The sequence below is a fragment of the Pyxicephalus adspersus genome, chromosome 1 (genome assembly GCF_032062135.1).
Source record: "Pyxicephalus adspersus chromosome 1, UCB_Pads_2.0, whole genome shotgun sequence".
Classification (NCBI taxonomy): Eukaryota; Metazoa; Chordata; class Amphibia; order Anura; family Pyxicephalidae; genus Pyxicephalus; species Pyxicephalus adspersus.
The window spans coordinates 23,840,574-23,907,366 of NC_092858.1; the positions used below are offsets into that span (position 1 = coordinate 23,840,574).

At 38.0% G+C, this 66,793-nt stretch overlaps 1 protein-coding gene and 1 long non-coding RNA gene across 3 annotated transcripts; both read right to left on the minus strand.

Annotated features, from left to right (window-relative positions):
* Positions 1-35,174: 35,174 nt before the first annotated feature.
* On the minus strand, positions 35,175-42,362 carry CCNA1 (cyclin A1). Of its 2 annotated transcripts, none has more exons than XM_072430891.1 (9): positions 42,206-42,362; positions 39,637-39,841; positions 38,957-39,188; positions 38,749-38,879; positions 37,784-38,007; positions 37,415-37,619; positions 36,774-36,887; positions 35,868-36,001; positions 35,175-35,786 (listed from the first exon to the last, which is right to left on the minus strand). In XM_072430891.1, the coding sequence occupies exons 2-9, from the start codon at positions 39,814-39,816 to the stop codon at positions 35,738-35,740; spliced, it is 1,269 nt and encodes a 422-aa protein (XP_072286992.1). In that variant the 5' UTR covers positions 39,817-39,841; positions 42,206-42,362; the 3' UTR covers positions 35,175-35,737. The 2 variants fall into 2 exon arrangements, with proteins under 2 accessions (XP_072286992.1, XP_072286921.1); XM_072430820.1 differs by having other exon boundaries at positions 42,180-42,362.
* Positions 42,363-58,495: 16,133 nt separating this feature from the next.
* Positions 58,496-61,751, minus strand: LOC140344045 (uncharacterized). Its single transcript, XR_011923478.1, has 3 exons — positions 61,612-61,751; positions 60,651-60,782; positions 58,496-60,408 (listed from the first exon to the last, which is right to left on the minus strand). It is a non-coding gene; the product is annotated as an uncharacterized lncRNA (long non-coding RNA).
* Between the last annotated feature and the right edge of the window lie 5,042 nt (positions 61,752-66,793).

Below are 66,793 nucleotides of genomic sequence, written 5' to 3' on the forward strand. Positions count from 1 at the left end.
TCTGAATAGCTTTTTCAACATTTTTGTAAAGTAATTTCCACTTCATCAGGTGACAATAGTACAAAGCAAAAAAAAAGCAAAAAAGGAATAAGATTTCAAGTTGGTAAATTAGGTCAATTAGTGGGGAGAAATAACTGTATTCATTAGGAAGGCACCTCCAACATGGATTAAACAGGATAAAAGAAAAGATTGTGAAACTCATAAATGTTTTAATTAAAATGCTACAAGTCCAATAATGCAGCTGATTAATTTAGATTTAATTATGTTGCAATATATTGTATGACATTAAAGACAAAGCGTTTTTATAAGACCAATGTAAAAGCAGGAAAGCGTTAACATATCATTTTAATCTTAGGAATTTAGAAATTGGTGATGCATTTAAAGGTGTATTACATTTTTTTTATAAACATGCTCATTATTTTAAGGTGATTTTCCCTTTTCAGAACAGATTATTTTCAGTACCCACTTTGGCACTAACAAGACAATATTATGTAACCATATATATTACAAGAATGCTTTAGCGTAGTTATAGCAGGGCTGCTGTTATAAGATCTACTTGCAGTAAAACTAGATCATTTTCTACAATAGCCACTGGTGTGAATGATGAGCTGATCCAGTATTCTGCTTAGCAAAAGGTTAATTCCTATCCCAAGGAGAAGATCCACTAGCATGAACTAACTATACCCTATTTTCTTCACACAAGGTAACTTATCATAAGGGTATTGAAGCCATTGAATGGGTTTCAACTCAAGGCAACTGGAATATTCAGACTTAGAGGTCACCAAATGCACATGTCATGTTCTTTAAGCAAGGCTTTCCCAATCTTATTACCCCAAAGAAACCCTCAAAATATTTTTTCGGTCTTTGGGAAACCTTGATAAAACCAAGAGAATAGGGATCAGTGGGAAATAGGCTTCTTATATTGGTGGTCATTGGGAAGAACAGCTACCTTACTGTAGTGGGCAGAATGCTACACTTGCAGAGAGATAAAACAAACATTGATGCCTACGTACACACGTGTAATGGTTGTCTGATAATTGTCTCATGGTCGATATCGGACAAGAATCTTGCATGTGTACAGCGCCCGTCATCCATCGTCCAAACAACCGTCCTGGTGGATCTATGGACGATGGATGACAAACGATCGTAATGGAAGTTAAGGGGGAGATAGCGCAGCAGGGTGCTACTCCGTCATTCTCCCCCTCCCTTCCCCATAGAGCAGAACGTTGCTGTATGCACAGTACTCATTTATGCATCGTGCAGTCATTAATTGTTGGAAAGGATCGTGAAAGATCTTTACTAACGACAATTATTGCACATGTGTACATACCCATGCTTTGTGATGCGGATAATTAAACTAAGATAAAGAAACTGGCACATTAAATGATTCTTTTACATGTCCTGTCTAAACTAGCAGATCCCACCTAATGGCTCCGAAGGTGCAACCAGTGACTATTTTCTCAATTATCTGCAAATCTCCTTCTCTAAAGATTGAATGTAGGACCCTTTTTCCATCAGCCAGGTTGGACCAATGCCTCCCTCTTTTAAGTTGCAATAGGCCTTTCTTAATAGCAGCCAGATCTAGTCTAACAGCCCTTAGTAGTAGCCCGTTGTAGTTAGTCATATTTAAAAACACTTGGTTGCTCACTCAAGTAGCTTGACCAACTTAAACAAATGTCAGGAACATCAACAACTGAGGAAGTTGTTTGAGTAGGCAGCAAAATGAATTCACAATAACACATCCAGTTGAGTGCAACTAACTACTACTATCTATACTATAGATAGACATTAGACCATCACAGACGTTAGATTCAGTACACACCATATATGACAACAATAGCCTTCCTGAGTTAAACCTAGTTTAGATCTCTACTTCTGCAACATCTCCATCTGTCATCATGAAATATATGCTGGTACGATTATTTGAGTATTTTTACATGTCAAATCGGTATATTTGACATGAAAAAATACTTTAAACGTCCCACCCACACACGCCACATGCCTGGGCTGCATCTGCATCCCCTAGCCTCACGTCTCCAATGTTCACACGCCGGGAATACAAGGCTTTGGGACACAGATTTTGGGCATCACCATCAGGACGCAGATGCTGGCTGGGCATTACCAAGTTGACACAGATGCTGGGCCGGCATCGCTGGAGGATGCCGCGGGCTTGTGAGAACCAGGTAAGCCCTCAATTCAACCCCAAGTGTGGCTCGGAGTTACCACTTTTTGTAATGAAATTTCACCCTGAGCCACACTCGGGATTACCGTCAGATTGGTTAATATCCAGTGGCTAGGAGGCAGTGTAAGCCTGCAACAGGAATCATATGGTAAAAAAACATGATTCACTAAGACCAATTAGTTCATCCCTCTGTCATTCTGCTCTCCTCCTAGCACAGCCTGTTTAACTGATTTCTTTTTTATGCTTTGTTCAGCCTACAGGGACTCCATGATGCTGATACCAAGTCTAATGCAGATGCTTGCTTTTGAAAGAATCAGCTTTGCAATCATACTTTCCTTGGATCCTAAAGACTTTGGATACCCAGAAGCTGCCCATGGGTTCATGGGAATAATAGAAAGAGCTATCCATCCGTCAATCCTTTTTTCTTACGAGCTGGGTGTGGTTTCCTGTGTTGCGTAAAAACATGGCATCTGCCAGTCATAGTGGCATATGAAACTTCTGTCTCTATTAAAGACACCATGCAGTGTGCTATATTTATACATTATTTTCCATTTCCATTCTTACTGCTTTCCTTTTTTTTAAAGGTCACCATCAGAAGAGTGAATCCCTCAGTCTTCATTGATTCACTTTTGAGAAATCTTAACATAGTATATTTAAAAAGATTTGCTCCGTGATGTTCTAAGATCATTTAAATTACCTTTATTTTATTAAATATTTTATTTTCATTGCATACTATATAAATTACATATATGTATATATATATATATATAGCAGGAATTAGCTTCTCTACAATTTAAGTATCAGCAGGTTCAAGGGAAATAAAAAAAAAATATAGGTAAAGTATGAAATACTGAAGGCAGCATTTAATCACAGTTCACATTGAGCAGCAATCTTGTTTTCATACCAGAATAAATCAAATGTCATCAACAGTCCAAGTATCTTTTTTTCACGGCGTCTAGTCATTAAGTAAGGTAAAACAATGATTACTAAACAGCCTCCCGCAATTTACACTTCAAGGTCATGATGCTGATGAATGCATTAATGTTGCTGAGCACAGGGCATGGCATTTGGCCTCCTGCTCACAGCTCTCATCAGTCACATTCATAAATAACAAAGAGAGATGAATAAATTGGTTTCTTCTTGATTCAAGAGAATCCATTTTATGAAGCACATATTACATTGCTCTTTGACGACCCGCTGTAATCATATCCCCTGACTTGACCTGAGTGGTGATGCATTTGACAGTACATGGAAATTCACTACAGGGAGGAGGATGGGACTTGTGCTTAATTCTGTTTAATGTCCTTTCCTGATTATGCAAAACACCAAGAGACCTCTGATGAGCGTAATCATTAAACACTTTCTGAGTCTAATTAAACAAATCAGTGAAGTACAGGGAAGTTTAGGCTGCATATCTTGCTGATAAGAAAGTCAATGTAGAAAAAGATACCGGGATTTTTCAAAACCTTTAGATTGAACTTGAGTGGTTATAAGATACCTGTGATTGTGATCAGACAAATATCTGTGAAGCTAAACATCTTTTGTCAGGCGGGGTTTGTAAAGCACTATTACAGGTAGTTCCCAAGTTAAGGACATCCGAGATACGGACGACTCCTAGATACGAATGGGCTTCCCTGCTAGCTAGTGTGCAGGACAGAGGCTTGATGGGGGGAGGGGATAGTTTGCATGACTTGCAGAAGAAATCTTTTTCTAAACACAGCTGAGGATGTGGGTGATCCTAAGAGCTGAGCTGATCTGTAACATCTTGTAGTTCCTTAATGACCAAGACAAACTCTGCAGTTGTTTCTTTTTGCATCTCAAAGAACAGCTTGCTTCAGAAGTTAATGAATGTCTAGGCTCCATAAAGTTTTTTTTGTTTTTTTGCTTTGTTTGTGATTAACTCACAGTGAGGATTTTTTACAGTATCTGACACCATGCTACCTAATAATATGTTGAGATAAACATCTGTCCTAACTGAATTTATTAAAAAAAATGTACCTGTTCCGACTTACATACAAATTCAACTTGAGAACAAGCCTACAGTCCCTATCTCATTCAGCCTGCCAAATTTCAGCCCTGTGTATCCAATTGCTTTCCCCTGCAACCTTCATCTGATTGTGTATGGTACATCTCCCATTGTAGATGAATTTATTGCACCTTCAATCTCCCCATAGATTTATCTGTTCACTTTCCCTTTGTTCCAGCTGACTGCACATTTATATTTTATTTTGGTGACATCCCACCTAACCCTGATCCCCCGCACAGCCTCTCTCTTCCCTACACTTTCAGCAAGATACTTCCTTCCCCTAACCTCATCCCCATTTGCCCTTTATTAATCTATGGAATGCCAGATCTGTTGGCAATAAATAAACTTCCATACACAACCTTCTCCTTTCTAAATAACTGAAATTGGGCTTTTCTCGTCTGACTCTGCCTTTGCTGCTGCTCTCTCCTATGGAGGCCTGCACTTCACACATACCCTCAGACCTGGCAACATAGTCCTTCCTAACTGCACATACAGAGTCCTTCCTACCCAGCCCTCTCTTATTTTCTCCCCTTTTGAAGTCCACTCGGTCTGTCTTTTCAACCCCTTACCCCTCATTGTCGCTGTTGTGTACCCCCCCCCCCCCCCCCGGCCCAGTATCACAATTTTTGGATAACTTTGCCCCCTGGCTCCCACACATTCTTTTCCATGACCTGGCCACCCTTATCCTCGGTGACTTTAATGTTGCAGTGGATGAGCCCAACCATCCTTCCTCAGCCAAACTGCTCTCCATTATCCCCTCCTTTGGACTCACACAGAACATAAAAGGCCCCACACAGTATGTAACCCGGGGACTCCATGTACCTGATTCCAGTGCACATACTAGATTGTAAACTTGGTAATAACTAGTTGTAGATAATCAAATTAAACTAGTTTTGTTCTTTATTGTTAACGATGCTTCACCTCTCACCCAAGGAGCTACTTTTTATAAATGTTCAGACTGGAGGTTTTGGCATGCAGTTTTAAATGATTTTTTTGGTTAAAACCGGCTGCACAAAATGGATCAACGGTAAATATAGGGTTTTGTGTATGCAGGTTTTTTTTGTATTTATTTGTATATTTTTTTCTGCTGGTTGAATATGATGGACTTGATGTAACCGATTACCTATATGTAACTATTTTAACACTCTTTACTTCTGTCAATACACCTTGAAATGGTTTGATGCTTGAAAATGTATTACATGCATGAGTATGCAATGAAAGCCACTCACAATTTAGTAATCCAACCTCAAGTAATAAATATAATGCAAATAATGAATAAGTTTCATTTTGGAGAACTATTGTACCCTTCCAGAAAAAATGCTGTACCTTGTTTTGGTATGCTTTTTATTCTGAACATTACCAATAAAAATATAAAACAAGTGACTATGCTATGGAATGTATGACCAAAAAGTCAAGTAGAGGGGAAAGGAATAGAAGGCAGTATTACTCGGGCATATGCTTAAGAGAAACCATTTATTATATCTTCTCTCTATGTCACGATTTACTGTGCAGTCAACCAACACTTTATAAATGTGGTGTTTAAACTCTCTGTAGCTGATTTTTTTTCCAGGACAACTCCCCATGCCTTGTTCTCCATTGTATTTCTGTGTGACCATCACGGAGGATCAAGAAAAGGAATTTTGCTTTCTGGCGTCAGACCAATCAAGTACCCTATTAAAAGAAAATGTTAAGACCGGTAGAATTGACAAAATGCTGCACAAAGAGATGGCCCAACATGGGAGTTGCAGCTCTGTAGGTTAAGACTCAGCACTCTTCCTACTCCTTATAGTTGACGTAAACTACAGGAAAACAGAAAAACTACACGTAAACAGAAAAAACTCACCATTTCTTTTGCCTGCAAATCGTGGATCAGGTCCTATATCATCCTGGTATCCTCCCTTGTCCCCGGGACTGAGGAAGTGCCAGGCCCCGACATTTTCTTTGCCCTTCTTCCACCTACATCACACAATCTCACTGGGCAGGTGCAAGATCGGGTAATGTAGCCTGCAGTAAATGGAGAAAAAAAAGTGCAGATCTTGCATGCATTTTCTTTTTCCCCATTATAATGGGCGTATCGATATTGGGTTGTGCAGAAGGAGCAGCTAGAAGCCTCCTGAGATGTGTAACTTATGTATCCGTGGCGATCAAAACAGAAGGGACTTTTAAAAAAAGTGTTTTTTAACCCCCAAACAAAAAAAGGTCATTTTTACCTAATATAAAAAGGTTGTCCACCCTTTTATGTAAGGTAAAAATGTTAGTTTAGGCCCACTTTAAGTAAATAGGGCTTTTTTTGAGGACAGTCAGTTGCTTGTTTTGGAAAAATGACCCAACTGGTTTTCAAAAGAGGTGATGGTTACCATCTATGTCATACTGGAACACCTATTGCTATACATGGGTGGGGCTTATATGATACCATTTATTATTCACATATATTGCTGCCCTAATGTTTTTGATGTTTTGACGAAAATTCACACCTCCAGACATGCAACTTGAAAGTTTACCACCTATTGTACTGGGATTATATTATAAGAACAGGATGTCTTCACAAACCTTGACACCTCCTGTTCTTGAACATGTTCCTTGTGGTTGGATTATTGTGACTTAGATACATGTGTGGCTGTAAATGCTGGGCACTTATGAGAAGTGAAGAAGTTGCTTGGATATGCTGCAAATCATCTTCAACATTTCTGAAGCCCACTTGAATATGATTCTCCTTAGTCTTACCATGCAGTCGCTGTCTTAAAACAAATCATTTCTTAAACTACATCTTTACAAGACTTAACGGTTTACAATTTGTTCCCAGATATCCATAGAGATGGATTTGTTACTATTTTGGATATAGTGGTTGAAATCCTCATCAAACAAAGGAAAAACTCATCATGTAGTCCCCTTAAAATGTATTAAAAGAAGATTGGGGAATAAAATTATTAATGGTTAGACATGCTTTATACCGTTATTTTGAACTTACTCTGTGGTTTAATAATTATCCCAACCTAATGTTTCTCTGTGAACATACTATGGCTTTATAATTTGATAGAAAACCTTTGCATGGGGGGAAGTAAGCGAAGAGAAGGATTTTTGTACATGTTATGTATGGGGGTGGACAAAATAGTAGAGTTACCACATAAAGTGGGAGTTTAACACTAAAGTAACTCAATGTACAATTATAAGGTATAAAGGTGAGTCACAATATGCTGATTGTCAACTGGCAGTACATGTCAGATGCAACAGAGGTGTTTCAATTAGTGCTTAGATATGTCAGCTCTCAGAGCAACATGCGGCAATCAACAGAGCTCCAAGGATGTCAAACACGCCTAAATTGAAGATAAATTGCAAAAAAAACCTACACAATTGTGTAATGTATTATGTAGTGCAAGAAACAGACAGAATGAAGCATATGCCAAACATGAAACTGTACTGAAATGGCAAACAGTGTCAGTTAAAGGTAACTGACTGGCATTATAGACACGTAAAGCTGAATTCCAGGCCCTAAACATTTAATATGCAGGACAAGTTTCTAGTGAAAATTAAAATCTCTTGAAACTGAGCTTTACCTTTAAATTTACTTATGATCAATGGGGGATGTAGACAACAGTTTGCATTGTGCAGAACCCCTGCTGAACAGATCTGACAGAGTGATAATTGACTTTGCTAAGTGTATGGGCTATTAGTTGGAAATTGCATTACTAGTCCTGTAATACAGTGGTCCCCAACCTTTTGGAGCTTGCGGACCACTAAATCTACGGATTCCGGAGTGCCCAGGAGTCCTGTGTCACTTAACGGGGAAAAAGTTTCCCCCTGAGTAATGTCATAATGCCGGAAACCGCAAACTCCAGAGACACAACCTGGCCACCGCCCTGAGCCTGCGATCTGTACGGGAGATATGGTCTGCGGCTCTGGCCGGTGCGCCACCCCAAGCCGAGTCCTTCTCCTGACCCCACTAGGGGGGTGCACCAGTCAGAGCCACTAATCACCGCTGGTCTCCGTGCTCTCGCGGCCCACCTGTCAGACGGCTACGGATCACTAGTGGGCTGCGGACCAGTGGTTGGGGACCCCTGCTGTAAAAAATGGGACTGAGCATAACAGTGTGGTGCTGGGTGGGGAGAGATGTGAAAAGCTTGCTTATGCTTGGTGTAGAGACCTCCTACAAGTGATGACTGCATATAACAACTAGAGGTAGGTCATATAACTGATCTGCCCCCCAGCACATAAACAACTGACTGGGGTAAGAAGTCTATTTAGAAGGTACACAGACAGCATAAATAATGTTTTCCTGAAGACTTTGTGTTAATAAAACAAATTCAGTGTAATTACGTGGGAATAGTGAATGCAAAACATATTACATATTGATACCCTTCACACTGAAATCTACAAAATAGATTGTATAGCTCAAAAAGTTGGTAAATGTTTCTATCTAAACATGACTATTACCACCCTCTAAATTATTGTCAGAGTGGAATTTCAATGTCACCCCACCAACCTTTAGTCCTTAACTTTTAATTAGCGGCAACAAGAATAAATGGTAAATGGCAGACTGTGACTGGCAAGCTGGCAATTCTGGCATTTAAAAATTGAACCCTGCTCACAAATCCCTTATTTACTAAAACTCCTCATGTGATGTTTGGGGGAAGCGGGATCATTGAATCACAAAATAGGCTTTCTTCAGCATACAGGACAAGAAAACTTTGCTTTTTCTTCAGTAGAAATGTCAATAGAAAAAAAAAGTCTAAACTGACACTCATTGTAATAGTCAGGGTTTGTAGCCTTTGTAAAAGGGGGGATTTCCACCTCAGACCTCTCACAGGGCCTGGATCCCAAATTAACAGCCATAAATCTGCAACACCTTAATTATCAACATCCAAGTGACTTAATTCTTCTCCCAGTTATAATAAAGGAAGATGCTGCCAGATTGCCACAACATTTGGCCTCATACACCCAGGAAGCTACACTCAGTAGCTAGTGGTTCAATTGTGTACACCAAATTACTTTTAAATCTCAGACCTTTCCTTGTAATAGTAGCAATGACATAATCACTGTGCTGTCCTTAGGCTGTGCAGGCAGCAGAGCCAGGAGAGGGACCAACTTCCCTATTGTGTGCTACTTTCCCTACCTCTTAGAATGTAAGCTCTTTTGGGCAGGGTCCTTTCCTCCTCCTGTGCCATTGCTTGTATCTGACTGCACCCCTATTAATTGTACAGCACTGCGTAATATGTTGGTGCTTTATAAATACAGTTTATTATTAATATTATTATTAACTCCACCTATTCTAGGCTGCGGGGAACTATAAAGAGGCGGTTATAAGACCAGACATGCGCAAAAGCTAAAGGAAATATCAGTGACTGGTCCGTACTACAGGAAACCCAGAGTCAAAATGCAAGAATTGTAAAGTCTTGATTTCAGCTTTAATGCTTGATAGGTAAACTTCATCTGGTCTTCTCAGCTTTCAACATACTATATATAATCACAGCAACTTTCCCAATAGCTGGTACATGTCTTCCTGTATGTGCTATATGACATTGTATGAAATGATAAAATAACAGCATTATGTGCATGAATTCTTAGTATGTAAAAAAATATTTTTATTAGGATGCAGTGCCCTTGATCCACAATTTATATTTCAAGTTTTTTATTGGGCACCACAGACTTTCTTCTTTACACAAGAAATACATGAATAACATAATCCGCTTTGTTTTCTAATACTAACTCTTGCACTTTAGCAACTATGCAGCCAAATAAAAAAGGTCAATTGATAGTAGTAATGAAATGATGGATGGAGTCTCAGCTCAGGGACCATCTGATAGCATAAATTTAGCCAGTGATTGGGAATGATTTTGATGTAAATTCCCCTTCTGCCCCCTGTATGAGGCTCACATATGCATTCAGAAGTGAATTGATTTTATTAGAAAGATTCTGTAGTCTATGGAATGTTTAACAGAATCAGCTCAAAAAACAGAATATGAGTCCTAACTGAAATACTCTATAAAGCTGATATATCAAGCTGAAGATGGATATGTAGTTAAAGCACAACAGCACATAAAATCATCTGCTTCTATGTTTTCACCTTTAAAGCTCTTGATGATTAAGAATTCATTCACACAGAGAATGCATTTGTATTGTATTATAATGCACGCTGTACACTCATTGCAGTGCTTTCCTCCCTCTTCTTTTTCCCCCAACATCTATATTAATGTTAGGTACCGCATCACATTGCTATGCGCATTACTGCATCAATGTGTAATAAAAGGAAAAATATATATGGTATGCATGTGAAAGAGACTTGTTTAAAGCAGAACTATATTTAAATTACAAAAAAAGAATAACGAGACAGACTCAATACTATAGAAGGGGCAGGGAATGTACAAAAAAGCACTTCAAGGCTTAAAGTAGAATAGAAGTGTGCAACGTATCATGGAGAAATGAATCACAACTGCAGTGTGTAATAAAGAAGACTGACTGAAGAAAAGACCAAGTCGTCCATCAAGTGAGCCTCTTTAATATAACTATATGGAGGAATGTGACTTTGAAGAAGGGTTATAAGACATGGTATTATTATACTATATGTTAGGCCAGACTGTAATACAGTTTTAGCCTATTTGAAAGATTTATCCATGACCCCCACCCACGCACATTATCACTGCAGTCGCCAACCAGTGTTCCGCAGGAAAATTTTGGTGGTCCACAGAAAAAGTTGAACATTATTTGCAATTTTAATGTTTTAATAATAACAAAACAAAAATAATATTCTAACAAATTTCCTTTATTCTGAATGACAGTTTTCGCCTTTATATTGAACTAAATTCACAAACTGTACTAAAGACAGAAAAACAAGGGAGGCCCAGCGTGACGTCAGTGTAGTCTTGAGTTGTATGAGACAACCGTTGCCGAGCCGTACGCTTCAGTATTGTTTCCACCATTACAGCAGTCCCCCCGCTCCTCGAATACCGATTCTCATCGGATTGTTTTATCCCATTTGCTTATTTCTCAGATGCTCTTTTAGGTAAGTATGACCTTAACTGTGTATTTTCTTTAACTGTTATATTTAATGGCATCAAATAGTTTGACTTTGATAACTATAACTTCTTGTTAGGTCTTAGATTCAATTGAAATAAACCCATAATGAGTGAGAAAAAGCAAACAAATATTTTGCATTTGTTTAGTAATACGAAAGATAATACAACTAATGATAATAGTAACAATAGTAATACTTCACTTACTGTGAGCTGATCAATGAATCAGAGCCCCCACAGTCCTTGTCAGGTACGATTAGGAAGATCATTATTTTATAAATGTAGTTATCTTTTTTTTTAAAAAAAATCATAATATTAGTCTGCAGGATTTTAAATTATGAATTTAGTGGTCCGTGAGGTTGGAAAGGTTGCCGACCACTACTTTAGCATACCCCTGCATGATGCTGCTTCATGGCTGGGTCATAGCAATAGGCAAAAGGGTATAAAATATTTATGATATCACAAAAAATACAATTATTCACAATTGAAGCAGTTTTTACCTGGTTCCAAATCTTAAAAATATTACAAAAAGTGCATAAGGACATTTTTTTAGTGTACAGGGTCACAAAGAACCGCTGCACAAGGACCTCCCCCCAATATTGACTTTTCATTCAGCCTGCCAGTTGAATTGTTCCTGACAAACCTCTTTTATTCATTGGATTTCAGTTCTTTAAATCACAGTGGTTCAGCATCATATGTAGGCAATACCTAGGACAGTGTGCATATAAATACCGTCTGCCTGGGAAAGCCAACTATCACTGACTTAAATACAATTTAATTTTTGCATCGGGTTTGAAAGCTTTTTATAGCAGTAGTATAGGCATAGTGTTGCAATGTTCTCAGGATGCCATGTACAGCCTATTCTACTAGATATTGTTTGCTTGCAATGCCAAAGAACCACAGCGTTCCAGTGACAACATCACTGGAACCTAAAGTAAGGAATGTGCTAAAACAAAAATGTGTTATTAAAAGTTTATTTAGAATCTTGATGAAGATGGTGACCCAGGGAAAGCAAAATAACCAGAATGCTTAAAGACATTTAGTCTTCTTCTGGTTCAATATAAAAGTAGTAAAGTGATCTGGGTGCAGCCCTAGCTGGAGGTAAATCCAGAACTCAATATTTGAGCATTTGCAGTATTCTATTGTTTCAAAACAAGTCTTCTCTCCCTTTTTCTCTTTCCTGTAACATGTAAGCTGCTCACTTTTTCTTTTCTAATGAGTTTCCAGCTGTTTATGCTGCCTAAGAGAGACACTAAATCCTCAGTGCTGCCTATTTAATCATAATTATCTGCTTGATGCAGGAAGAATCTACTATTAGAGACAAACCTTTTCCACAATGCTGCAAATAAAACCCCATCCATCATCATCAACATAGCATTTACTATCATTAAGGCTCAAAGCTAAGAGCAGTTAGTCTGCTGTTACCTAGCTGTTGCAGCCTCAAAGGACAATGGAACCAGTTAATTTATAACATATTTATTGGGTAATTTGGTACACTTTTATATGTATTAACCAATGCAGGTTTAGTGAAAAATAACGATTTTCTAGGCAAAGTCTAAACAAGCCTTTGACAATTATCACAAGGACTTATTGATTGCTTTTTGTGGTTGAGGTGAGACGTTGTTTGCCTCTGTTGCACTCATTGGATTCCTAATACTATAATAAAGCAAGTTGTTTTTTTTGCTATGTTGAAGTCAGGTGTAACAAAATGGAACATTTACAAATGGAACTTTAATTTAACTTTTAAGCAGTGCAATGATTTCTGCATCCTGCATAGGCTTTGCAACAGTTACTATTTTACTTACACCATGGAGAGAGAATCCATGAGATGATGACTAGAATAGTTTTAATGCCACCTTGGGGTGTTAAAATGATAACTAGGCTACTTTTGAAAATGCACTCAGATCAACTTGACCATGCAAGTCCCACAGCTACCATCAAATTAGGGAGTCTTTGGGGGATTTTACTCTATAACCCAGCATTATTCTGCTAGCAAAGCTGTCTGGATAATACCTTTTAATTCAAATGGAGGTTTAGTAAAACTAAGGAAAATGAAATTCATTATTTCCTCTAGGGCTATGCTAAAACATTATAATAAATTTCAAACCTTATTAGTTTTTTTTCTTACTGCAATTTATTTAAACATTTGCTTATATGTGTGGGTGCTTTACATGCATCTGTATACTTACTGCCTAGCTGTGTACTGTGTTCAGGAGCGCACTACAAATATAAAACACTATATATACATTTGGTGGTGTGCAAGCCCAATGTGTATCAAAGCTTGTGATGCAAGCAGAATACAGAAAATCATATTTTCTTTCTTCAGCATGGTCAGAGCCTACATGTGTGCAGAAGACTTTGCTTTAAATACAGAGAGATTAAAATTGTCAATTGAAAAAAGAGTGCAAGTTAATAAAATAAACAGATAATACATTTTAAATAGTAAATAGGTAAATGCAAGTAAATCAGAAAACCTATACATGGCCAGAAAAATTTGCTAAGACAAATTTGGCTTTAAGGTCAGGCACTCCTCTGTACACCCTACATAAGATACAATCTTTGTGATCTTTCTGCACTTAACTTAGAGCTGAGGTCCACATTTGTATATAAACTGGCCATTGTAGAAAATAAGCAGTTATAAGTACAGACATCTCGTGGTGCCCACAATTTTTAGACTGTCATAATGCCATTTCTTCCAATGAACTGTTCCACTTTAAATATAGATCTGTGTGCCCTTTGTTCTTTTTCTTGTGAAGAAAACATTTTTCTAGTACCTTGCAAAACTTGCATGAATTTTGCCGGATTTTCTGTCTTCTCTATAAATCTATTAGAGATGTTCTGATTTTTGGGCATGGTATTATTCTTCTTCTGTGTAATTGTTTGCACTTGTAAAGTAATAAGGTTTATCAATTGTAAACTTGTTTTTTTTTTTTCAAAAAACAAGAAGAATATAAACAACAGCTAATATAATAATAAAAGGGTGAGAGCTTCATAGGCAGTAAAACCACATACCAACATAACAAAAGCATAAATGCCTCTCCAACTATTTGTAAACAACAATAAAACCTATAACAGAGGGAAGGAACAAAAGAAACGGGGTAAGGAAAGGGAGCTAATATCAGGGAAAGGAACCGAAAAAAAACCCATCAAACCATAAATTAAAATAAAATGTAGCCAAGCTTGGTATATCAAGCCCAAAGTAAAGTTAGAACCCATTTATCTAGGTGAGTAAGAAGTCCATGGACCCCAAGTTTGATCAAATTTAGGCAAGGTACCAGTAAGAATACACGTTTATCATTTATTACGATCCAGGTAAAGTTGGCAAAGATAATTTCAAATAAATAGTGGTGGTCTTCCACGCCTTAGCTAAGGCTATTCAGGCAGCCAAAAGAATATAGCATTTTAGATTCGTGGGTGGGGGGACATTGTAGCCCATGTTTATACTACAGTGCTGCATGTAATATTGACGCTTTATAAATAAATGTTATTGTTAATAATAATATCAATCTATAATAAAATAATGGAGAGCAGCTGATTTTAATTTGGGTTCATTTGACAATTTATTTTAAGTTTGTAATTGCAGTTGATCTCCTATTAAGGGCTTGTATGATGTATCTTTGTCTATGTCTCTTAGATGGCGAATGAGCTTATTCAATAAAGCAACAAAAAGATATGTAATGATATGTAAAATTCATTCAACAAAATGTATCTTTAGAGTATTATGCAGTTTTTATCATCATTTTGATATGACTTTCAATCTTTTTTTATGCTTCATCCTCCATGTTTTTGGTAATATATTAAATGTAGTGATTTTATAGGAGACAGATAAGTAATATACTGTTTTCCACATTAAGTAGTTTCCAATAAACTGGATCATAAAGCATTCTCTGCACTATTGGAATATAGAGATGACAGTGACAGCATTCTTATTAAAAAAAAAAAAAACATGTCACTTTCATAAGCATAGAGTGTCAGATGTTATGAAATCCTAGGTCTAGTAGCTTTCATTTCCATTACATAAATTCCTGTCATCTCACAGACATGAAACAATTATTTCTTAGCAAAGGAATACTCCAGTGCTCCATAAGTATGGTGCAAAAGCCCAAGTCATAAAAGAAGCTAAAAGGTCTAATATACTTCATGAAGCACTGTATCATGATCAGATATGAAGGCAAATTTGGAATTTTGGAAAAATTTAAAAGGTTTGGCTGTAACCAGTGTTACCCTTGGACACGTGGATTTATTTAAGATATCCAATTCCTTTTCGAGCCATGAAAATGCATGTTTAGGCCTGTATCCCATTTACCTAAAGCACTGTAAAATTGAGGTTCATAGTGAAGAATTTCCCTCTTAATGATGTTGTCCAAATTCAGTCTGTTCAGACAAGATAATTGGGGTCATGTTTGTGGCCTTGCCAAGTGGCGTTAGACCCCTAACTTTGCACGCTCCATTAGATGGGAGAATAACCAACCACAGCTCGAGGAACCCCTTGCAACCTCTGGAGGGACTTTGGGATCCCATGGCATCCTGGTTGAGAATGGCTGTGCTTAAATTGGTTTAAGATCTAAATAAACCTTGTTTGAGTGTCTCTGGTGTTGTCCATTGCTGCTTGTTTCAGGTTTAAATTTGTAACTAAGCCTTTTCTGCTGTGATGATGTACAATCTTTCTGAACCTAACGTTGGCACGTTGAAGCCGTTTATTTCCCAAAGTCCACGTGTGCTGCTTCCCATTTATCTATATGTAATAAGCGAAAATATACACCCAATGTTTAGTATTCATGAAGAATCTTGAAATCTTGTAATGTTTGATTTCCTATTATTTATCTTGTGGCAATATTTTGATCAGGATCCATCAAGCTTGGAGTTGGGTTTAGGGCAAGTGACTATAAAAGCATACCTTTAGAGAGAATGAAAGACTGGCACAGACAAACCATGAGATGGCTCTATATAGGAAAAGACTACCCTGGGGAAAGAGAAACTGTCATGAATAACCCAGGAGGTGTAGTTGTGATAAGGTCCCTAAGTTGGAACACATTTATGGAGCCAGTATTTGCCCTGCAGAAAAACAGATTACAATGTGAATTCCTTACAGAGCTGCACAGGGAATAAACTTATTCCTCTCTTGAAATTTGTAGACTGCAAAGAAAAGTATAAGGAAGCTCCAGGTCAGAAGTCCTTAGTTTGCCCTAACTGGCAAGAGAACAAATACCATATATATATCTCAAGTATATACCGATTTTTCTTTATTTGAAAATGCCATAAGAAAGTTGCTTTTTACTAAGGTTCCAACACTAGATGGCACTGTGTCCCCATGAAAATTACATAGCAATTTTGTTTGTTACACACTCTACGAAAGAACATGGTGCCATCTATTGGAGGCTAACAATAATGCACAAAAGATGATTTCAGAGTAAGTGACCCATCATAACCAACTCCAAAGCACAAAGTACTTTAAGCTAATATTTTACAAGATAAACAGACTGAGCCCATCTCATTTTAGGTTTTTCCCTCTAAATACATGTTCTAAAACTAACACATCATGAATGTAGTTATTGACATTTTTTGATATTTCTGTTGATTACTGTTTTGAGTGTAAGTAGTGATGGTTGGATTTTGTGCCCTAGGATTACAGCTAGGTCAATGTAGTTTTTCTGTTTTTTTTAGGTAAAAGTGGGTAGATAGTAATATAATTTATATTAAAGTATATGCAGTGATCCAATTGTGTACACAGTGACTCGTGAGTGACAGCTGGGTCCCCACAAAGGTATCATTTTAAAATACAACAAACATTGTCTCTTTATAAGAGCAGTAGGTTGTAAGGTGGGTCCATCCGTTCTCCTGGTTCAGGCTTGGTTTCAGTCACAGCAATCCCTATTTTAGCTTCAAATGTTCTATGGTAACAAAATAATACATAAATTGTTTTGTTTTTCACTTTCCACATAAGTAAACATGCCGATCCTTTCCTCTAAGAAACTCTTGCACGCTCCAGAGTAGATCTGAAAAATGATTTATGATGTGCCTTCCTAATAAACACATCAGCAATATCTGTCATTTGCCGGGATTTATACATTTCACTTGCTTTGCTTATTTTATTCACTACAGTACATTTCGGGATAAATAGGCTTAAAATGGCATTTATTTGCAAAATGTTGCATGCAGCAACAGCAAATGGTCCGAAGCATTTACTAGTTACTTCACAGCCATACAATTACCTAAGGTAAAAGATATGGAAGTATAGATGTATTCTACTTTGTACACTACCTAGGAAAATGATGGAAGTAATTCTAATAAGGATATAAACAGAAACGTAAAGAAAAGCATAATAGTACATGGGGGTATATCAGCAATGAGGCTCCAATTTACCTTATCATGACAATTGGGCATTCACAGTTTATGGAGCCTTTGATTAAGGATACTTTTTTTTATTTGTATCTTATTGTAATCCATACAGAGAATAAAGCTATGACTATTCCATTATGAATAAAGCAAGAATAATTTTAATGCCAAACAGAATTATTGTGACAAGATATATAGTAACCCCGAAAGTGTCTGTAATTCGCCCATAGAGGATATGTCCTTACATCGACTTGCCTTAAGACCTTGGCTTCATTTTCCAGGATCACATTTTTATGTGCTTTAACTCAGGGACTCTAGAGTAGTTTCCCAAACTTTTTTTTACATGGGGGAACCTATTAAATAACTTTCAGATCTTCTGGGAACCCTGCTATAATTACTATATCCCCAGATCACAGTATATTATTGTGCTGGTGAATGAGAGGAATGCCTTTTACATTGTTGGACAGTGGGAATAATGCCACCATTACAGATAGTCCAAAGATCCTCTGGAGGAACCCTGATTGAGAAACACTGGTTTAGACTGAACATTTTTGATTCCTTTTAATCTAGAACACGCAACTATTGTTTTACAGTCTTCTACTACTTTACCCTAACTTGACCTGATTCAACTTATTTTTATTTCAAATAAAAAAAAATGATGTACCAAAAAAATAGTATGTTGATCTGAACTAACTATAGATAGAATTAGGGTCAGTAAGTAGAGTACAGTTACAACTCCTATCTTTGTCACCTGGATAAAAGGTACCGTTGTGTCCTGAAAAGTTAGGAATGTTTACTCTGATCAATAAAAAAATGTTTGTAAGATTTTGAATTTGCTGATTTCTGTTGTAAAGTATCACCGCAAGCTGTCCTACCCAAAGCACAGGGCAAGTGTTTCTTTTTAACATATGGGAACCCCTTGAAATAACTTTTAGATCTTTGGGTGAACCCCTTCTATAGTTACCATATCCACAGCTCATAGTACATTAGTGTGATGACCAGTTAGAAGAATCCCTCTAAAGGTGCGTACACACTTCCAATTTTTATCGTTCCAATCGAACGACGAACGATCGATTGGGCAAAAAATCGTTCGTAAAAAAGTAACCAACTACGCCGACGAACGAGGAAAGTTGTTGGAAACGAACGACCGGACCGGCGGATCGGATTGGACGACGATCGTTGAACATCGTTCGTGTGTACGGTCGTTCGTTGATCGTCCATGTTCAGAGCATGCGTGATGAACGAACGTCCGTTCACTTTCCTGTCGTGCACATAGTTCCTCTATCGCTTAAACGATCGTATCTATTGTGTGTACAATATCTACGAACGATCGTGTCGTTACCTCTATGTGCAGGATCGGTGCTATACGATCGTTCGTATATATCGTGCAGGAACGTTCGTCGTTCGTTTTCCGACGATAATAATTGGAAGTGTGTACGTAGCTTTACATTGTTGGCCAGTGGGAAAGCTGCCACCCATACAGAAAGCCAAAAAGATTATTCACATTCATTAAAATGACCTGAAAATAACAAACTGATCATTGCTCAAGGAACCCCTATCAATCTCTAAAGGGACCTTAGGGTTCCACAGAACTCTGTTTGAGAAACACTGATATAGGGTATGGCTGTGATTCAGACTCAAAATAAGAAGATTTTATGCCTTCCTGTGTTCCTGTAGAGGAGTTTACCCTCACTTCATTGTCTGGTGATTACAAATAAGATGTAAGATCAGTAAGATGTTAAAGCATTAGAACTTCAGCTTTTAATGTCCCCACTTGAGATTTTCTTCTATTTCTAGCCCTAACTACAATATTGTCATTGGGATAGCAAGTAAGGAAAATGTCTAGTACCAAGCCACAGGCAGCAATAAAATCCTAATGGTGGTTCCAATCTTTCCCCACCCCACCAATATGGTAGCCAAAGCTGCAAGTTCAGCCCAGCTAAGTTTAACCCTAAGAAGAGGTCGAGGAGTGTTGAATTGTTCCATTGCTCAAGGAACTATAGTTTTTTCCAAGTTTCCTAACTGTTTCTCCTGGGCAGTGTACTGATGTCTTGGTGTCCTTTAGTCATGACACTCCATCAGGCTATTGTTTTATCTATAGGTAGCCTAACATATACAGTTAAGTCCATAAATATTTGGACAGAGACAGTTTTTTTTTCTAATTTTGGTTCTGTACATTACCACAATTAATTTTAAATGAAACAACTCAGATGCAGTTGAACTGCAGACTTTCACCTTTAATTCAGTGGGTTGAAGAAAATTAATGCATAAAAATGTGAGGAACTAAAGCCTTTTTTACACATGCACTTCATTTCAGGGGCTCAAAAGTAATTGAACAATTGACTTAAAGGCTATTTCATGGAATTCCTTTGTTATGTCATTATCAATTAAGCAGATAAAAGACCTGGAGTTAATTTGGGGGGGGTGTGCCTGTATGATGAAGATTTTGCTGTGAACAGACAACATGCTTTCAAAGGAGCTCTCCATGCAGGTGACACAAGCCATCCTTAAGCTGCAAAAACAGGAAAAACCCATCTGAGAAATTGCTACAACATTAGGAGTGGTAAAATCTACAGTTTGGTACATCATGAGAAAGAAACAAAGCATTGGTAAACTCAGCAATGCCAAAAGACCTGGACGTCCACGGAATACAACAGTGGTGGATGATTACAGAATCATTTGCATGGTGAGGAGAAACCCCTTCACAACAGCCAACCAAGTGAACAACACTCTCCAGGAGGTAGGCGTATCGATATCCAAGTCTACCATAAAGAGAAGACTGCATGAAAGTAAATACAGAGGGTGCACTGCAAGGTGCAAGCCACCAGCATCTGGTGATGTCCATGGGTTCAAGACTACAGGCTGTCATTGCCAGCAAAGGGTTTTCAACCAAGTATTAGAAATGAACATTTTATTTTCAGCTTTTTAATTTGTCCAATTACTTTTGAGCCCCTGAAATGAAAGGATTGTGTTAAAAACGGCTTTAGTTCCTCACATTTGTATGCAATCTTTTTGTGCAACCCATTGAGTTAAAGCTGAAAGTCTGTAGTTCAACTGCATCTGAGTTGTTTCATTTAAAATTAATTGTGCTAATGTACAGAACCAAAATTAGAAAAAAGTTGTCTCTGTCCAAATATTTATGGACCTAACTGTATGAGTGCTTCTGTAGTGCATAAAGGACCATGCTTGGCTCATGTAAATGAAGATTTGTTTGCATCTTAATTTTTTCTTTTCCATACAAGCAATATAAAAACAAAAGTAGTGAGACCAATGCTCTGGTGTTTGTTTGGACTAACATTAATAATAATAAATATGACAGATTGTAAGCCTAACTAACAGAATTAGATCTCAAGGGAAAAAAATAATAGCAATGCATACATGCTGAAATTCCAATTAATATTTAAATATGTCTAGTGTTGTTCAGTAATCCACATGTAATGTAATCAACTGTGCACCTAAGAACAAAAAAATACATTTCTGTACTGTTATGCATCTTCTGATATATCCATGCAAAGGTGATTTCCAATGCAGGTCAATATCTGGATATATGAGAAGGTCAAGACTAAGGTCAATAACTTGGAGTTTCATTCCATTATCAGACTGGGAAGCTGATATCATATATTGAAATTCGTTGCCCTAAGTTATCCAAGAAGCCAGTATTATCTAGAGGCATTTTATAGCTTTCACATACCACAATGATATTCAGATTGTTATGACTGTTTCTTTAAATGGATAAAAGATGGAATTCTTGTGTACTGGGAGTTGTCCTTCAGATAGTGTTCACTCTGTCTCTGTCTCTCGCTTTCCTATTTACTCTCTTGTGTACCCTGCAGTGGTGTAGGCTAGCGGAAGATCAATATTATTATTTCAATTGGGCCAATAAAATTAAAATGAATACATCTACTTCCCATTTTCCATTTGGTTTAATATAATAACATTCTGTAAAGAGCAATGATTGTGTGCAAGGCACAGAAGCCTATAGCAATGTGTCAGTTTCAGTTTAATGTATTCAGATCAATGAAACATTGACTCTGGCTGCTCTGAGTTTCTACATTTTGTTTTTGTTGTAATAAATATATTCTGATAACTGAGTTTTCCACAATTGATTGGGTAGGAATTATAACTCTACTAGTTCCAATGCCAAGGCTAACTTATAACTGGCTTATTTATAAACATGTCTGTTTTATACCTTAGCTACACGTTCAACAAAATATACAATATAATAGTATGAAACAGAAAAGATCCATTTACTGGAAAATGCAGATGTTTTAAAAATCTATATCTAAAGGTTCGTGTGATGAAAAACAATGTCTGTGTCCTTGTGATTTTTGATTCATGTTCAGATAGATTTCCACCTCTCCAGGGTTGCCTAACCCCTGTGCTATAGCTTTACCTGCAGGTATAACAAAGTTACAACAAACAGAGCTTCAGGCTGGATACAACAGGTACAATCTTTGGGAAATGAGTGAATAATTCAGAAACATGCAGCAGCAATATTTTTTACTGCTTTGCAAACTATTCCTTATGTGGGAACAGAAGGTCAGCAGAATCTGTATACAGATACGAGGAATATAGACAGAAAACCATACTCTTATCTGTCATAAAAAAAACAATGAATTATCCCCTGAAAGTTTTAAACAATCTGAGGTTGTGACAGAGCTGTCCTTGGGAGGGACTACAACTATAATTTACATTTTTGTTATGGTATATCACAAAATGAGTGAGAAAACAACTGTTCGGATATAAAGCAAGCCAATTTTATTGCAATATTCACACTCGGATCATTTTATTTTATTTCTTGTCCTGATGACCACATAGGATTTTATTATTAATAATAAACAGTACAGTGAAACCTCGGTATAAGTCAGCTTTGGAATAAGTCGAACCTGGTACAAGTCCTGTTTGGACACAAAAAATTTTGCTTGGTATACAATCTTTGTGCTAGAACTTTTATGGGTCAAAATGAGTCACAACACAGCGTTCTACCCTTATTTACCTCTCTATCGATAAAGCCACAACTGCCCACGAGCGTCAGTACGCCAGTTGCCACCATTCAGTGAACAACCCGCGCTATAACTCTGAATTACATAACATCTCCTCCTCCCTTCCCAGCACCATCCTAGTAGGCACTCGACTCTTCTCAGCAAGGTAAAGTGAGCTTAAATTTTCATTTATTTCATCTGATTGCTTTTGTATTTATGTATTTTAGTATTAAGCAGTGTTTAAATTATTTTAAACAGCCCCATCAATGTATAATATGCCAATAACAACAGAATTTTTTTCATGGGAACGGAATAATCATTTTCCTTTTATTTCTTATTGGAAAAATGTGTTTGGTATAAGTCCTGTTTGGTATAAATCCAAGGATCTGGAATGGATTAAGGACTTATATCAAGGTACCACTGTATTTTTATAACGCCAACATATTACTGTACATTTTACATCTTCATCTGGTCTTCCACCAGGTTTGGAATCTTTAGTCATCTTGATAGGCTGGCCATGGATGACAAACTCCTGTTCATGGGAGTCTGGCCAAGAATGTACATTGACATTGGCTTGGCAGGTGGAAGAGGAACTTGTAGTCCAGATACTACTATACTGAGATAGAAATTATATTGATAAAAATCTAGTATTAGTTCAACTACTCAATTGGAGTTCAACATTCAACTGGACTTGTTCCTTTAATGTTGTAGATGTTTCATAGCTTTCCAAGCCACTTCTACTAGTGTACGAAATGCCCTAGCAATTATATCCACACAGCACAGACAGTTTTCATGGAATGTAACACAGCAGATCTAGATTGTCCAAGACCAAGGTGTTTGACATTTTTTGAACCACCTAATAATCAGAACCTTCAGACATTTATTGATAAGCAAGGACATCCTGATAAATGAACACCATATAATAAGATACATCAACCTAATAAAGTTAACACAATTTTGTATATGTATTTGTGATTTTCTGGCTTAAAATTTTGAATAAAACATTTTGAGTGGAAAAAACAATTACCAACCTTCATTTATTGCAGTTCTGTATGTAGCTCATTAGTCTAGGGTTACAAAGGATACAACTTTCATGTACACGTATTTTGGCTCAATAAAAGTCTGTACACGTCAGATCGGCTTATTTTACCAAACCATAGGTTTAAGGTCATAAAACATTTTACAATCACTGGCCATTATACATTCATGAGTTTCCTCAATGAGTTTAGAAGAGAAACTATGGAGACAAATATATATACATAGAACCAATAATGGCAAAGTTTCTTTAGAGAGGAGGCCCAGAGAGACACACATATCTACAGAGACGATATAAGGCTCTGAGAGGCTGTTAACCCCATTTTCTCCTATATCTGTCATATCTAATACACAGCGGTTTAAGAAAGTAATCATACCTCATTCTACTTTTTTTTCGAAATTTGTTGTGTTAATCGTTTAAATTCTTTTTTTTTTCATGAATCTACACTCAAAGTGAAAGTATAATTTTAGACAATTTAGTACATTTATTAAAAATAAAAAATATGATATATTACTTTTACGTAAGTAGTCAAACTTTTTGCAAAAAAACAGTTGGAATTTAGTTCAGGTGCCTCCTATTTCTCTTGATAACTGCTAAGATGTTTCTCCACCTTGATTGGAGTCCACCTGAGGTAAATTAAATTGATTGGACATGATTTGGCCCATACCTCTCTATGGAAGGCCTCATAGCTCAGTGGTCGCCAACCTTTTCGGATACACAGATCACGAAATTTACCGGCTCCAGACCACGCATGAGCCGGGTGTCACTAAAAGGGGAAGAAAGTTTCCCCATAGTGATGTCATGATGTCAGACCCCCCCCACTCTCCCATCGCAGGTCGGAGCCTGTGATCCCTTTGGGGGACATGGTCTGTGGCTCTAGCCAGTTCTCCCCCCCTTCTCTTGATCCTGCTTGGGTCACACTGGCTCGGAGCGCACAATTGGTGACCGCTGTCATTGCTGACAATGTATTTCAGTGCAAAAACCAATCCATGAGGCCAATAGAACTGCATGCAGAGCTCAGAGACAGTTACTTGGCTCAATCAACCACGAGAAGATTCACCTACATTCTTTCCTTAGTCTAGGACAGACCTTTTGTGTGTGGCTGGGGGTTGATGGACAGCACCATGAATTACCAGGCATGTACACTGAGATACTCATGTGCAGTTCGGTGTAAATCAAATGAGAAATATTGCTACAAGGTAAAAGAGGAACTTTAACCACAGGGTCTTTTGCAATTTAGTTTACTTTGAGAACTAATTATTAAACAGCGGACATGGCAAATGGACAAATGCCTTAGCCCTTTTTCTCCTCCACACTGTAATAAACTCCTAAATTTGCAAGGCTAATGCATCTCTCTTTCAGTCGTAATGTGCAAAGATCCTCAACCCCCCAATCTTTTACTGACGTAGGGATTATTTCCGCACCTCTGTTTTACAGTATCGAATTAACCTGTGATAAATATGATAATTCGCTGAGCCGTGGAAAAACTGCGGTAGCTTCCTTACAAAATTTAAATTTCCAATTAGGGATTCTAAAGCAAATTAGACCTCACTTCTTCGTTTGTGACTTCAGAGGAGGATGACCTTTCACTGTCAGTAATTTTGCATATCCAGTACAACAATCATAAACTTAACTTCTACATTTTGTGTAAATCGTATATCTCATCCTTCTATGCAGACACCAAATCCCTTCCCAGAATAGCTTATATCAACATTTATATGTCAAAGTACTTCATTAATCCTATCTCTGTAGCATGGTAACCTTCTAGCAGTTTCAGCTGGGAGATAGATTTGCCAGTGCCGCAGAATCATCCAGCACTTTCAACTATTCACATTATATCTCACTTAAAATTCAGATGCTCTTTTCTACAGGAAACACACTAACACATCTTGCCTTTCAATTTCCAAGCTGTGCAATAAAAATAAAATGAATTAATTATTTCTGTTTTGTAAAAGAAGAAAAATTGGAATGCATACAGAAGTGTTAAAAAATAATTAGGGCATTAACAATATGTAATTGAATTCCTCAAGGAAGATAAGTGATCTACAAATATAACTGGGCTTTTCTTCTTATGTAATTATAAGCCTATTCTTCTTCCTATTATTATTATTATTATTATTATTATTATTATTAATAATAATGATAATAATAATATTAAACAGGATGTATATAGCATCAGCATAGTTATGCAGTGCTGTACAATAAATAGGGGTTGCAAATGACAGACAGATACACAGGAGGAGGAGAGGACTCTGCCCAGAAGAGCTTACAATCTAGGAGGTGATGGAAGTATCACACAATAGAAGAGGGGATATGGAATGGTGGGAAGTAGTGAGGGTTTCAAAAAGACAGAAGAAGACAGGTAGAAAAAGTTTGAAAAGATGGGTTTTGAGTGCTCTTTTAAATGAGCAGAAAGTAGGAACAAACCGAATAGGCTGAGGAAGACCATTCCAGAGAGTTGGGGCAGCTCTAGAGAAGTCTTGTATCCGTGCGTGTGATGAGGTTATGAGTGAGGAAGTCATTAGTAGGTCATTGGAGGAGCGGAGAGGCTCTAGAGAAGTCTTGTATCCGTGCGTGTGATGAGGTTATGAGTGAGGAAGTCATTAGTAGGTCATTGGAGGAGCGGAGAGAGCGGCAGGGGAAAGCCAACAAATCAAGAAATTGGGTACTTGCATGAAAAATGCATTTTTCTACAGCAAATCAAAGGTCACCTATCAGAACTGCACCTGTTTGTTTCATCTTTAAGCTTGTCCTAACATTTAAAGCAAATACAGTGTATAGCAAGGTCATGGCATATTAAAACCCCAAACAATGACCCTAATGCTAAAGTTAGCTCTAGCCCTTCTTGTAACCTTTATGCTAAAACTAATTGCAACTGACAGAACTGACTGTTAATGTTAGTACAAATAATACTGATAGTACTCGGATACAAACCCCCTAAAACATATGTATTGTGGCCTATTTGTGAGTCTTTGACCTGGAGAGAATTAGTATACCTACCTGTTGTTGTTCTGGCTGTTGATTCCACTCTATTCAGCCGCAACCTGCCTGCAAGCTGCTGCTTTCATTATTTAATTAGTTGCAGTTCCTTTTTCCGCTGCTGTCGTTTTGAGTGATTTCCTCCTTAGGATGAATGAGTCAGGAGAATGGAGCAGACCTGATCGCTGGAACAAGACAAGGTAGGTATAATAATCCCCTTTAGCAATGCCCCCTAGACTGTAAACCTTACAAATAGGGGGCTCTACTTATATTCAAGTATATATTATATACCTATGATTATATTCCACTAAATAATTTTAGTCTTTAAATAGATCACCAAGAATAAGGTTTACAACCATTAGATTTTTTTAATGTGCTGTAAAGGCATACCTATAAACCTAGCTCATTCAGCAAATCATAAGTGATCTAATAGAAAGATGTTGTGCATTAATCACATATGCATACTGCCCCTGTATATTTAATAATTTATCCTCATTATACAGGGAGCTGTTCAACTTCTCGGTGACCTTATCAATATTTGTTTTTACCATTTTACATTTTATTCTGGAATTAAAGGTCCCAGAAGAAACAGCCATCCTTTGGAGCCATACACAATATTGACCAACAGTAAATTGTCTGTGATGGGTGGATTAAATTGGACATATGTATGTCAACTTGGATCTCTTCTTGCCTGGCCCCATGGACCTCAGTTTGTTACAACAGGAATGGTAGAAAAGGTGGCACAAGACCTGCATACATTTGCCAAGCAGTCTTTTTTTTTTTCCTATGACGACAGCAAAATTATTTGTGTGTCCCAAGTTATGGTTAATTCCCGCAATTCTGCAAGGAAGTCATTTTTGTTTTGAAGATCAAAGAAGTTTTCAAGTACCTTACCCAACCTCTGACATTCAGACATGCCACTTCAATGCATTTTCTCACTGGCTTTAGGCAATATGGAAACACCTGCACAACTTGGTTGGTGGGGTTGGGTTGTACACCTTTACAATCGCTTTCACTTTGTTGATGGTTACCTAGAATAAAGTAAACTTGTAAGAATTTGTAACAGACTTACTTGATCCCTACTGCTTTCTGGACATGCAGGCAGAACAAAGTTCTTGGAAGTACCTTCAACCTTCCATGTAAGCTTCTCCCACCTACCTAAAAATATATTGGATGCCTCCCACTACAGCTATACTATTTTTGGCAGCATGTTTCCTTTTAAAGGACCCCATTCATTCAAAATCTAGTGGCATGAAGGTTGATGAAGTATAGGTTTAGCAACTAATGTCCCCCAACGTCACAAGGTGGTGTTCCATATATTGGTGGTAGGAGTTACAGTACAGTTTGTCAGCCAGAGGCAAAGCAGCCCAACACAGTAATAAAGCAATCCAACCTGTGCTCCAAGAGCACTACAGTCAGGTCATAGAATCAGTGGGATGTACTGCAGGACTAGTTAGACATGTCCTTTTAGTACACTAAGAGACATTTGTCTTATATGTCACCATCAAAATAGAATCCTTACAAGAATTATATACCTTTCCTATTCTTTCCAAAACTGGAAAAAAGTTTTTGGCTTGAAATACACTTTAAAGTACATATATGTAGGAGTTGGAGAGCCCGTCTATACACTATCTATGGTTGATCTCAAACTCAATACAATTCACCCTTCCTCATATTAATGAAGCAGTAGTTTGGGACCTTTGTGATCATTTGGCACAGAAAGCTGTCACACTAAAGTGCATTTGTGCTTGAATTGGCCATGTCATTTGACAGTTTCACTTCATGCACAACTGGTGAAATGACTAAATTAATTCCCTGCAGTAAAATATAATAGACAGAGATCTAGTACAAGGCATCATTTGCTAATTCATATACAACAAATACCGAATGGCAGGTCCTGGTAGAAGAGACGACGAGTGGATTTCATCCGACTATATGTCTAAACTCTACTGATGGATATCATTTTTTTAACTCTGACATAACTTCTCACACAGCTTATAAAGAATTCATGCAAGCTGTCTTTCATCTCTGTCTTCTCGTTTTAGCTGAGAAGCAGAATGCTTAGGTCTTGTTTTAGTGAGAATGTCTTTGAACCTTGAAATGCTAAGTAGACATTAGGAGATAAGGATACAGATGTTTTACACGCAACCTGTATGCGGGTGATAACGTTATCGTCTGTGGGTGGATGGAAACGTGAACGTTTAGACAAGTCTCACATCAACAGTTAAAGAAAGCACACAATTGTTGCACTATCACCAACCAGACCAATTGATTTCATCAAGTAAGGATAATTCTAAATGAACACTGTACTAATTTCTTTTTCAATAGGCATTTTACTCATAAGATCTGATTAGCAGTTAAAGAGAATGTAAAGTGTAACATTCTTTTAGATAAGCATGTAGAAGAGACAAGTTTTTGGTAAAACAAAAAAAAAGATCTTTTTAAATTTAATGAAAATGTAGTACTGATTATTAGATATGTCCTAGAGCAGGGGTCCCCAACCCCTGGTCTAGTGGGCCGCGACCGTCTGACAGATGAGCCGTGGTTCTAGCCGGTGCACCCACCAGCGGGGTCAGGAGAAGGCCCAGAGCCCCCGACCACGTCTCCCAGAGACATTGCAGGCTTAGGGCGGTGGGCAGGTTGAGTCTCTGGACGAGAGTGGGCGGTTCTGGCATCATGACGTCAATCTGGGGGGAATTTTCTTACCCTTTGAGTGACACACAGCAGCCATGTGTGGTTCAGAGACTGTACCTTTATTGGTCTGTGACATGCAAAAGGTTGGGGACCACTGTCCTAGAATACTAGTACTGGAGTATTTCTTCCTCTCATACAACTGGTCCCCCCCAGCCTTTTCCCTTCAGTCATCTAGATTTACAAGCCTGATGACAATATGTACAATGAAGGAGACAACAGGTGAGGATCCCATGGGCCCAACCACAACCCAGAGGGTCAGAGTAAAGAGGATTGTTGCAAAGGATGAGAAAAGAAAAAGTACAGGTACATTAGACATATCAAGCATTTATTCTTGTAGTGGAGTTAAAGGGAGGAAAGCACTACTGCAAATGCAGTTGGGTCATCAACCAAATGCTTACATTTTCATTAACAGACCGTCCAGACCTCTGTGGATGTACAAGTACACAAGAAATACTATCTTGTGCTCTTACAAGTTCCAGCATACTCAAATCCCATGCACTTGAAGAAAAACTTGATAGAGATTTGCAATCTATTCATTCCGTTTTCACTAGAAAAAAAAACATTTTAGATAAACATACAGCATAATACCAAACTAAACAAAAAATGTCACTTTAACACTGCAATAGAGCAAACATAGTATGCTCTTTGAAGACACTTTGTTTTTTCAAAAACACAGTACTTTCCACAGTACTTGAGCTGTGAATAGTTTGTTATTTTTGAAATGCATGTTTGAGTCAAAAGTCATAACAAAAATGGTATATGCCCCAGGCTTTCTAAATTGTCTGAACACTATGAATGAACTTTATTGAAGGCCACAGTAAATACTCCTAGTGGTCATATGGGATTAAACTGCCTTACTCTTTACCAAGACAACTCCAACCAGTATTTCTAGAAAAGATGTTTCAAGCATCTTGGAGATACATTCAACCTAAAAAATATACATTTTATAATATATACAATATGTTTGCAGATTCAGCTAAGTATTTGTCCCAGTCTGTGTAGCAGATCAGCAGAGGCAAGGGTTTCTACTCCACAGCTTGTTAGACTTTAATCAAAAATCAATACATTGTATTTAACCACAGCTAATAACAAGGTAACTGTTTTTTTTTCCACACAAGCAAACCCTAATGTAGGGAAAAGGTTATTTTTAATGTATTTTCTTACTCCTGATTACCTTTTCATTACTAACTATCCATGCTCTGGGACGAAGCACAGAGTGAAATGAGTAGTTTATAGAACACAAGCTTTGTTGAAGTGATTACTGCTCAGACAGGAAAATAAGTTACATTTGTATACCTTTTTTATTTTTGCCATGGGAATGTATGAACACATAACAAATAAAGAAAAAACTTCACTGTGACATTAAATATTATAGTTTCTATAATTGGGTACATACGACAAAATGTTTGCACAGGTACTTGTCAAAAACACCTTGGGCTAGAATATTTGGGCTAATTTTTTAAAATTAACCTTTAGGCACATAGTTGTGGGAATATTCACTATATTTATCTAATCATGTGAATATTATCTCTACATTGATCATCTCCACAATAATGAAACCGAAAAGGCATTTGCTTTTCACAGGTTTGTTGAATTAGACTATAATTATAAATAGTATAGGCAACTTTTAAGAGTAACCGGAATGCTAATCTGGTTTAAATAATTAAATCCTATTGGTAAAATAGGTGACCATATTCACTCATTGCTGCATGATTAAATTGGTCTATTGTTGGACGTAGCAATTATTGATTCCCAGAACCACTTAAAGTTCACTGTTTAGACTACAGAATGCAAAAGTAGCTCCTGCCTAGTTCACCTTGTGGGTGATCAAGTCCCTGAGAGTGCAGTTATGTCTCATCCCACCTGTCATGATCTGTCTGAATTGAAAATACTGTATATAATATTAATTTGTTAATTACACTTTATTTATAGATATAGCTTTAAAATAGAGAATGTAATAAAAATATAAAAGTTATATCTAAACATAAACATAATTAATATGGCGACAAAAGGGGGATGAATGAACTAGGGAAAGAAATATATAAGCAATAGAATACATGACAAAGAAAATAAATATGTGTTCTACTTATATTAATATATATTCTATGTTCTGGTTTATATAATACAGGTTTGCTTGATGCAATAAATTGTATTAGAACATGTTTTGAGGACAAATTGTTGTTCTCCAGATCCTTGTCTTGTTGGTGACCATGAGGATAGTTTGGTCTTCTTGGTGAGGCATTGTTGGAATGTCTTGTTGGTGACCATGAGGATAGTTTGGTCTTCTTGGTGAGGCATTGTGGGACTTTGAAGGACAGTCAATTAATAAGTTGTTCCAAGCAAACCGGAACGGAACAGAGTCTGCTGTAATGTCTAGTGTACAGTTTATGCAACTTAAGTGAATGATTTATTAGGTCATATGTTTATTTCTGGGAGCTTCTGGGTGACAGATTTTTAGCTTAAATAGGCGTTCAATATGGCTATCAAGTTAGATTCTTACAACCTGCAATGAGGGTCACCACGCATGTTAATCTACTGCTTCTCTCTCTCTACCCTTTAACTTTGTAACTTTCTATTCTAAATAAACTTTCATGCAAGTGGAGGATTGTGTTTTCCCTATCATACATAGGCATATAAATCTCTAAGCTTTTGAGGGCAGTTACCTCCTTTTAATACCATTGTATATTTTAGCCAAAAAGTGAATTACTTGAGTAAAAAGCATTAAAATCTCAATAATAAAATGTGATTGTAATTGAAAACATTGAACCGTAGGCACATACAGTATGAATAGTTGAAAATGGCAAAAAGCCTGTTCTCTAGTCAATTATGAACTACCTCAGCAGGACAAAGATCTACTGATATATTGACACCTAGACATCGGTAATTTTATTACTGCCAATTTTATTCCAAGTGACTCTAGTTAGTCAACTGGTAAATAATTGAAGTTCTGATACAAAAGAAGCTAATTCAAAAAGAATTGTAAACATAACACATTCTCATTTATTGAGATTGATATCAAGTTCTTAACAATTGGATGTCATAGCAATAGTTTCTAGCCAATTCAGTTTTAAACATCTCGCCTTTGTGTTTGAGTGAAAAGTAGACTTAATTTGGATGACGAAAATAACGCATTGTTTACTTCACACTGAGGAAGATCCAGTACCTGAACAGAGTCTGTAATCTTTATCTTCGTGCCAGTATCTTTTCCCTGTTCTTTCTCTGTAATTGACATTTTATGATAATCTCTTACTGTGCTACATTATTCCTCAAAGCCTCCTGCTTCTTCACTTCGTTTAGATCTTGTTTCAATTATTCATGTTATATTTGAGTCAAAGAAGCTGAGAAAAGCGAAAGAAAATTACATATCGGTTGAAGTGTGTATCATTTAATAGAAGCCTTGACACTACTATCCAGGGAGGCAGTATCATCACTAAGAAAAGCTTTTGACTGCTTCTATAGAACATCAAAAATAATTCTGTTTGTAGCAGTTAATTAGAAATAAACACAGTGAAAATTCCAGTTTACCTTCGTTTTCTAGTTAAGCACACTCAATAGATCCCTTATGAGCTTGACATAAAGCCGACAACTTGGTTGCTTTACAAAATCAGATTAAGGGTAGGGATAGCTTTTCTGATGTATGCTTTTCTACTTCACCATTGTCACTGAACTTGTAGCTGTCCTGTATAAATGTATCAATAAAAAAAAGCTTTGAAGAAAACAGTGGAAAATTTAGGAAAGGCCTAGAATTAAGCCTTAGAGTATAGAACAGAAGAATGGCTCAAACTAGGTAACCCAATCTCTTCTATAATATAGCCTAAAAGGAAAAACCCAAATTAATGGTGGCAGTTAGAGTGATATAAACTGTAAAATCCCAACTGAACTTTTGACTTAAATCCAGTAAATATATTCCATAATGCATTGAATCAAACAGGGGTTTAAAGTCTAAGGACACATTCAAATATTCACTGCTTCAGTACATAGAAGACACATTGTGCTTCACCATATGCTGTATTAGCTTGTTCCATCCATGCAGTCCAGAAATAGGACCAGCACTATTTTTGGAGCATACTGCACTACAGTAAATTGCCCAGAGATGCAATGTAAGGTACCCTTAAATTGCATTTTGGCAGTCAATAAAAATAAATGGCACATCTTATACTGTGCACACTCATAATACATGTGTGTAAATGAGCCTTTTCAGTAGATTCAGACCTGCCTCAGGATTGAGTCATCCTGCACAGTTCCTGGCATCCTGCTTTGTCACTTACACAGCAGTTTGGTTCTTAACCAGCTTCTGCATATTTACCTGCTGGTGGGAGTGAGTGATTCTGTACTGCTCCCAGCCACCACCAGGCATTTTCTATTGTGTTGTAGCAGGCAGTGGTTCACTGGCATGAGGAAGTGGTAACCGCACTGCAAACTCATGGCCAGTGTAAACATTGACTCTGTTCCAATTTCTTTGGAAAGAGGCCAGACATTACCTAAAAAGCTCTAAAATCAGGGAGGGAAAAGAAAAAAAAAAAAATTTAAAACATTTTCTCCCCCCTCTGCTGGCTGGAGAACTTTTGGTCAGACTAAGCAGGTTGCATATTGGACCTCTGAGAGACCAAAAACAAGGGTCCTTCTCTACAGCATGTTGGTACAATTAAATCACTGACAATAAGGCCCAATTTCTGTTAATTGGTATAAAATCCCTGCCCAAGGTTATATTATGTTTTAAAAAATTATACATTTTAATTTCTTCCCAAGGGGTGCACACTTTCCATAGCAACTCTAGTTCAATTGTTTTTCTCCACTATGCCTTTACATGGTTAAACAACTTTACAAAATATAGATTTACTATTTGTGTTTAGTATGTTTCCATCTCCCCCCCCCACACACACTTTTGTTTGTGTTAGACCTGTTCCCAGTCAGACTCTTCACCTTCCTTATATTGCCTTTTCCCAAGTAAAAATAAACTATTGTATTTGACTCTAGCTCCTGATGACAATGCCTGTAGATTGTTAAATCAGCAGTTTACTATATTGTAAAAACAAACCAGATCAGGAGGTATGCATTTTGCAGCCACAAACCTTTTATAGGTTTTGCTTTTGTGTTTTAGCCATTTCCAAAAAAAACACAAGTTTGTGTGTGCCATGAGTGGGCATAAAGACAAGACCACTGCCTACAGCATAAATGTGTTTTATTCAAAGGGGGGGGGAACTTTTCTGCTATGTGCAGCGTTTAATAATTCCTGACCTGAAACCAGACATCCTGCTCATTCTATATTTGTGCACTAGATATCACTGCATTCACTGAAAAAAAACCCTTCTGTATTTAGGAAGTTGTTTGCAACTTGCCATTTTTCTGGCCAGTAGAATAGAACTATGCAATACATTACTAATAAATTTTAGCAGAAATAAATCTGTATGACCCCCTACCCATGTCTCCGCAGGGTGCCACCATTTTTTCTTCTGTTGCTGACAATCTTTGCCAGGTTTTCCTGGCAACCAAAGCCAACACTACATTATATCTGGGCATACCCACACAATGATTTAATTAGAGAAATTAGTGCCATACATGAGCTGTGGTAGGAGATTTCATGGAGCCCCTTTAAACTTGGAACACTGGCTGTCAGTAACTTCTGCAGGAGGGCAACAACCACTATGTGACCGATACAAGTCAACACAATTTGACTTCAATTAACCTGTTGATGTACACTGGTTTATGGGCACAAACAGTACATTATGCTTGAACAAGGGACATTTCTCCCAGCTTGCACTAAAGCATGCCAATCTACCCATTTGTTACCACAACATACTGCACAGTAGCCATGGATTAGGTTGTGTCAGTTTGATTCAACACATGTTAAGAAATAATTTCTAAATGGTAAACTTGTAGTAGAAGTAGGGGTGTGTATCAGAAGCATGCAAGAGAAGACACAGACATCGAATAGCATCTAATAGATTTTATTAAAAACAGTTTTATCAGGACAGTGACAAGTTCTACAAGGATATGCTGACTCATTTGTGTGCGTTGTGAGTCTAGCAGAAGTCAAACCCTCCCCACCCCTATTTCATCTCTCCTGTAGAAGATTTTAAGGTGAAAATGTTGGAGAAATCTTGGAGCTGGTACTGAGCCATTAAGAAACTTGGTTAGTCATCTGAATCCTCAATTCCACCTACTAGGATGCAGACTAAGAAAGTCTGATCAGGTGGCCAACTTCCAATATGTACAATTGTCTGCCTCTCCATAAAGAAAAAAAAAGCTGCAAGGATGACAGCCCTAGAGTCAGCAGATTGAATGGCAGACCATGTTGGCCATCTATACTATTTAGTGACTGCTGTAAATAAATTAAAACTCTAATATAGTCATAAAAACTCTAAATATAAAAATTTTACAAGTTTAAAAGAAAGATTGACACTTGACCAGCAGTGTCAACTTTAAAAAAAATAAACCAACGCTGTTGGCCCTGAGGTAAGTGCTGTGAGAAAAAAACTTCATTACATGCTATGGTCATAAAGGAAGTACTGCAGGGATTGCCAGATGGGAAACTTGCATGTACCTGGAAAACAAAAGCAACGTGTTACCACCAATATTATTTCAGTAGGCAGAAAGTTTGAGTGATGAAGGTATAGTCACTTACTTTGGAGTCCTGTATTTCTCTTGAATAGCTTGTTGTGGTTGGTGAGGTGCATTAAGACAAGCTCTATGTAGATCAGCCAGGCAAGGTGCAATATCACTCAAAGTGTAGCCAGTAAAGTTTTGAAGAACATCAGGCTGCAAGATATTAGTTTCAATAATTCAAGAGTTGAGTAAACAACTTTACCTGAAGTACCAATACAAAATGTAAAAAGCATCAAGACTGATAAGCTGCACTTGACAACACATTGTTACCTACAATAAGCCATGGTATAGAAGAAGGTATCTGGACCATTTACCAAGTTAGTTGCTTGCTTTCAGAGTGGGCAACTTACAATACAAGATCCTTCTAGTAGATGTGACGGATATTGGTGATAAACACCAAACTCCTCTGAACTCACTGGCTCCTCAGTTAAGCCTTGTGATTATGCCCAGAACTAGGACACATCTTCAAAACATTTGGCCAAGTGAACACCTAATACCATGTTATTGTTTCCTTCTAAAAGCAAGAACTAATCCTTATGGTGTACAGCTGTGGCAAGCGACTTGAAAACTAAGAAATGGCAATAAACAGCATTTCAGTAGTTAACTATTCAGCCAGCCAATCTCCAAGTTAGTAGCAGGTGATTGGATTGCATCGGGTTGATGTACAGACCTGTTTTAGAACAGATTTTAAAATAAAAGAATTCAAAAAGGTGCACGTCCCAACATTCCTTATTGTGCAAATCCCATCAGTAATGAAGTAGAAAATATGGCCTACATATGACAAGGTCACAGCAACAGAAGGACAGTGCCAAATTTTGAGAGAATTCAGAACTGGGATGAGGTGGGGGTCAGTGACATGTACAAGAAACTGAGAACACAGAAGCCTACACATTTCAAATAGATGCCAACCCCATTGCCTACTTACCCAGAAAAATCTGTTTATTGTATAGTTGGCTAAACAATAGGCTGCAGCAGCAGTCATTGAGGGGACATACATCAAGAATGGGTCCACTTCAAGAAGTGTCAGCTCAGCCATGTACTAAGAAGAAATAAATGTTAATCTCATTTCCAGAAATAATTTCACAGCAGCCAACATTCATGGCAGTCTAAAGCCTGATACTGCTTTTATTAGCACTGCATCTACTAGCAATCAAGACAAAATCCATCTCCTTAGCAGTATGGTCACCCTTCAATAAAGGAACAAAAGGAAGTGTAAATACATGTGCACTTTAGCAAAGCCTTTGCACTCAATCAATACTGGCAATATCCTTTGCAACAGAGAACCAGTGCACCCATTTCCATCAGGTTAAAACAAAACTCAGATTTTAATAGCGGAAAGCCCTTATATTAGGCTACCAGGCAGCCCTTGCATTTAATAAGCATGCAGTTGTGGCCTATTACAAATTTTAGTGCATGTTATGCAAAGCAATGCTGCAAGGCATTTAGACTGTCATTATGAATGACAACCTAGCCCACATGTGTGACAGATTTCCACATTGAACAACCGCTAGGTAAAAAGGTTACTTTCTAATTAGACATTTGAAAGAATCTTAGAGGCTCTTGTACCATTGCAAGATGTTCAGTCTTTGTTCCAATAGCATGCTTGTGAATGTATTGCATCAGAAACTGGTTGATCGTAGGGACAGTCAGGTCAAAGGCCAAGACTTTTAGCAGCAGGTGTTCCATGCGCAGCAGTTGTTTCTTTGTGTAGGTATCATCAGTTATGTACACAAACTCATCAACTTCAGGGGGATAGATCTCTTCATATTTGCTGTAAACATATATTAAGAAGCCTGTTTAGCAACTGCAGATCCATGAAATTCTTATCAATACCAATATGCTACTCAACCCCCACATACTGATCAGATAAGCGTTTTAAAGCTATACATCTGTTAAAAAAAAAAATAAAAAAAGTTTAACCAGTTGTATACTTACGAAGCCAGTAGAATAGCTGCAGTTCCTACAAGTTGCAGCTTTCCTCTTAGTACGGACATGCTAGACAAGAAACGATCCAGGTAGTTCACAGCAAGAAACAAAGTCTCATTTCGGAGCTTGTACTCATCTCGGACCTCTACAAGCCAGTCCACCAGGATGGTCCTCATGGATGATGTAATGTCTGGCTGCTTCCTCATGTAGAAAGGTTTTGGCCTATATTTAACCTAATGAATTGAATTTACAGATTAGGACCATCTTTTGAACTAGCTCTCCATTACGGAGTAACATTAGCTCCAACCAAGTTAACATTTACAGAGACTCCACTAACAGCTCTAAAATGACCAACTCTGTTATGCACTATCCACATGCAGAAAGGTTTTTCCAATCATGCCTGGGCAAAATTTAAAGCCTAATGGATAATAAAAAGCCAACCCTTTAGTCAAGTAAAGTTACTAGAGAGACTAGTCCCACCAACACAAGAGGCTCCCAATACTGCAATTCTACCAATTTAAGGTTTTGGTCAGTTTGTTGCGCAGTAAAAAACTGCTTTGTATCAGCCTTGTGGCTTCCATTCCATGAGAGCCAGAATTTGGCTTCCATTATCCCTTTCCTATAGCCTAATATGCATGTATTTGTGCTTTTGGCATGATGGCATACAAGACCCCACCATGGTCCCTAAAGAGTGGGGCCAGATTTGTTTATGACAACCTTTAGCACATTGATGTGAAATCACACATTCTAACACCTGCCCTCTCCCAGCAAACAAGTTACTTCTACATTGTGTGCCAGAGGTCACTTTTGCATGGCAGCAATTTCCTAGAAAAAAGTGAAGCCTTTATATCATTTAAGGTCATCTTTGGCCTTTTAAAACTGCATTGGCAGGCATCAACATCAAACACCCATTGAAAAAGTTAGGTGCCTGGGTCCTTATAGGTAGCTAGCAACAAACAAATGCCCAGTCTTACTTCAGCTTCACGTAGGTAATGGTGAATCTCTTCAGTGTACTCAGAAACTGCAATAGCATCAGGATCCATTTCAGCAGTATCTTCAGGCTCGGTTTGAGGGGGAAAAGATGTGTCTACAATCATTGGGGAGGCTGAGTGTAGATAAAATAGTTAGCATTTAATTTTGCCAAAGCAGTTAGCTGTTGTAGTTCATTTAAGCATTACACACCTGCACTGACATCAAGCAACAAGTTGAATTGCTGTTTAATGATGTTTGCATCCATCTCTTCCATACTGGAAAGTTCCACTTCAAATTGACTCTCTGGGACTTCTGCTGGCTCATCAACATAGATAGTGAAGGAAGGCCTAGGTGCCATTGTAGCAGCATTGGTGGAAACCAACTTTCCAGGAAAAAGAAATGCATTCTCAATGCCAGGAACAAGTTTCATGGAAGCAGCACCCTGTAAATAAGAACCACCATTACATGAAGGAAAGCAAATATCTGGCATTCAAAATATTCAAATAGGAGCCTAATACACTTTCAACTACAACCACCAATGATCTATCTGTAAATGCTCCGGGGCTTTTATGTGGACCACTAAGCTGTAGCAAGTCACCAAAAACCATGTTTCCCCATCTTTACCCAATATGCTAACCATTAGTTCAGGGAACACACTGCATGCCATCAAATTGTTTGGAACTAGGTATCCAGACACTGCATAAGTACCAAGAAACCAAACAACTGACAAGGTATTAAAACATGGGAGATTCAGCTGTAAGTTTATCAGGGCAAATGTTGTGGTTGGGGATTTAACAGAGCAAATTCCAACAGGGATTTATATTACAGGGTACGCTTAGAAAACAAGTTATGTGCAGCATTTGTAGACAGTTAAGTAAACAGATTCTTACCAAGCTAAATGACCTCTGTCGCTGTTCATTTTCACTGATCACACCAAGCACTGTTCTATGGGTCTGTTTTTGGGGCAGTGGATTAGTTTGAACCCACTGCTGTGCATTGCTTTGGTAACTGTCAAAGCCTCCAAAGCCAGTGTTGACCACAGCTTGGATACTGGATGTGTTACGATTCATTTTTCCAAATCCAAAGAGCTAGTAACTAGAAGAAAGTTGAGAGCTTCCATTAGTGTAAAGTCACATTTGACCTCCAAGCCTTCTTGTGCAATTAAAGCAGCTGTTAAACGCCAGTAATAGCAAGCACATACTGGGTATCCAAACCCAATGCCATGAAAAGTAGAGAACAGTGGAAGCCATTCTTCCACAACATTACACATGTTTTTCAAGCACACCCTCCATGCAGATAAACAACCTCTGCCCCACACAAGCTTTGAATTGGCAAAACACTGCTTACATTTTGGGAGCTGTGAAGCCCTAGAAGTGCATTGACATGTAGACACAACAGGTTCAGCTAAATAAACTGGTCTTAACACACAAACTTGTTTCCACATCCATTTTAAAATTTGTGCAAATGGCAATTTGCCCATTACATATAGGCTAGAAACACATGGGCACTATGTTTCTTACAAAGACTGCTACAGCTCCTGTCTTGAGATGAATGGAGAGACAATTTTGACTGCCCATATTTTCCCTAAGTGTGGCAGCCTCTTTATTGTGGCCCAAGTCCAATAACTCAAAAACAGCCAGCTAGTAACTAAAGTTCCAGGTGGTGCACCCAGCTAAAGAGGGGCTGGGGAGATCACTGCTTTCTAGACTTTAGCTGTATGCCACTTAATGACCCTAGGCAGTCATCATTCAGACACATGCCGTGAATAAACAACCACAAAATTTAAGTTAACATTCAGACATGACAACTATTTAACATGGTAAAAATAACCTAGTAAAGAAATTGATTCTTCCTAGGGATATTTGTAGTTAAAAATACTGCAAGATTTAGGGCAAAATTATAAACCTCCTTAAATGGCACAGAAGCCCAACTAAACCTTCATTAAACAGTTCACTTTTTTGTTTATAATTAAAAACCCTACGGAGGCTAAGGTCTCCACTGGACAGCAGAATAGCAGTCAATTAGATCAGTATTGTTAGTCTTTTTACTTATAGAATTTAAAATAAACACGCATGGAATAGGCAGGGTGGCTTTTTGCCTAGATATACTTGCTGTAACAGAAAAAAGTCACTAACTATGCAATAAAGGATAGCGGTACACATTACTAGAACAGAAAAAAAGCCATGTAAAATTAATTGATAGCATAAGATTAGAGCTCTAGATAATATCAGCAAAAACATTTTTTTACCTTTGGGGGGGTTGCACCCCAGAACCATTGCAAGATATAATAAATCACAAACATCCTTACACAAGAGTTACCACCTTAGCAGGCTGGCCATGCAATCTTGTAAGATCACTTGCAGTGACCATACCTTTCCTTAATTAAGCAATACAAGATGGACCTTTTAGTTGCCAGGAAATTCTACTTTGCATGTCCTAGTACAACAAGGTTTAAAAATCAACTTCAGAGTGCAGAATACCGATCTTCAATAGACAGATAAGCCAAGCAACTCCCTAATAATGTGAAGTTACGATATGCACCATCAGAAATTTTTGCTCAGCCCACCTGATATAAGAGTTCCTGCCTTGCTGGGGGCTAGCTTATAGTCAGGACACAGTATATTATATATTCAGCCCCATTACAAGTAGTCTATAGACGCTATGGCACACAAGCTATTTGGAATTGATCTTTATGCAATTGCCATTAGCAGGCCATGTGTAAAATAATCATTGGGGAGGGCTGCTCCATACAAAGGTGAAGCTTGTGGCTACACAAACCACCCAGCCATGAGTCCAGATATCCTGGCCCACACCGTCCTAAATGATCAGATGTAAAGAAGGAGCAGCAATATAAAGTGTAGGATAAGGACACTTCATTTACAGTGCAAGGTAAGGTCTTGGACTACAGGAAGGGGTCTTAGTTTGGTTCCTCCACCTATCAACCTCCTAATAAAGTGAAGCCACCATACAGACCATCATAGCCCATTACAAGTAATCTATAGGAGCCATGACACCACCCAGTTATAGTTTGGTCCAATGATAGAAGTTGGCCATAGTTGGGGATTCGGCAGGGCTGTTCCATGTATATTGGATCTTGTGTTCTACACTGCTCAGCCATTAGCCCAGATACATGGAAGGATTATGTACAATTCACATATAGGAGCAGTAGATTAGGGCATTGCAGCAGAATCTGACCCCCTAGAGGGGCCAGCATGCATCTCCAGCAAACCCAGGCGCCCAGCAGGAGCCCCTTATAGGCCAGCATGTTACAGTTCAACAGAAGAGCTGACAATCAAAGGCAGGGGATGCACAACTGTCAGAGCACCCAGACAGGGATGATAGTAACAGCAATGACCCCCCAACTCGCAGGACCCATAGGCAGGAAATAAAAAGAAGCAGAAATAATCCACGAACAGAAGAAGCAATGCATTACCTGTCACCACACTCTGCAATGATTACCTCAGGACAACGTGTGAGCACAACAATGCCCTGTGCTCCCCGCCCGCCGTATATATAGAGCGGGTGATTGCTGACAGCTGTGTGCGGTGATTGGGCTCAGCTGTAGCGGAGTCCTCGGGCGGTGTACATTGCTGAGGATCGTCCACAACACTCCGGGGTTTTCAATCCGCCCGCGTCTGTCTCATTCCACCAATCAGAAGCGGCCCGGCTATAAGCCACGTGATCATGTCACCTTGGTGACAGCAAGCGGCGTGCTCGCAGGGGAGCAGGAGGCAGCGTGACCATAGCAACCTCTGACAGCTCCCTTGTCACTGCTGAGTTTTCGGATGGGCAGAGTAGAGACATGGCTGGTGTAGAGGACTGTGATTGCTAGGAATGTCAACAAGGGAAGAGGGGACATTACAACATTCCTGTTCACATATTATTATTATTATTATTATTATTATTAATAAACTGTATTTATATAGCACCAACATATTACACTGTACAATAAAGAGGGGTTGCAAATGACAGACAGTGACACAGGAGGAGAAGACCCTGCCCCGAAGAGCTTACAATCCAAGAAACATACTAGTCAAGTCTATGTAAACAATAATTGGACAGTATTGTATTCATAACGCCGAGGAATGCTTATCTGCTGCTTCAAAACAAAATATCACAACTTGCTTTGTTGCAATAAATCATGTGTTGCTGCTCTGCGGTGTTATTTGTAATAAAACAGCACTTGTTGTATACGCAGAATAACATATTTATTGCTGGGCATTGAGGTGCGCTTTGTTACCAAAACATGCGTCAGGTACAGGTACATTGTGTTGTGCTGCAGCCCATTCAGATGAATAAACTTATAAATGTAATGTGAAATAAAACTGATAGATTCAAAACAAGTGAACACAATACTACACAATGACAAGTGTGATGATATACAGAAATGGCCCTAAAGGATTTCATTACTTTATAGTGAATTTGTAAGCAGCAAATCCACAACAGTGCATCTGTAACCGAAGGCCAATGTTCCATCAAAATTGCCTACCCATCGACTTGTCCTACCTGGTAGGTTAAAGCGTACCTAAACTCAGAAATGTCACTTTACATGAAAGGGTAGACAACCCTTTTTTTTTAAAAGTAAAAATTCTGTTTGTTGTTTTTTAAGTGCAGCACCCTTTTTTTCTCTGGCATACGCAGAAGGAGCCAACCTACGTCACCCGATGTCACCCCTGGGTCGGGTGACGTAGGAAGAAGAACCAGAAAAAAGAGAAGAAGATGGCGGCGCCCAGCGCGCCGTCCCAGAGACAGATGCCGGGACAACACGGGACCTGATGGAGGACACCTCCGGACTGATCGATTACGCTGTGTGGATCTTTTTTGGTTTCTGCATTTTTCAGTTTACTTCCGCTTTAAGGTTGGGGAGCACAGTGGCCCAGTGGTTAGCACTCTGACCTTTGCAGTGCTAGGTCCCAGGTTTAAACCTCGGCCAGGACACTATCTGCATGGGGTATGTAAGTTCTACCTGTGTTTTCTTGGGTTTCATCCCAAAAACATGCAGTTAGGGTAATTATCTTCCCATTAAATATACTATAGTAAGAACATTAGATCATTTGAGAGACAGTGATATGACTATAGTCTTAAAGTGTTGTGTGATATGTCAGCACTTTATAAAATAGAAGTAAATAACTAGGCAGTCACTTGAATGGTTTACTGTTGAGTTAGATTTTGGGTAGGTTACCTTCTTTAAGGTTAGACACTAGGCAAAAGGAATAAGGTTTGGCACTAGGGAAAAAGGGTTAACACTAGGAACGAAGAAGTGGGGATTAAGGTTATATCAGGCATGGTGGGTTAAGCTTTAGGCGTTACTTAGCAAGGGGTTAAGGTTAAGCAGCAGGATGGGATTTTAGCATTGGATACTGGATATTTTGATAGGTAATTTATCATTATATCAAACATCATATATTTCAGTGATTTAAATATGCTAAACAGCTTCTCTGCATAAGGTGTACTGTATACTGCATGGACAATTGTCCCCGCACCACCTCCCCCATAATGATTTGTGATTACTACATAATCACCTGTTACTACATTTGTTTGACAAGTGAACATTTGCATTTGTTTTGTCTCCCCTGGATTCCAAGAACAGCAGTAGCAAACCCATTAAATCAGTAACTGAGAGGCAATCTGATTTGTGTATAATGTTTTGACTCATTTTTTGATAAATACTGTTCATCTTTGATTTACCTTTGATGAACAACAAATACAAAGCAATAACTTTTGCTCTTTAATTTTGTACAAAACAACCTGATGCACATTGGATTTCCCCTTTTAACTCACACTTGCTTCTTATCACTTTTTTATGTTCTTGAAGTCAGCATTATGATTTATCAGTGTATTATGAATTTAAGCATGGCTGGATCCATCTGATCAATGGTACAAGAAGTGCAACTAGTGTGTAAGAATTTTCACCACCTAAAATTGGTAAAAAAAACAAATAGTTATAATGAAAATGAATAGTTTTTTTGTGCAGGTGTTTGTGTTTACAAGTAGTTATTCCAAAGCTCCATTCAGCTTCTAGCATTAAACTGCCTCCATAAACTTGCATTGAACTGTTCCTTTGTGCAGGTGTTTGAGTCTTTGCTGCAGGCATTTGAAGGTGTTTTTTAATACCAGGAATTGCTCACAAGTCTTTGCTGAAAAGAAGAAACTGCAGCTTTTTCAAGCATTTAAGAAACACCAATAAACCCCTCCATAGGAGTCCGCAAGCATTTCTTTGCCTGAAAACAATCCGGGGTGCCTAGTTGTGCATAGTGAATCTAGCGGTAGACAATGTTTTTTGTTTTAATTTATATGGCAGGTCAGAACACAGGAGCATAAATGCATTGTAGTCTGCTATGCCATGAAAATAAAGGATCAAGTCCAATTTTCAGTGAAATTGCAAATGAAAGGAATAGTTGCCCTACCACAACACGTGTTGCAGTAACAAATGTGTGAAGAAGCCCTATAGCCCCATTCACACCAATGTAATTAAAAAAAATGTGTTTTGATGCCTGGTATCATTCTTAATTTTGTGTGCATTTTACTGGAGTGGAATTGTGTGTTACATTTATGTAATAATGTTTTATGTATTTATTGAATTATCAAAATGCATGCAAAAAAAACATCCACAACATCTAAAAATGTTTGAAAACGTAAGTTAAGGCAGAATTCACACTACATTACTCTTCCTTCTCCATGCAGGTGTGAATGATCACAAATAGCTCAGTAAACTATAGTGCATACATTTGAACCAGCCACATAGGAAATATTAGGTTTAATAAATTATTTTTTTAAGTTGTAAATGGGCCCTATATAAAACTAGGTTTTGTTATGTTAACATAGCAATTTCATGACAGTGGAACATTTGGAAATGTTGTCCATTTAAAAGAAAATACTATGTTCTTTGTGCTCTGTAACTCAGCAAAACGGCATTGATCAATCTATAGAGGATTATTGTGTGGCAATCTCCACCTGAGTGTCTCCTGGTGAGGAATGCTCATTGTTTGGACTTGCTAATGCCTAGGCTTGCTAGTTTATAATTAGTATCCTGATAGGCTCCCTGCTGGCACCAGAAGCTGTCATTAGAGTTTGTAGAGGCAAAACTGAGGTCTGAAGAGGGAAGAACAGACTCTGGTTAATGAGGCTGTGTACATATGTGCAGTTTTGTCATAAAGAAGGGAAATAATCCTATATACCAATTTAGAATGCTATATGACCCATTAGCACTATTTTATTGCAGCAATGCTTATTTCAATAAGCTCACATTACCCCAAAGGGCATCAGTGCATGCCTCCAAGTGTGGACCCCAAAGCCTTATACAGGAGCAGACAATACAACCCTGCTGCAAAACATCAAAGCATATATAACATGTGTTGTGGTGTGTTGAAAAAATAAAATGATCTTCGTTATGAGAAAGGTGTGATGCTATATGGCTGGGTGTGAATTCAGTTTAAGCAGAACAAACAAGTAAATTATTTCCTTTCAGTTTTGTAAACATTGTTTATCCATCAAATTTGATGAAAATGCAACAAAGCGTTTGCAATGAAAATCAATTATTTTCTGTTATGGTTATATTTATATTCTTGCATTCACTAATCAGTTTTTGATTGAAAACCCATAGCTTATTTGTGTACAGTACTTATTCATTTATTTGTCACTGGAAACACACAACATTTTGTTTCTAATGACAATCATCAGATGTCTGTATGTGTTTTCTCTTTTTTTTAATGGTTATTCAAACACATGTTGTAAATGATGTCTGGATGTGTGCTTATTTTATCTTTTTGTTCTGTTTGATTGTACTGCTCCTGTTGCATTTCTGGTGCTCTGGGTATGAAAGTTGCCACCCAGGGGTGCACTACATTACATCTCACCCATTTGATAGGGATCTGACCCATTTTCCAAGCACTGAAAAGTTGTATTAGCTTTAGAGGTTCAAGCAGCTTACTCATATTAAAGTGAGCCTGTGCTTTGACCTTGCAGGGTTTACACGGGATAGATGACTCTCCTCATCCCAATGTAACAACATGGAGTGTGCACCTCTTGTTTCCCTTAAAGCTTCATACAGACACTATATTTTCATCACCCAAGATGATTGTTCTTGATCATCTTGAATCAAAATCCAACATTAGTACAGCTGTCCCCGCCATTGCTGAAATGATTTCACGCTAACAACCATTATTGTTTACTCTCCATAGAACAGAACAGTGCTCATTCCTACTGTTGATAGATCACTAAAGATCTCTTTCACGGATAATTATCCAGCATCTATATGAAGTGTTACATTGGCTAAACACAGTCTTCCCTTTAAATGAAATCTTTTGCATACTTCTAAAATCCATGAGAGCCTTTAAACAAATGCATGTTTGCTTTTGATGTTGTGTGGGCATCAGTAATCAGTGATTACATGACCTTTATCTTGCATAAGAAAAGAACAAAGGAGACACTGTAAGAGACGTCTTTTCACATAGACTAATACCATCAACAAGAATGCTGATGAATTTGCTAACTGATGGCTTTGTAATGATGTGGGGATTACATTTGAAAGGGAAACTCAACTAATATAAAAAAACAACAATAAAAACATGTTACCATCTAAAAAAAACCCATCCAAAAAACCCTCACCTTGAGCAGACAAAATGTGTAAATATCCCTATTTAATGTACAGCGCTGCGTAATATGTTGGCGCTATATAAATCCTGTTTATTACTAATAATAATAATAATAATATTCTGACAGTTTCTAACCATCTAGGCATAGCTTTTCTTGCAATCTGGGACGTAATATTGAGATACTCCAGTGCTAATTATCACATAGCAGATTTTCCAATCTGTGATCAAGTTCACTGTTTTTCTCTCTAATAGATCAGAGGAGATAATCAGTACTGTGAGTTCACCACTTTAGCTGTACAGACAGATTTTTGTCCCTCACCATCATTGAGGATCCCATCGTCATCATCATTGAAATCTGGTGTCTATACAGTTGTCCCCCAATGTGGTTTATTGATCTGGGACAAAATAGGGAAGACGCAGCGGGACACCTTGTTGCTTCCTAGGCTGTACAGTGCTCTCAATACCAATTTTTCCTGAGATTATATAGCCTGTGCAAGGAGCTCAGGGCAGGTTTTATATAGCAGGTCAAGGCACACTCAATCAAGTCATATGTGGACATGCAGATGTCTTGCTACCCACCAAATGGTATGAAAAATTCAACCTTTACCCTTGCCAACTCTATACCATCCATAAGTGAGGGAGTTACAGATGGTAGATAGGTTCCTTTTAAGGTGGGTAGGCTTCCTGAAATTTGTTAAGGCTAACACAACTTTTCTGTGTTAAAAGTTTCAGATCCATGGCAAGTGAGTGAGATGTTACTGAGGGGTAAAGATGGTATGTGGGGTGGTAATGGTAAAGCCTGGAAAGGGGGTTACCATTCTGCTGTTGGTATCCCTTGTAGTGTCTCTTTCGGAACCAAAGCCAGGTTCGAATCTTAGCCAGAACACTATCTGCATGGAATTTGTAGGTTCTCCTCTGGGTACTCCAGTTTCCTCCCACATTCCAAAAACATGCAAAAATAGTGATATGAATATGGACTTTGTGAAGCCCTGCGTAATATGTGGGCAACGTAGGTGGTACATAGACAATGATAGCAAATAGTGTATGTGTATGTGGCATAAATGTGTATGTGGCATAAATGTTCCATAAAGAGCTAATGGTCTTAATTAAATTCATTTATCCCTATTTCAGGCCTATTTAGGAATTATCTAAAAATAATCATACTTTTTCCTCTGACTGGGGAGGGGAAAATCTTTGCTTCTTCTGTTCATTTTGCCAAGCAGTCAATTCTATTCTATTGTGTCTATGAGTCATGTAATACCTGTATGTCATAAAACTTTGCCCAATCACATTGTGACTGGGAGGTTGGTGAGACCAGAGGGCTGCTGCCTGACAAAGTTGCCTCTTGTTCCTTATTTTATTGATTTTTCAATTTCACATTTGTCAGGACTTTATTTTCTTCTTACGGTGGACCTAACCAAGTCTTGCTAGGTGGTCCAGTGATTTCAGGTTATGACACTGAACCATAAGCTGCCTTTACCTGAGCAGGTCAGGACACCCAACATGTCTCTATCTTATCTGTACATGGACCTTTAACAATTAAGACAACTGTGATATTATAGTATAAACCAGCAGTCGCCAACCTTTCGTGCCACTAAATTTATAATTTTAAATCCCACAGACCATTCATTTTAATTTTTGAAAAATGATAAATACATTTGTAAAATAATAATCTTCCTAATGATGCCTGACCAGGAATGTGAAGGTTCTGATTCATTGATCAGCTCACAGTTAGGTGAAGTATTACTATTGTTACTATTATCATTAGATGCAATATCTTTGGTATTACTAAAGAAATGCAAAATATTAGTTTGATTCTTCTCACTCATTACGGGTTTATTTTATTCGAATCTAAGACCAAACAAAAAAATGGTAGTTATCAAAGTCAAACTGTTTGAAGCCATTAAATATAACAGTTATAGAAAATACACAGTTAAGGTCATACTTACCTAAAAGAGCATCTGAGAAATAAACAAATAAAATAAAACAATCGGATGAGAATCGGTATTCGTGTTGGCGGGGTGACTGCTATAATGGTGGAAACAATGCCTCATACAACTTGAAACTACACTGACGTCACGCTGCGCCTACCTTGTTTTTCTGCCTCTAGTACAGTTTGTGAATTTAGTGTAATATAAAAGTGAAAATTGTCATTCAGAATATAAGAATGTGTTATTTTTGTTTTATTAATAATAAAACATAAAAATAAAACATAAAAATTGCAAATAATGTCCAAATTTTTCTGTGGACCACACAGTGCTTATTTCTAGGGACCACTGTTTGGCGACCGCTGGTATATATGATCATTGTATAGTATTTAGGATAGTTAAGGATGTTTGAGAGCTGTGCAATTTATGGAAATAATTAGGCGGTCAAAAAAAATCCACATATGCCTACATCTTCCATTCTAACCTTAAAACTCTAGACTTTACACGGATCAGTTATAAGCAAAGAAGATGTACAAAGCCGTTCTTGTACAGTAAGTGGGGGGCTGGTATGTGTGCATTATAATATATATAACAAAATATGTGGTATGATTGATAAACTGTCTGTTGCTGCACCGTGATTTACTGTGTGCTTTAAACATATTGCATGTGCTATATATCTGGGCAATTGTGTGCCCCCTCAGATTAATGGTATTCTGAACATAACATGTGCACTTTGGAAAATCCAGTGCACCACCGTAGTGGGAACAAGCCCTCATAAAATATTAAATCAGCAAGATTAGCTTGAAGGTATGAACAGTAAAACTTTTATTTTGTTATATTCTGCTAAATTCACTGAAGCTTTGGATGACCCATATTCATATCTTATATGGTCAGCAAATACAATCAAAACTAATCTTCCATAATTCCATTTTACACATTTATTTATTAGACTTGTGACTGTAGATTTATATACAATACATATATAAAATACAGTTATACATCATGTTGCCAATATTCCAAAAGTAAAACAGAGACACAAAATAGCAATAGTGTTTAGCACAGCAAGATGTGCTTTAAAAATGCTATAATATGCTATATGTGGTGAGTTGCCATTTATTTCAAATGTGGCACCACAGCTTTAAATTCTTGCTCTGTGGCATGCTATGGGTGGAACATTGCATAACAATTATCCTTTATTTAGTACAGGCTTCCATCAGACCATACAAAATAAATGATAACAGATTGCCTCTTTTTTGTTCATCATTTCTTAAAATCTGATGCTACTTTTATAACACCATATTTATGAAATTGCAATCATATTTTGTACGCTGCTGGTAAGTGCTCTGATTTTTCTGATTACCATATTTGAAAGTGGTATATACAGCCTGTTCATTTCAATTGTGACTGTTTTCAGTAATGATCAGGGTGTTTAAAACACTAATAGTAGTCCCCACTACTAAAGAGGTGAATGCTACCTTGGAAGCTGTGATGTGTGGACAATCCTATACATGCAATAACATGCATACAGTCATAAAAAAACTAGTAACTTATTATTATTATTATTATAAATAATAAACAGGATTAATATAGCGCCAACATATTATGCAGTGCTGTACATTAAATAGGGGTTGCAAATGATAGGTACAGACAGTAACACAGGAGGAGGAGAGGACCCTGCCCCAAAGAGCTTACAATCTAGGAGGTGGGGGAAGTAACACACAATAGGAGGGGGATATGTAGTGGTGGGAAGTAGTGAGGGTTTAAGAGACAGAAGATGGGTGAGCAAGTTTGAAAAGATGGGTTTTGAGTGCTCTTTTAAATGAACAGAAAGTAGGGACAAGCCAAATAGGACGAGGAAGACCATTCCAGAGAGTTGGGGCAGCTCTAGAAAAGTCTTGTACCTGTGCGTGTGATGAGGTTATGAGTGAGGAAGTCATTAGTAGGTCATTGGAGGAGCAGAGAGAGTGGCTGGGGGAGTACTTTTTACCAAGTCAAAAATGTAAGTGGGACAATAACTGTGTAGGGATTTGAAGGCAAAGCACAGGAGCTTGAATTTGATTCTCAGTGGAAGCCAATGAGAAAAGAGGAGCAGAGGGAATGATGGATGAGTCTGGCTGCAGCATTCATAATAGATTGTAGAGGAGAGAGAGAAATAGAAACAGATAAATAATTTTATTTTACTTTATAAAAGTGCCGATCAAGTCTGCTGACTGGCACTTTAATGTTAATAAAGTCTTTATTTCTGCAGCGGCACTTTGCTGACGTTCATGCTTGGATTGTGTGAATGGGGCTTTAGGCCATCACTTACCATGGCGCTTTAATTTAAAATTTCATGAAAATCCACAAAAACAAATCAAACTCTGTTTAGGTGTATCTAAAAATCAAAAGCTGTTGGAAAAGTGTAACAAATGCAATGTACTGATGGCGTGTATAAATAAATGTAACAATCATGGTTTGGATGAAGCATCCAGTAAGCAGTGTATAGGGTAGAGGGGCCAGACTCAGCAGAGGTTATCCTCCTGCTCCAAGGTGACTGGGCACAGTTTCCATGCTTACTAATTAGCCTTTAGCTAACTCCAGGCTTATTTCTAGGGACGCATTGTGACAGCAGCATAAAGCTTGCCTGAGGCTTGTGTAGCTTCTTAGTAACCCTGGAGGAAGTACTTGACCCTGCTATGAAACCTCTCTCACAACAAGAGCTGCCAGCGATGGTTTACTACTATAACAAAGAGGCAGACATTCACTTTTATAGGTATAACCCCTCATTTGCATTCCTTGCATTTATGAGTGTGATTTACACAGACAAATTAGACTGTGAGCTCCTCAGAGAGACAGTTAGGTCCCTTTAATACTTATGGTGGAAATCCACACAGAGCTGGCCAGTCCCAGGTGCATTGCAAGCTGCTGTTGTGTGCTCAGGAGGGGCAAATTGCAGCGCAGGTAAATGATTTAGTATGAGGTTGCAGCAGTGGTGCGGTTCTTACAGTAAAAACAACTTGTTTCCAGGAACTGTGTCATGATCCATTGCAGCCACGTGTGCAAAATGACCAACCACTCACATTCACCTGAACCACCAGTTCAATGTTGCAAGGTGCTGCGTCAGCCACAGGTCTGAAATGGCCCTTCATAATGTCTATGGACTCTGACTAAGAGCTGCCTAATTTTTTAGCACTATATAAATACATGATAGTAAAAAGTGATAGGTGTTTTTTTTTTTTAAATCGCTAAAAAAAAAATTCTATTATTATACAGTATTTTTATAGCACCAACATAATATGCAGCACTTCACAAAGTCTTGTCACTAGCTGTCCATCAAAGGGTTTTCCAATCTAATATCCCTACCATAGTCATATGTCATTATCATAGTCAAAAGTCAATTTGACTGTAGAAGCCAATTACCTCTAACTGCATGTTTTTGGAATCCCACAAAAACACACGAGAACCTGAAAACTCCATGCAGATAGTGTGCTGGCCAAGATTTGAACCTGGGACCTAGTGCTGCAAAGGCCAGAGTGCTAACCTCTGAGCCACCTTACCACGTGGTTTTGCTATTTGCAGTTTAAAGATGCTGAGCCATGTTAAAAATCTTTATATATACAATTGTCTTCAGCCCCTGAAGCCTGAATAGCAGCTTGCTGGTCATTTATCCATTACTTAAGCACCATCATAACTAGGGATGACGTTCAAGTTCACTGTTGCTCGGCAAGTTTGTAAACTATTGTAGATCTGTGAATATAACAATGGCCTGTTGATGACCAATACACCTTAGGGTCTAAGTATCAATCACTGAAATATTAGTTTTGTGTACCCACCATGAACAAGTCCATTACATAGATTTTACACTCCTGAAGCTGAATTTCCAAACTTTCGTCTTTTATCATTTTACATTTTGAAGGATCCATGGGGTAGTGCCCTGCCATCATTTGAATATTTAATGACTGAAGCAGACAAGCAAAACTACAAATAGAGGAGCAGATATTACTAGACCTCCCAGAGATATGAGAGGACGGCATGTTATTCAAGATGCCAGCAAACAAGTAAAAGAAGGAAAAGATGTTTAATAGCTCTCAGCTACCCAGCCACCTGCATGACGCCTTCAGTAAGATTGCAGCAACGCTGGAGACAAAAATATGATCAATTATACATGAATCATCTGGAGAAAGTTTCTTTTGAAGCTCAGCTTCTGTATAGTAATTTGATTTGCAGGCTAGCTTTATTTTTTGTGTGTGTTTCTCTGTGTGTAAACTGGGATTCAGAATACAAAGTCTAGGGGAAAGGTAGGGTAAAGCAAGGTGAGGGCTTCCTGACTGTAGATGAAATTTTTAGTATGCCATGGTTTTTTTTAGGTTGATAAAAATTATAACTCTCAGGTATCTCTCTAGTGGTATCCCCAGAAAGCCTCACTATTTTTGCTATAGTTAGCTATCCATAGACTATAAGTTGGGAGCCTGCGTTTATGGGCAACCACCAACCCCATGGTGGGCCAGATTCATTGACCTCCCTGACGGTTATTATTAAGTATTTTTAAATGTAAAAGCGGTAGATTTAAAAATACTTAGTATTTTAAATTTCCTGCACGGTCCCGCCCCCCAGCCACAAGCTCGCACGCAGTTGCCCGGCCGGCTTTAGCTTGCCCTGGCCTTGCTTTCCCAACGTTCACACCCAGATGCCAGCAGGGGAAGAAGATGCCGGACGCCACAGCACCGCTTACCATGTAGGATTTTTAATCTCCCTTACCGGGGTTACTGCTTTTGGTATAGATAATTCACCTGGAGCCGCACTCGGCATAACCGCTAGGGAGGTTAAAGCTCTCCAAAGGTGAAGAGGATACAGTTTTATCTGTGAAGCTGGGTGATCCAGCAAACTTGGAATGGATCTGATTCAGCACTGAAAACATTTGCCAACAAATAGCAAATTACATTTAGGTTTAGCAATCCATTCTAGGTTTGATGGATCACCCAGCTTCACTGATGAAAGTGTATCCTCTCCAGTCTTGGAGAGCTTTAATAAACCAAGCCCTATATGTGGGATTACCATTTGCATCCCTATGCCCCTCTCCACCAGGCTAAAATAAGCAGTGTGGACAATGTCTGTCAGTACCAGTTATCTCCTCCCCACCACCATTCTGCTTTGACATGACCGATCAACTGTTTATGGGCATGGCGGTTCTGATGCCTGATGGCAAACAGATCCTGCATTCTGATCTATGGTTCTTGTTTTGTGAGCATTCCTATTATCTGACATTTAAACTGCAGCTTTTAACTACACAGTTAGTAGTAATAATAATACTATGGCATAGCATGTAAAACATTGGAATTCAGCTTCCATTTAGAAATAAAAATATGACCTATATTGGATTTTTTAATACTGTTCTGCATAAATTACATAATTTTGTACATAACTGGTGTTTGGCTTGTGGTGTCCAGGGAGAGCTCAGTTTGCTCTTACAAGCCAGATCAACTGCTTGTTCTAGTTCAAGGAGGAGGAGAATGGGTAATTTAATAGGTAATTACACCCACTGTACAACAATTACACCCATAGACCTGTCAGCTCCTTCTTTGTCAGCTTCTTGGAAGTTAGCACAGTTCACTTTCTCTCCTATTGTAGGCATAAAAGCAAGGACTTCTTTCACCCAACATGAGAACAATGACAGCTGATTACCAAAGACATCAAACTTGTGTTCACTTCAAACAGGCAAACAGATTAAAGAGAACTTCCAAGAAGCAAGTGAAAGCAATCGGGGTGCTAATGCTGTGCTGAAATCACCAAAACTTGCCAAAATCAAAAAGATCACCTGGTGTAACCTGTTCTCAAATATTGTAAACCACTCTAGCCAGAACCCTAAAAGCAACTCATAGGTTCACTGGTAATGTATTTGATGTAGTCTGTGCTGTGTACATGTTTTTATATTGTATCACATTTAAAACTCTGCAGCAAGTTTGAACTTGATTGCATTTCCCCTTAACAGCTAAAACTGAATGCTGAACTTTACCTGCTAGTATTTTGCCTTGTTTGGTTCCTTCTCTTTTAAATGATGATTAAGGTACTAAATAAAGCATGTCCCGTTTTTAATACATACCTTTTTTTAGATCCAGTGACAGTATCACTAAAGCTATGTTTTGTCTTGGGCATATCTAACATGTGCACAGTGGTCTCCCCAATTTCGTTCATCAATCCATTGTGCGACCAAATCAGGAATGACCACTGTGCATTTCTATGGAAGAGAGCACAGCGGGGTGCCTCCTGCTTATTCCTTCCCTTTCCCCTATCTATAGAACAGAATGGTGCTATATGAACAGTTCCTATTCATTCATCTGTCACTGGAAATCATAACTAAAGACAATCAACCAATAAATGTCTGTACAAAGCTTACTCTTAAAGGCAGATCATGACTACTGAGAGGGAGTCAACAGGATACTTTACATAGCTTCCTAAAAACAGAAAGCTCAGGGAAGGACCATATGTGAATGAGACTGAAAGATCTATAATCCACTGAATGACCAGGGACAGTAAGGCTGCTGAAAGATGGGGCTAGATGATGCAAGTGGGAATATAGATAACAGTTACAGAGGGACATTTCAGAGTTGTGGTTGTCCACAGCATTTTACTGCAGACTCCACCTTGCTACCAACCCTTCCAATTCAACTGAATGGAAGCGATTGGGAGCCATTTTGTGGCATGTGTTTGCACATGGTTGCAATGGCTAGCTTCTGAACGTATGACTGCCTTTTTTTCCACTCGGAATGGCTATATGTACATTAACTTACGGTACAGTTTGCCACTCCTGGGTGCATAGCCGCAGTTTGCCTGGGAATGGATAGTGGTGTAGTTTTCCACTACAAGGGTGAAAAACGACTTAACAGGGTTACTAACTCGTAACCACAAAGTCTGGCGCACAGTGTAACCCAGTGATTCCCAACAAGGGTTGTGTGGAACCCTAAGGTTCCCCCAGAGGTTGTTTGGGGTTCCTTGAGCAATGAGCAGTTTGTGTCTGTCAGGTCCGTTTACCTGTCACCAATGATCTTTATACACCTGTATGTGTGACATTCTTCCCACTGGCCAGCAATGTAAGCTGCATTCTTCCCACTGATCACATTAATGTACTGTGAGCGGTGAATAAAGTAATTATAGAAGGGGTTTCTAATGACCTGAAAGTTATTTCAAGGGATCCCCCATATTAAAAAGGTTTAAACTGATGTTTTTTTTAATAAACATACTACTTGATTGGTGTTTTTGGTTATTTGCATGTATTGTGTTTACACATGGGCACAATATGCTTTTTTCAGTGCACATGAATGGCTCGAGGACTCCAATGATGCTTTATTCATATTATTTTGTTTATCTGTTGTGTATTGCATTGTAAGGATGCATATCTAACTTCTGTCTAGCAGGGCTGTAGGTTCATTTGTATGTTTTGTTGTGACATGCTTACTTCCCTCTTTTCCCACTCAAGGATCAAGAAGGCAGCACTATGGGCAGGATTTGTCAAGGCTGTGTTCTTATTCATTTGGCTGTGAATCTCAGTTAGTAGTGTGGGGATACTTAACATAACTGATGATGCTCATCACAGCTTGAAACTATTCACTCTGAATTTCACTAAGGTCCAGAACAAATCCCTGTGGTTTCAATTGCCTGCATAAATCTTCTTGCCGCCTAGAAACAGGAATTTTAAAAGGGAACTATTCTTTTACAATTACAATACTAAATCCAATCTCCAGCCTAACATAAGTTTTGCAAAGTTGCACAGACACCAGTGAACTTCTCACAGTGTACATTAGAAGCTGCAGAATGTCCGATAATGCCCACCTCATTTCCTGGCTGGGGGATGACCATAACCTTCAAGCCCTTCATCCAAAATTGAATTCAGTTCTTTCTCACAATCACATATGGGTATTACCACAGTTTTCAGCACCCCAATGGCCTCATCCACCATCCATTATCTGATTTGCATTGCAGTGAGATCTAGTGAAGGTCTGAAGTAAGGAATCTACTAAACAATTTTATTTAAAAAAAAAATAACCCTGCTAAGTTTGGAAAGGAGAAATCAGGAAAAGCAAAATACGAGGCGAATAAACTTTTTCTTTAAAGACAGATATTTTTCCTAAATCTTTGTATTTCATATAGACTTTACAATAAATTGAATGCCACATTTATTCAGGACAAGTAACAATCAATTAAATGCCATATTGTCCCAGGATATAGGATCATAATCAATGAGCCTAATTTATTAAAGCTCTCCAAGACCGGAAAAGGCTACACTTTCATCTGTGAAGCTGTTGATCCAAAAAAACCTTGTGGCCCATTGTGTATAGATTCTTTAATTTATGTCCATACACAGATTATCTGGCATTTTTCAAGTTCATTTCATTGTTAATAACTAAAGAATGGTAGTTGGTCATATGGCAATACAAAATGTATTCATTTACATATTTGAACAGTATTTCTTACAGTTGTCAATAAACAATCTTACTCAAAAGAAGGAATCAAACTAAGCATTTGTACATAATAAATAGTCCCTATGATGTTAGTACGTCTTGGTCTGATTTGGGAGTTCTTTGTTCTTACAGGTGGAATGGTAATTGAGGTGACTGTTGTAGAAGTAATTAGTAGCTTGGTAGCTTTATTGGTTGTCAACAGTGGCAGTTATGGGAGAGAGAATTTATTCAACAAGCTGTAGGATTATAGAAGTGTTTGGAGATGGAAAAGGAGAGATAAGAAACTAAAACGTAGAAAAAAGTGAAAAGCAGGGGAGGGAAGGGACTCCTTGCAGTAGTATAGTTTTTTATGATTATTGTATGTAAATGTTACTGATGATTGTATTTCCCTACTTTCAATTCTACATAATTTTTCCAAAATCTTACTTGTATATTCAGTTGTATTTGCAATAAAATGTATTGCCACTGACTGCTCAGGTTGACTGCAATGTTTTCAGCATGGGTCAGCTTGTGGTTTGTCCAGAAATCAAAGTTAAATTATAGACAGGGATACATGTTTTGGTGGGGAGGGGGTTCATTTGCCTTGAAATGACCTCATTAGCATCACAATACTCAGCAACAAGACGGTGTTGTCCCAAACAGCCTTGTGTGTAAGGTGAAGTGTGAAGAAATTTCCTTTTCATCACAGGAGAGGACAAATGTGGAAAAAAAAGTAAGACCTAGAAATAATGACAGTACACTTACACACAAGGTAAAATGTTTTATTCAAATGATAACACAACAAATTGTCTTTAAAAATGTATTTATGTCCACCTAGGTAAATTTATGTTGTCTAGCAATGCTCTTATCAATCATAATGGGCATGGATTGCCTACTACTATCCGCTGGCACTATGCAGATACAGCACTGGCTGGTATGTAAAGAGGAATGTTCCTACAGTTCTCTCTGACCTTCACAGCTATTTTGATGGCAATACTATATTTAGGGGCTTTGGAATTACATTAGACAGTCAAAGAATGTATCAAAAAATGGTTTTCCTGATTTACCTTTTCTTTTTGCAGAAATACCACATGATATTTAACTGTTTTTTTTTTTGCCATGTTTAGGATGTTTGCATATTTCCCATAGTTTGACCTTATTGGCAATTCTGGGGACAAAATCATGAATCATAAATGGAAAGAAAGTTAAAATCCTCAAATAGTGGCATTTTTACTTGTAAAGTTCAACTTTTTCCCCTTGATTCTGACCCTAAAAAGTGAAATTTTTGAGTTATATTCAACATGGTCCAAATGTTGCCATTTATCCCCAATCATCCTCATTTCAGGCAGTCTGAATATTTGGAAATTATTATAATGTGTTCTTTTGGATAACTATTTCTAGCATTTTGACCACCTTTGACTCCCAAATGCACAGGTCATGTAACCTACCACCTAAGGTTCAGACCATTTTACAAAAGTAAAAAGAAACCAGAGATGTAGTCTTGCTGTTATTTTAGCGGTTAAAACCTGCTTGAAACTGATTCATATTGCAAAAAAATTGCTTTGCTCAGCATAGGATTTCACTACATTTACTGATAATGGCACAAAACTTTCACAGAGGTATGAGAGGCTCATAGAGGAAACACAGAACATATAAAGCAACTTATTTTGTGACTTTATTTCCTTTATTACAGGTCCAGCTGATCCGAAATCAGTTATATTAAAGTGAATGTCAGGACAAATGTATTTTTCACCTGTGCTAGGATAAATAGCAGGTGGTGTCCCAGTAGAAATGAAGATAACTGTACACATCAGTACCTTGGAGGACGTTGCTGATAGCAGTTGTCGCTGGTGGCTGTTAGAGGTGACAATTTTGTTACATGTTTGCTGCTTAAAGAACTTTGATAAAAATTATCTGAAGTTCATAACATAAAAATGTAAGTTCAGGTCAACCTCATCCCTAGGCATTAAGCTGCAGCAATACAGACAATCTAATAATTGTAAAGAAGCTAGATAGCAAAGCCACACAAATAAACATCTAAAAAAAAGCCTCTATTTTATTGCAGTGCATCACAAAGCAAGGCAGGTGCAATTGTTTGTACTACATTTCCCATGCGTTGCCCGCCATTGTAAAAATGTATTGATAGTAGAATGCACAAGAACGGGACTATCTGAATTGGCCCTTACAACCATGGAAAATAAAGCATTGATTTCTTTGTATAATGTCTGTATTTTTTTTCTGTAGTAAAGAGTCATGCTGTTGCAATATATTAAAATGTCATTCATTCTGCAAGGTAACATCAGACGTTTTGAAGCAGTAAAGTGGTGAGAGCGCATCCTCTGCAATGTACAGTGTGTATTATTATTCAGTTGTTGACATCTGTTCCTTGGCTCAGCAATATATTAATCATTCCCTCTCAGATGCTAACAGTTAATAATCACCTAGGGTGTTACTTTGGTGACTAGAGAACGTATTAAAAGTGACTGCAGGACTTAGCTTTCAACTCAGCCAAGCATATCTGATGTTTTGTAGTTTTACAACTAGCACCTCCATGCTATTGCTATAATCACATACCAGAACAGCAACAATAGCTTTGCTTTGGTTGGTGAGGACACTGTTACATGCTAAATAGGAGAAGTATTGTTCACGTTGACATGACTCTGAGTACACAACACAAACTGCAGCATAATGACTCCAGAGCGGCATGCAAAGTAGCCCTTTGTTTCCTGCTGGGAGAAAACAAAAGAGTATCAGCTGTCATAACGAATTACCTCCTTTTTAATATATAATGACATGGAGTAAATGATGGTAAAAATCATTGAGCTAATATAGTTGTGTGACCATTACATAGCATTTTGGTGTAATTTGCTGTTTTAATATGAAACATGGATGATTTTACATTTTAAAGCAAAACTAAACATTATAAAAACCTTTTTGAGCAGGTTATGTTTTAATAAAATAAACTCACCTGCCTGTTTGCAATTTGTTAAATACATTCAGCTCTTCTTGCTCCGTCACCAGCGCCTCCATTCTCACCCAATATTTTTTCAGGTTTTGGTCTTCAGCCATCAGGACTCACCAGGCCAGAATTACATAATCTCTGTGCATGGGTTCAGGAGTTAATTTGTTATAGGAAGGCAGCCTTAATATTTGTTTCCATTAATTAATAAATAATTAACTTACATCAGCTCCACATAGCATAGTAAAACTTTTATACAGGGGAGACATGCAGAGTGTATGAGTGGAGGGAAGTATGGCGGGAACACTTGCCAAGGAGCATTCATGCCATACCTCCATATTATGTCAATTTACCTTTGAGTTTGCCCTTGTATAGCAATGATTGTTTCATATGCACAGCTTTCAATGGCGTTTTTTTTAAAGCTTCTGTAACAGTAGGGCCATTAGGTAAGCACATCTATTCCATCTCTCATCCTCTCTCTTTTTAGAAAAGTGCCAGTGTTGGAAAAAAGTGCCAGTAAAAAGGATTGATTTGTCATTCAAGACTTATAAAGTTTTTTTTTTTTTACCATAGATTTGGGAATGCCTATGATTTTGTTTCATTTCCAGTTTCAGTTATTCATGCTATAGCTATATTCGTTCAGTGTTATCAATACTGAGCTGATATTGCTAGACTGGTAGACCTTGTTCTTTAACATAGGCCTTGTTAGACCTGCAGCTCATTGGCAGCTAAAGAATTATTTTGCTGCCAGTCCCCACCTCTGGTCCCATTTAGTCCATCCATTGTTTTTAAATCAAAGATTAATTGCCAAACCATTCATTTTAACAAAAGTCTTCTCCAAAGAACTTTATGCATTTACACATGTTTTTTTTTTACCTGTAAAAGCCTCCCTTGGGGTTCTGAAATGACATGCAATTGTATTTTTTCACATCCCCTTTAACATATCTTCCAGGGTTTTGTTTTTCCTTACCTGTTGAAGTGGGATAAAGCCCTTTGTCCGGGTCCTTTGTCAGCACTGTTGTTGGGTGCAAGAGACCACTGATCAGGTTCCTTAAAGTGCTGGTGCTGGCCAGTCTGCAGTGGTGCCATTGTGACCCTAGCAAGGGTTGTGCTAGGAAACTGTCTAGTCTGCAAGCATATATCTACAATACTTTAATTTTCTGAGCAATTAATAATTACATAGCTGGTCAGGTTGAAAAAAACAAAGTTCATTGCACTCAACTACCAGGAAAATAAAAAAACATACTACAAACTCTTAATATGCCAGATAGAATCATATATACACAATTGATCTAGCTTTGGAAGGTTCTCTTTAATTTAAATATGTCCAAAAAGGTTCATTCTGAAAGCTTTTTCTCCCATATGCTCTCACATAGATTTATTATAAAAACATGAAGCATGGGATTCTACAATGGTCACTGGTCAATAATTGTATGAATTTATTAGGCTGTTACAGTGTGTGAATGAATATGTGTATTTGAAAGGTTTTACTTTTATTTTCTGGAGAGTAATGGATTCTCAAGTGCCATTGCTATTATGGTAATCCTCCGTCTTCAATACTCTGGATCAGTGAACTAAATCAAGAACCTGCAAACCTTTTTTTATATTTACACTGAATTTAAAATAAAGCCAGGTAACTAGCATTTTCAGAAGTAGTTTCGTAATGGAAATCCCCATATTTCTACTTTGCTATGAGAAAATAGCACTTACCCAGACATGTATAAGGCTTATTTGTATGCATTGCCTATTGCTTGAGGTTCCCTACCCGTTCTGTATACTCCAGTGATGACAACAGTGATTCCTGGCTGTCACAACCCAGTACACCTCTCACCATGCACTTGATTAGCACTTCATGGTCAATTTCAATCAGACTGTTCCATATGAAGCACAAGCCTCCCTAATCCTGAACTCCATAATCATGACATGTCTTTCTTTGTTTTTCCAGCCTGCTTGAAATTGTTTTATATGTTGATTTTGCATAGCTCATCTGCAGAGGAGCCTGAGAACTGTTTGCTGTTAATTGTTTGTTGTAGATGCACCACAAAGCATGACGGTGCATGGGATATGCTTGGGCTTGACTTTTGTCGATGGCAAAGCTGAGAAACAGCATCTAGCTTTGTGCCTAGCAACACCATTCAATGCACAAAGCTTACCGTTAAATGCAAAATAAGACTGAATACTCATGAGAGATCCCCACTGATCAATATTCAGTGTATATATAAGCAGAAAAATATATTTAGCTTTCTTTGCTGATTATTATAGAATTAAAATAATGATTTATTTTTTTTAAAAACATATTGTCACACAGGAGCTTTTTGTTGTGTTTATGTATACCTTATTTATCTGTGTAAACCCAATGACTAAAATGTCATATAACTAATACGATCTGAAGGTATTTTAAATTTGCTTTCAATAAAAAAACAAAAAAAAAAAACGTGATTAACTCACTGCATCTTTACCAGGCTTGTTGACTGAAGAGAACTTAGACAATTGGAAGCACTGGTATGTAACAAAAGTAGAAAATAAAACTTTATTTTTTTGGATATTTTACCTTGCTTATGATAGACAGTGCTTGAAAAGAGTAGATGTTGTTCAGCAAGGGTGTATCACTTTTATGCTACAATTGTTCAATGTAATTACCCACCAAGTGGTACATGGACCTCCTAAAGACGTCAGGGAGATAGCATAAAGCAGTAGTTGCGAACTGGTGGTCCATGAGAACATTTTGGTGGTCTGCAGTTCTGGCCGGTGCGCCCCCCCAGCGTGGTCAGGAGAAGGACTCTGCTTGGGGGGGCGCACCGGCCAGAGACGCAGACTATGTCCCTCGTACGGATCGCAGGCTCGGGGAGGTTGGCAGGCTGTGTCTCTGGACACAACCAGCCCACTCTCCCATTGCAAGCTCAGACCTGAGATCGGAGAGTGCAGGGTTCTGGCATCATGATGTCACTCCGGGGGAAGTTTGTTCCCCTTTGAGTGACACACGGCTCCCCATGCATGCGTGGTTGGGAGTCCGTGAAATTAGTGGTCCGTGACAACCAAAAGGTTGGAGACCACTAATTTAAAGAATATTATACATTAACATACCAATTATCACATAGAGCCTGATTTAATAAAACTCTCCAAGGCTGGATAGGATACACTTTCATCAGTGAACCTGTTTGACCCATAAAATCTGCAAGTCAGTGTAGATTTCCTTTTTTTTCCAAAAAAAAGTGGGAATCTTGGTTTATATTCAGACCAGTTTATATTCAAGTATATAATGTAAGTACATTATTATACCATAAAGCATTTTAGTTTTTAAACTTAAAGAAATATAAAATATTATAATCTTTATTTATTTTTGTTTTGTTTAAGTTATAAGTTCCTGCAACTGATAAACTTTCTGTGGACAAACTATTAGGATCAGATTACATTGTTGTTGTTGTCACAGGCAGGTTTGTGTTTCTGCAACAGCTCTAAACATTGTGAAATGACACATCCCAGCCATGCACTATTTACAGATAAACAGATACAACCAAATATTGATTCCTATTGGATATGAACTGACTCATTTTATTACTAAATTTAGAGTTTCCCTTTAAGAACAAATGTTGCATTTTGTGAAAAATAGGAAGAGAAATACAATTCTGAAATGCCACAATCCCTTTTTTCATGAACATACTTACTAATTACTAGTCTAATTCCTTTTTCCACTTCATGAAGAATTACAGCACTTCAAGCAGCAAAAATTGGTCTCACACATATGCTGAACAGAATTAATTATAATATAAAATTGCCTTTTTTGCTTTGCTTGTTGGTTCCTTTTCTAATCGAATGAGCTCTTTTCCCTTGCAATCACCTTTCTCTACAACAGCTTCAAGTACATGAAAATGTTATTTTTCAGATTGCCTTAGTATTTGACTTGCAAAATAGTTTTGCAAGTTAATATGGCTTTTTTCTGAAAAATGTCACTTGAGTCAACTTTTCTTGTTTTGTGAGCTTTTTAGCACTCAACTACCACTACCTGCAGTCATGGGGGGCTGGGTGTGTGGGTTGGCATGGACAGTGCTAGCAATTGCTAAGGTGCTGGGTACTCCGATCTGGTGCCATGGGCCCCGTTGCAGATGCTGTCCTTGTTTCTGTACATGAGGGGGCCAGCCTTAAACATGGCCCATGGGGTCGGTCATGCTGCTCCCCTCAGCACAGCCACCCTACTAAGCTGCAACTAAGGGAATGACAGCGAGCTGAAAGGTCGGTGTGTATATATGAATGTGTGCAACCAGTGCTAGATTCCTCACAAAGCCACCTAAACCATGGCCTAGAGTAACATACCGTAGCCACTGGGGGGAATTTTATTACTATAATACCTCTGGGTGGAACAGAACCTTTGATATTCAGGTTTGGAACCTGCGGTTGCTGTTGGACGACCGACTCTACTAAAACAGGGAGCACAAAGTAATTCTGAAAGTGAATATACTGAAGTCACATACAGTGCTGAGTGAATCACTCCTTATTACATTCTCCCATTCTTCTCCTTTCCTCTTTCTCTCTCTCCTCACCCTTTTCTCCTTCTCCCTCTCTTTCTCCCCTTTTCCTTTTCTCTCCCCCCTCTCCCTCTCTCCTTTCCTTCTCTCTTTATCTCCCCCCTCTCCTTCTCTTCTCTCTATCTCCCCCCTCTCCCTCTCTCCTTCACTTCTCCCCCTCCCCTCATTCTTCTCTCTTTATCTCCCCTCTCTCTCCTTCTCTTCTCTCCCTCTCTTATTCTCTTCTCTCTCTATCTCCCCCCCTCTCATTCTTCTCTCTCTATCTCTCTTCTCCCCTTCTCGCCCTCTCTTCTCTTCCTCTCTCCTTCTCTTTTCTCTCTCCCAGGCAAAAAGTATAAATCGGGCCCTGTATGCACAGTATATATGTGTGTGTATACATGTGTAAGTGAATTTTTGTGTATTTATGTGTATAAATATATATATATATATATATATATATATATATGTGTTTTTATTTATGTGGCTTGACACCCTGCAAAATACTTTGTAGCTACTAATAATATATTTGTATAAATTTTTGTGTATTTATGTGTATAAATATATATATATATATATATATATATATATATATATATATGTGTGTGTGTGTGTGCATGCAATGTGTATGCAGTATCCACATATTTATATGCAGCCTGCGTGTGCATGTGTACATAGATATATACATAGGTATACTGCTGTGTGCCAAAAATAAATGAATATTAGTGAAAATCATTCATGTGGATGTTGCATAATGTTAGCTACACACCTGACCCCTGCACTTTGTATATTACATACTCTTTACCTGTGCATGCATTAGGTTTGTGTGTCAGTATGTTATCTACTTGTAACCTCTGCATTCTGTGCATTACACACTCAGGTAGGCTCAGGTTTTACTTAAGCGTACCTCTCCCCACCTACTGCGTAAATAGGTCATAGTCATAATTCATCCTTTGGGGTGCTCCAGGTCATTTTCTAGTTATCACTATGCCTTTCATCAGAGCTGGGAGCTTGACCTAGGAAATGCAATCTTGCAATGGTTAAGCTAGGTACACACTTCCAATAATTATTGTTAGAAAACGAACGATTATGACCGATCAACGATTATGCATGATTATACTTGAACAATCATATTGTGCACAATTCTGTACATGTTGTAACGATACGATCGTTCAAATATAATCCACCAATAGTGTACACACGCTAGATACAATCGTTTGAACGATTCAGGGAGTGACATGTAAAAGAGAAAGTGTATTTCAGAAACGTGTATTTCAGAGAAAGTGTATTTCAGAAACGTGTATTTCAGAGAAAGTGTATTTCAGAAACTTCAGAAAGCGTACATTCAGAAACAGAAACGACCGTACACATAATACATAGTGAACGATCGTCGGCCAATCAGATCCACCGTGCCGGTCGTTCATTTCCAACGACAATCCTTGTTTGTCGGCGTTGTTGGTCACTTTTTTTTTGGAACGATTTTTGGCCAATCGGTCGTTCATTGTTCGTTTCCAACATAAATTATTGGACGTGTGTAGGCAGCTTTAGGAATGCATTCTTGCTAGATTTTAAACTTCCAGCCCTGCCGGAAGGCACTGTGACATCAACCTGGAAGATTAAGACCGAAATATGTTTTTTTTTTTTTTTTTTTTT

Excerpts from the sequence above, each read along its gene's own strand:
- CCNA1 (XM_072430891.1), bottom strand. The coding sequence starts at position 39,816 with ATGAATCGTAACACATCCAGTATCCAAGCTGTGGTCAACACTGGCTTT. Across the intron at positions 37,620-37,783 it reads GCAGCTATTCTACTGGCTTC|CAAATATGAAGAGATCTATC; the intron begins GTAAGTATACAA and ends ATATGTTTACAG. Across the intron at positions 36,002-36,773 it reads CAATAAACAGATTTTTCTGG|CCTGATGTTCTTCAAAACTT; the intron begins GTAAGTAGGCAA and ends AATATCTTGCAG.